The sequence below is a fragment of the Canis lupus genome, chromosome 5, assembly GCF_003254725.2.
Source record: "Canis lupus dingo isolate Sandy chromosome 5, ASM325472v2, whole genome shotgun sequence".
NCBI lineage: Eukaryota > Metazoa > Chordata > Mammalia > Carnivora > Canidae > Canis > Canis lupus.
In genome coordinates, this window is record NC_064247.1 from 50,984,176 (window position 1) to 51,056,264 (window position 72,089).

The following is a 72,089-nucleotide window of genomic DNA, read 5'->3' on the forward strand; positions in this document are numbered from 1 at the left end:
AAAAACAAAACATAACACTTTGCACTCCCTGTACTTTTTCCTCTTCCTTTTTCCTTTGGCCCTGGTCTCTCACTGGGTGCCAGGGAGAATGAAGAGCTCACTGCTCATGGAGAAGCAGACACTAGAATAAATACCTTCCATACATTGTGACTTCTGAAAGAATAGAAATAGATGCGGGTGGGAGAGGAAACTCAGTGCAGGAGTGGGCAGTCAGCCTCCCCGCCGCCCCCACTACCATCATCCTAAGGTGGTAATCTGACCTGGTTTGAATTCCATCATGGGATTGTCCCTCAAGAGACCACATGTATCTGGCTAGACCCTCTGAGCAGTTGCGTGGCCTGCATCTCCAGGGTGAAAAAGATCCAGCCGCACATGGTCTGTTTCTCTCCACTGAGTACTAAACTTCACCTAAAATGGGCGCTTCATAAGATGCGATCTAGTGTTGCCACTTACTAGTTTCACGTGACGATTGTGCATAACAGTTTTATAAATGTTTGTCGACCCATCTGAACTGAAGTCGAATCCTATAAGATTGTAAGCTTGTTAAGACTAAAGGCCAGTCTTAATCATTTTAATCTGTGTATCTATATTTTACTTGCTATGCCCCCACAGCAGCTGACTCCTATTTGTCCCTCAAACTAAAATGATCAGCATCTCCCCATCTTCCCTGACCTCCAAGGCTGGCTATCACTCTGCGCTCCCACTGCACCCCAAGCCTCCACCACCACAGCCACCTATCTGTTCGTTTGCTGGCAGCAGAGAGCGAGACTCAATTGTCTATATACCTATGCCTTCTCCTAGGCCTAGAACATTGGAGGTCTCCAGTAGACACATGTTGATTGTAGGAACAAATAAGTACAGTCTCCTCTACTAGGGCTGAATTTCTCCAAATGGATATTAAGTTCCCTGTGGACAGGACACGTTGCCTGTAGAGAGCTGGAATAAGCCAAGGCTCTAGGAGAAGAATGTTGACATCAGAAGAGCAGAATGGTGCCAACGGGTGAAAGAAAGGCAGAGGGGGGACTCAGTCTATTTTTTGTAGATTTCCCTCACCTTTGTGATTCTTCTTGAAACCTGGAAGCATTCTTAAAGCAAAGCTCGGTGTGTGATTTCAGGAGGGCTCTGGCAGGCCAGGTGTTTCCTGTGAGTGGCTAGCCCAATCCACTCTTCCTGGCTGGGTGGTGGTGCCATGGCTGGGAGGATGTTCTGGGCTTGAATTACTGTGTAGGACGGAAGCAACTCAGCCTCCTTGGAAGAAAGGCAGTTTTGAACCATCAGACACAAATGTCCATTTGCTGTTCCTCCAGTATCATTACTTACCAAAGGTTGACATTTCTGGACTATAAGCCTTTTTTTTTACATTATTCTATAAAAACAAAGGAGAAAAATGAAAAGATCTCCTTTTCCCAGAGGGGAACCCCCTCAATTCAGCTAATATTCAATACGTTCCACTTAAGAAAAAACAGACCTCAGAAACACCACCGAAAAATCACAGAGTATGTACCTGAAATTCAGAAGAGCTTCCTATTTGCAGTTGGCATCATGACAAACTTCCTCCATATAGCAGGCAATCCGACAGCTTTGAAAACATTTGGATTTCAAAAAAGTGATACAAGAAACACCAGGCACATACTGGGGGCTGAGGCTATCTAAAATGTCCCACAGTCGTAAAATAAGCCATTCCTTGTTAAATGTACAGAAATTTAAATAATTCTTTCCTTCAAGGCTTCAACATACCATGACAATTTTACCTTACTTTAAAAAAAAATTTTTTTTTAACTTATTTATTCATGAGAGACACAGGGAGAGGCAGGCTCCATGCAGGGAGCCCGACATGGGAGTCGATCCCGGGCCTCCAGGATCAGGCCCTGGGCTGAAGGCGGCGCTAAACCACTGAGCCACCAGGGCTGCCCTTGACCTTTCTTTGTTCAAGTGCAAACTGTATGCACTGATTATTTTTCTGCCCTTTTAAAAAAAGATTTTATTTATTTACTTGAGAGAGAGAGAGCAAGACAGATGGAGAGCATGAGCAGAGGGCAGAGGGCAGAGGGCAGAGGGAGAGGGGGAAGCAGGCTTCCCACTGAGCAGGGAGCCCAATGCAGAGCTTAATCTCAGAACCCTGAGATCATGACCTGAGCCGAAGGCAAATGTTTCACTGACTGAGCCACCCAGGCCCTCCTCTGCCTTTCTTAAAGTCGAAATGTTAGACCCAAAAGTAGCATCAGAAAGCGAGGAAAACAGGGGTTTTCCCTGGCAATGACTGTGTAGAGCAGTGCTGAGAAGGATTCTGAGGCCACCTTTGAATCAGCCGGAAGGTGTACAGTGTTGGATGAGGGATGTATGTCCTAGATATGCAACAGAGAATAACAGAACACTGGCAATATATTTGCCATCTCTCATTCTGTTTGAAAGTCTCAATCTATATAGCTGATGAAACCGAGGTCCAGAGAGACAAACTGACTTGTCTAAGGTCACAGAGTGAATTTTTTTTCCAAGGTTCAGAATTATGTAAATATAATTATTAGGCCATTTGTGTGAGCAAGAGAAGCTTATACCAATAAGAGCTCATAATCTGTATGGATTGGAAAAGATGTCCAGCCTTGGCATGAAGGGTCTCAGGCAGCAGAGATTCCAGTATCATCCAGCATCTAAGAAAAGATATCCCCATTGAATAGAACAGTACCACCCACTGGACAGCATTCTTCAACGGTATTTGAAGTTTGATTAATAGAAATCACTGATGCCTTAATGACAACTCTGAGAGCCACCACACCCCAAGTTTTTGAAACTCCTTCATGAGTCTGGGAGGTTTATGGTCATCAGAGAAGGGATGCAGCTGTCTCTAACAATGAACCCATATCTCCTCACAGACCATGCATAGCTAGAGGACCTTCTTCTCTGTGAGTGGGGCTCTAGTATCCTCTTCTAGGACAAATGTTTTCTTAACTTATTCAGGCTTTCTCTGAGACCATCCTCCTGTGCCTCAAATGGATGAGATCTCTATGACTCCGTAAGCCCCTGTGAGTCCGTCCATCATGACACCTTCTTAGGACCACCTACTAGACACAGAGCTTTGCACTGGCAAGAAGTACTCTTTATTCAACATCATGGTTCTGATAGGAGAGTACGATGTTTGTCCTAAAGGAAGTGCTTCATGAGTATTTGTTGTAAGAATGAATGACTGAATGGATGAAGAACGTCTTCTTCAGTTTTTTTCTTCCTCAGAACTGTCTTAATCCAGTTACTCCCAAGGCAAATTTTTCTAATTTTTCTAAATTATATTTTGTGAAATGCTAGCAATCCATGTTGTCCTGAAAAAAAAAATAAAAAGTAAAAATAAAAATAGTTCTTGGGATGTTTTCTAAGATGTCATTTAACACATATATAGAAGAAATGTGTGTGTATCTGTGTGTGCTCCTCGTTATTACAGCACATGATGTGTGATGCTCTGCTCAGAAGAAACAGAGAAATGGCACACCCTACATTAGAATGCATGGTGGTCTTGTGAGAAATTCCTGATTCACAAGCCTGGAACATTCCACAATAGTGTGATGCATACATGGCTCTAACCAACTCATGTCTTTGCCTTTGGATAATTGTTGGTCTATGTTACATATACTTCTTATAAGAGCATCATATATTTCTGATATTATTCGATGTTATATATTAAACATATGAATCAAAATGTAATAACTTCTTATAGCAACTAAATATTTTCATTAAAACAATAAAGATGTTTTATTCCATTTTAACCCAAATGTCTCTTTAGTGGCAAGTTCCTTTTGTATCCCATCAATATACTATTTGTTTTTTAAGTTTCTTAGATACATAAATCTGATCATTGAATTGCTCCTGCCCCAACTTGCTGGTTTCCTTGGGGAAATATTCAGAGATTTGGAAACAGAGGGAAGAGTGGATGGGGAGTTGAAGGTAATAAAATGAGATCCCACAAAAGTTAAAGTTTAAAAAGACGCGAAGCTCTTGTAAGCCCGTTATAACCACAATGACTAGGGAGCTATAAAACATATGTGGATAAGCAGAAATGAGCTTGTAAGATAAAAACTCTTGGGTTAAATTTTAAAACAAAAACCAGTTATTTGTCTATATAAAAGACTGGCACACACTCTTGAGTTAAATTTTAAAATAAAACCAATGATATATTTTACATAAAAGACTAGCATACAAACTGCCACAGAAAGTTTAAAATAATAAAGATGCAGCATTACAAGTCTGATAAGCATAAGGAGAAAGCATAATAAGTTAAATATTAGACAAAGCAATTTCAAAAGGGGGACAGGTAACAACAATCTTTTTATATTGATCAAATTTGTAGTCTCCAATGAGGACATAATAATTATAAGCACATTAAAATTTTTAAAATGGCAATTTTGAAAAATAGCAAAAGTATAAGTTGAAGGTTTCAGATGTTCACTAAAGCTCTACTTAATTTATTATTTTTAAATAGAGAAAAATGTGATAAGTGAGCTCAACAAGAAGTAGGAAAAAACATATATACGTATAGCAGTAATTCAAGAGCAAATCAAGAAAATTATCTTCAGGATCACCTTCTCCCTCAGCTTCATAGCCTGCCCCAGACTGTATATGGTGAATTCTTATATAATTTTAAGGGAAGAGATTTTACGCTATCTGAAATGTTTCAGAACATAGAAAAATAGGAAAATAATCTCATTTATTTTATAAAACTATCATAAATCTCTCTATGTGGGTGAAGAGACTCAAAGGTTTAAACTTCCAGTTATAAAAGTAAATAAGTCCTAGGGATGTACGTATAGCATGGTGACTATAGTCAATAATACTGTGTTGCATATTGAGAGTTACTGAGAGTAGATCTTCATTACAAGAAAAAAAATGTATAACTATGAATAGTGATGGTTGTTAATTGGACTTATCTGGTGATAATTTTGCAATATACACAAATATAGAATTATTATATTGTAGCTTTGAAACTAATAGTGTTATATGTCAATTACACCTCAATTTAAAAAAAAAGAGAAAGAATAAATCTTATGTGTTTTCGATACACACACAAAAAAAGGAGCTGATGGATATTTTAATTAGCTTGATTGTGATAATTAATTCACATTGTATACTTATATCAAAATTTCATGTTATAGACCTTAATTATGTATAATTTTTGTCAATTATACCTTAATAAAGCTAAATAATTTTTAAAATCTGACAGATAATACCAAAAATGGGTAACTTTAGCTCAATCTACCATATTAACATTTGTATAAAAATTCTTAACAAAATGGTCGAATTCAATAGTATACTAAAAAAGAAGAATTCACCATGACTAAGTAGGGTTTATATCAGAAATGCAATGATTGTAAAATTCCTCTTGATTAATAGAGAAATACAAAGGTGAGGGGCACTTGGATAACTCAGCTGGTTAGGCATCTGCCTTTGCCTCAGGTTGGGATTCCAAGATCCTGGGATGGAGCCCTGCATTAGGCTCCCTGCTCAGCGGGGAGTCTGCTTCTCTTTGCCCCTCCCCCCACCCCACTGCTTGTGTTCTCTCTCTCTCTCTCCCTCTCCTTCTGTGTCAAATGAATAAATAAAATCTTAAAGAAAAAAGAAAAAAAGAAGGACTACAAAGATGATTTAGACAATAATTATTGGGAAGAACTACCCTTGACAAATTTGAAGCCATATCATAAGACTATAATTAATAAAATCACCTAATACCAGTACAAAGAGACATGGGCAGACAAATGGAATACAATGAATATTTGAACTAGGCCCCATTTTACATTCAAATCAAACATATAATAACAATGACATCACAAATCAATAAAAAGTGAAGAGAGAAGAGAGGTCGGGGTCAGCAGGAGAGGAGAATCATAACTGTCTTCAATTATCTCAGGATCGTCAGCTGAGAGAGGAATCCAGCTCAGGCGTCAAAGGCTGACTTAGACCAAATGGGCACCAAGGAAGGGAGATTTCTGTTCAATAAATAAAAAAGCATCATTACCTGTCAGTCTTATCCAAAGAGGGACGTAACTGCCCCCAGAAAGTACATAGGATCTGCCACTCAATTTGTGGGAACTAGCACAAAATGATAATGTGGAGCTCCTTGTTAAAAAGTATTAGGACTTTCAAGATGGAGGCAGCAGAGTATGAAACCAAACATGGTTGGGGACCTTATGGGCTGCATCTGCACTGGGTGCAAGTTTCCTATCACAGGGAAACAGAGACTAGAAGAAACCTTGGTGTGGGCACTGTCAAGTGGCTTCAAGTATAGGATTGATAAATAGACTGGAGGTTTCATTTAAGTTCAGCAATGATAACCATTCCCTTCATTCTTACATTTTTACTAAAATTAAGAAGTAGGACACAGACACACCCCCAGGCTACTATTTCGAGGCTTACCTCCTTCCCCATTGAATTGCCTGGAACCATGCCAGTTTTATAATGCTCATTATATATTGCTGAAATATAAAACATTACTTTGCATTTCATGACTTTATTGTTTTCACAGGATTTCCACTCACATTACTTCTTAAGATCATAATAGAAAAGCATTATTTTGTTCATTTGCTTGAAAGGGAAGCCAAACCCAGATCAGTTCTGATGTGCACATGTCACACAGCTGACAAATTACCATCCAGGCTCTTCTGATGCTAAGTTTTTATTTGTCTGTCCTTCCATCAGTCCCAATACTCACTTTGTACAAGGCTCCCTGCCTGACTCTGGGGACCCCACAGCTCCTGAACTTGGGAGCTCATGGTTTCACGGGGAAGCCAGCCAAGAAAACAAGTTCCACCATAGCATAAGATGAGAAAAATAATGAAATGAATACATATAACAGAATGCTTAATTCTGTCTAAAGGGACCTAGGAAAGCTTCATAGAGAAAGCAGCCATCAAGCAGATTTTGAAGTGTGAAATTGAGTGCTACCCATTGCACAGCTGACTTGAATAAACACAAATAAAGGCACAAGCTCCATTGCATTCTCAAGGGAATTTTGCTGGCTGAAAAGCTTCTCACCCCGTTGATTTAGTCTCACCAATGGGAACTTGTACTGCAGGGAGCCATTTGTAGAAATCAATTTCCCTTGCAAGTGATCCTGGGTTAGGAAGGATTCAAGGGTTGCAACAGCCAGGAGTCCAATGATAGTCCATGCAAGAGAAGTGCTTTCCAAGCATTGGGCAAATGTAATGCATCTCCCTTGGACCTCACAGTCACCCTGCTGGATCCATGGGACAGGATCCTATTCATGGTTCATAGACAGTAAGTCACACAGAACATATCTAGAACCTATTCTAGGCCATCCACTAACAGGTATCAGAACCTGTGTGTCTTACTTCCTACTTTAAGGCTCTATCTACTTGACCCATGAGGAAGGTAAAAGCCCTGCTTAATCGCCAAGGAACGGGGCCTCTCCATTCTTGGGTAACTCTCTCCATCTTTATAGTTCAGTTGACCTCTAGAGCAAACATGACTGACAATGTCAGCTGCCTGCCTGTCAATCATAGTAAAACTTGAGATATTACCTGGGGAACTCTAACTCTACAACAGATTTCTATCAGCTATTTGGCCAGCAAGGGAGCGCATTGCTATAATGAGTTTACATCAGATAAAGTAGGGCTATGATAAGAACAAAAGAGCCACAATGGCATGTGTTGTACTTGTCAAGAGCAGTGTGGATGTGATGATGAATGATTGTCCTCTAGATTTAGCTCTGCCACTCACTGCCTGTAGGTGGGTGACTCTCGACCTTAGTTTCCTTTTATGGAAAATTGGATATAAGGTTACCTACCTAATAAGGTTATTATGGGTATGAAACACTATAGTAGATGTGAAAGTTATTTTTAATTTATAAAATGCTACAGAAATATTTGCTTTTATTACTCTTAGTGATACCATTTCGATATAATCAGAGGAAATTTGTATGCCACTGTAATTACAGCCCCAGATCCTCATTACCTCAGATCCACATTACTTCTAGGAAACAATCACATGGAGGCAGTATAAATTTAAAAAGAAAACACTCCGGGATCCCTGGGTGGCGCAGTGGTTTGGCGCCTGCCTTTGGCCCAGGGCGCGATCCTGGAGACCCGGGATCGAATCCCACGTCAGGCTCCCGGTGCATGGAGCCTGCTTCTCCCTCTGCCTGTGTCTCTGCCTCTCTCTCTCTCTCTCTCTCTCTCTGTGACTATCATAAATAAATAAAAATTAAAAAAATAAAATCTTTAAAAAAAAAGAAAGAAAAGAAAACACTCCAAGACAGGTAGACTGATAGACTGATAAGATCTCAGTTGGGACCAGAACCCCACCTTACCATCACAGATGAACCACATAGACACACAGCCAAGGCCTAAATTATGTTTTACAAAGGAAATATTATAAAATCTGGGCAAAGTTGCCAATGTCTTCTAATAGAAACTGATCCCTTACTGCCTCCTAAGGAACTATATCTAGTGGGCATGCACAAAATGCTGTAATTTAAGGCATACAGCATTAAGGTCATTAGCTCCACACAGAGCATTAGAGAGATGTGGAGAAAATAAAGATCACCATTTTCTGGGAAAGGAAATCAAAGAAATCTTCCCCAAAGAGTAACTTCTGACTTTGGCTTTGCAAAGCACACGGATGAGCAGTATAGCACAATGTAAAAATGTGGACTCTCAGTTTAGCAAATGGGCACTTGTTAACCCTACTCAAACAACAGCCTCTCCCCCTGAGCATTAGTTTCCGATCTGTAAAGAAGGTATAAAGCAACCTACTGGAAAAGAATTGCTTTTGGGGATAAATAAGTAACCCAATGTTTATTTCAATAGTAGATAACCAAAAAACATGAGTTTCTACCCAACATTCCTATCCCTGGATGAGTAAAACCGTGTTTCTAAAAACTGAAGGCAATAAACCAACCAGTTATGAAACACTCTGTATGTTCCCAACAGGGAGCTGAGAGCAATTTAAGTATCACAGATTTAGAATATTTCTTAAATCCTGTCATTGATTTTAATGGCACTGCTGATTTAATAACTCTTAGATTGAAGTGGGGAAAGAAGAAGCATCACATCCTTGATATGATGCACATATCAATTATAAGATCCATACTGATTTCTGGAAAATTAAATTTGAAAGAAAAAGTGTGTCGTAGAATTTGAAGAAATGTGCTCTAAGATGTAGCCCGTGCCTTCAAACAGTAGAGAGTCCAGTTGGCAAGATAAGACTACATGGATGAAAATGAAAAAACAACAACAACAACAGCAGCAGCAGCAACAGAACAGCCAGCTCAAACAAACACATGGTTACACACTACAGATCTCAGTCAGGCTTTCCTGGAACACTTGGAAATCTCCAAGAGGAAAACCTTAGCCTGGTATGCTTACAACACACAACTGGAGGCTACAGGTTTAGGCATTCTTGACCAGTCTTAATGAACCCTGTAAATATCCACCATTCAGTAGCCTGCAGAACTGCAAATGTACATTCAAATCAAATGAATGCAACTTCAATCTTTCCTAAGCATCTACTCTGTGCACGCTGTTGAGCTGTGTGCCATGGGACAGAATGCCTTGTCCCTCCAGGCTCTTCCCCACAGTCCCTGGGGGAGCGCACAGCACATAGTAAGAGTGACTGGTGTTTTGCCAAACTAAGCTGAACTAATTTTATTGTCCAAGTGAAGTTCAAATTCTCATACAAATGGTATAGAACCAATCATTGGACAAATGGTCTGTACCACTGCTTCCCAAAGTGTTTATGGTGAAGGACCAGGTTTTTATTCTCAATCTGTGGCCAACTAACACTTTTATAAAACATAAAATCACATGATTGGATGCCATAGCAATGCCAAATTGCTATAAAATCTCTCAGCATTCACTCTCAATTTCTGAACTAATCTCAGCAAGAGCCCATAACAGTTGGCAGACTGACACCAAGCTGATACCAGTATACAGACCATACTTTGAGAGTCACTAGTTTATATGATTCCAAAACCCTCATTTTCTGGAAATCCCAGAATGAGAAAATTGGCAAGTTTTGTAAAACATTTAGTAATGATGATGAGAGTATCATTTTCCAGGTGATTCCTAAGTTGAAGATACTGTCAATGACTAGGAACCAGCCTAATTCTGTCTTTTCATTGAGGAGACTACTGTTTAGTGAAGGATGCTGACAAGTGCACACCTAAGTTCTTTTTACCACAGCTTGAATGGAGCAAGTGAAGGTAGAGCTGGCAGTAGAAAACACAAGGGCTCTGGAAGTAATATAATCTGAGTATAATCCTTGCACTATGTATCATCTACATGAAATAGAACAAGTGACCCCCCACCTCTTAGAGCCTCAGTTTCCCTATCTGGATATAAAAGGCCATCCATGTGTGATGTTACAGATGTATGGTGGCTTGTTATGATGTCATTGAAAAAGGCAACTGAATGGTTTGTCACAGGCTCAAATAAGGAGTATTAGAGAAAAGTTCTGATGACACCCTCAGGGTAGTAATAGGCCTCAGGGCTCTATGATAAAGAGCATCTGAAGGATGTGAGATATCTTGGCTTGAAGGAAAAATGATTCAAGGACAATAAAGCTGCCTTCATTCTAGAAGAGCTATTAATATGGAAATGAGCATAGGCCTCATTTGGGTAGCCCCAAAGCCTGGAACCACAGCCAGTATAAAGTTTCAGAAAGAAGTAGATTTCTGTTCAAAGGAAAGAGTTTCTGGCAACCAGAGTCTTCCAAAGGCAGAAGGAGCTGGCTTGACTAGAATGAGCCGTCACTGATGTGTAAAGCCTGCATCCATTGTTAGAAGAGACTAATATCAGATCAAAGATGGGTCTAGGTGTTCTCCGGACCTGCCTCTACAACTCTGAAAATTCAGGAATCAACTTTGTTATGGTGCAAAGAGCCTCCTCAGACAGCTGTGAGTTTGGGCATTTAAAGTAGGGACAGCCGGGAAAATGTCAACCAATCTGTCAAAACTACTATAATAGTGATCCTAATAGAAGGGTCTCTTTGTCTAGCCCTGTACAGTAGATGAAACAAATAGAATGGTCTATGTCTAGCCCTGCATAGTAGATGAAACATCTTCATATGTTGCCTTGCCCACAACTCTAGGAGGTAAGAGTAATTATCATCCCTAATTTACAGAGATGAAACAGCAGCCCAGGGAAGTTCCTAGTTCAGTAGAGAACACACATCCCCTAAGTTAGAGACCTGGGGCTCAAACCCAATCTGCTGGTTCCCAATCCCTAACTCTTCTCACTGCCCAGCCTCTTTCCATCCTTCCCAAGACACTGTCCTTATGCTAGGTGACATTCCTACCCCAGCACTCAGACTACTTGTGAAGGTCAGATGGGGCAGGGCATTTGAAAATACTTTGAACAGCTGGAATGATTTTCTTCCTTCCTTCCTCCCTCCCTCTCTTGGTCGCTCCTTTCCTTCCTTCCTTAAATGTTTACTGAACAGATTTAATATTCCGGGCACTATGACAATCAGTTGGGAAGCCAAGATGCATAATACACAGTCTTTCCCTTCAGGGAGCTAACAGGCAGGCTAGGGGATCCAGACATGTTCAAGAAAAAGTCACAAAGTGTGTCAAGAGTACAAAAATAAGAATCCATATAATGGAGATTGCTCAGAGGTAGGGGTGATTAATTCAGATAGGGGAATGGGACTGTTAGAAAAATATTCCTGGAGGTGGTGACATCTGAATCCTGTGGAATAAATGAATTGGAAGGACTTGCAGTTCACCAGCAAGATGGTGTTGGGAAGGTGTTTGGACAGGAAGAAGAAGATACTCCAGAGGAATAAAGGAACATTACTAAGGCAAAAGATTTGGAATAACATGATGTATTCAGAGGCCTGGAAGTAATGCAGAAGATCTAGAGTGTTGAATGAGAACCAGGAGTGGTGAGAGAGAGAAGAGAAAGGTCAACAGGAAGATTCAATGCCAGTGTAAGTAGTTTTGGTTTTACCCTAAGTGCAATAAGGAGTTGCCATAGTGGTTCAGTTGGAGAAGAGACATGGTCAGTGTTTTAGAACTAGCCACTTGAGTATTAGGATGTAGAATGGACAAGAGGGAAGAGGCTAATCATTCTCTCTGTCCCCTTCTCCCATGTTCCCAAATCCATTCTCAGCCCTTATCTGCCCAGCAATGTGTCCCAGGAGGCCAACCCCTGTTAATTGCACCTTCTGGACTCCCTTGAGTAAGAGTGACTGGTGTCACCCAGTCTACTGGGTTCAAACAATGGGAAACACCAGCCAGGAGAAGGGAGATGCATGGAAGGAGTATTGTGTGATTTCTTCCTTGTTTCCTCTCTGCTCCACATAGCCTCTATGGTATTTCCCACTGGGTAGCCTTCCTCCATAGTTCTCATTCTCACTGGGCACCAATATTTTCATTTCTTCCCCCTGGGCCTTCAGTTCCAAAGGTGGCAACAGTTTCCAGCAGTTGCCGGTCTCTGGATGCCCCCACCTCTCCAATAGTCCCTTCATTCACAGTCCTTCATCTGAACCACGTGAGATGAGTTCTGCTTCCAGCCAAACCTCTGACTGAGATCTGGAATTGCCATTAGACAGAGACCTGGAGAGAAGCAGAGCCATTGCAATAACCTGAGAGAGGGGTGCAGAGGTAGTAGTGGTGAAGAAAGGGAGCTGTGTGGGACTCTTTCCAAGGGAGAAGCCATGCTCTTGACTTCAGCTTTTGCTGGGTCTCCAGAAGGGAGCATTCCTGCAGGACTAGATGGGAGGGGGGCACTCCCCCAAAATGGAGAATTCAGGAGGAGAAGTTGGGTTCTAGTGAGCTGATAAGATCAGTTTTGGTCAGCTGAGTCTGAAGTGCCTGTGGGACACCAGGAGGAAGTTTCCAGAAGACCGGTGGACCAGAAGGTCCAGCCTGGAGATGCAGCCAAGGCACCAGCAGCACAGAGCTAACAGCTAAGGTCCATGGACAACTGGAAAATGCATTAAATTTGCCACAAGCTCATCTCGTTGATTGTCTTAATAATTATTGATATATAAAGAAGTAGAGTTATAATGACCAAAGGTCTCACAGAAGACTGTTCAGAAACCACCTGCCTTGTACCTTGATTGACTACCCTCCTCTCAAAGATGTAGGGGTTTGTTTTTCAAATCCACAATTTTCCCTGGCATTCCATTTAGTCATTCCTATTTTTCACCACCAGATTGTTTGCTGGGGAAAAGAACAAAAACAGCAACAGATGTCTTTGTTTTGGGGTTTTGCAAAACTCTCTGGTTAAGATAACACTTTCAATTAAAGAAGTTGTATCATCCAAATACCATATGCCGACAAGCCCTCATTTGCAAAAATCACCTGCTTTCTGGACTTGTTGAGTCCTACTAAACCACCAGCCAGTAGCTAAGGTAGGCATCTAAATAGATCCCTTCATCTCTGCTCTGGATTCTGAAAGCTTCAGTCCAAAAAGTAAAGTCAAGAGGATATCCTCTGATTTGTCCTCTGGCCTCTGCAGGCATTCATCAACACTTCCTCAGTTTTCATGCATACACACACACTCACACGCATACATACACGTGAGCACACATGCATGCGCACACATGCACACTCCTGCATGTATGTAGGCTGTGCTATTCATTGTACATAAGGGCCTGAAACATTTTAGGCACTTAGCAAATCCTGTGGAATAAATGGATTCATTCCTCCCTTCCTTCCTTCATTCCTCTCTTCATCTTTATTTCTTCCTCGGCTTTACCTTGTCTGAGACTTCGGCACTGCACAGTTGCTAAGCATTGAAAGTATAAAGATAATTACTCAGGCTCACTGTCCCTAAGATACCTACCATTTAGGAGGTGGCCATGTGCAAAAAAAAGAGCTCTAGTGCCAGGAAGACTGTGAGCTCCTTGAAGGCAAGATCCAGTCCTCATCCTTGTGTAGCCCCCTTTTTCAAACAGGTATTCAGTGTCTGTCGTATGTAATTTTTGTTCAATGAAACGTGCCCTGCAAGAGAAGCAAATGCCTTGCTACAGAAGCACAGGGAACCCCATGCTAAAATTCAGAGTGAGAGTGAGCTGGGAAGGACTCATGGAGCAGTGGGATGTGCAGTGAATGCTGGAAATGATGGAGAAGAGCAGGAGGGCAGAGCCTGCTGGGCTATGGGAAGCACTTCAACCAAAGCATGGAAACATGACAGTGTTTATGATTGAAGTGATGGTCAATAGTGAGCAATCTTCCTCATGACATCAGGTGAGAGGAGAATTCCACGTGATCTGAGTCCCATTACAGAGGATCGTTAATGCCTGCTGAGAATGTGGGCTTTGTTAGACACTGGGAACTACTGCACACCGTGACAAGTATAAGGTGGCATCTCATTCAGCTCAAGAATGTTGTAACAGAGTCACCTTAACCTATGTTGTGAATATTGGGTAAAAGTCTATTTTCCCTATTTGGCCACATGCAATTTCAGAATGGGGATTGGGATTCAATATTGATAGAATACTCTGCTGGATATTCTCCATTTGCCCATACAGATCCACTCTCGCTAGTTCTCCATCTGACTCTGTGTCCCAGGATGCTAACCTTATGAAGGACCTTATAAAGTTTCCCTTGCCCTCTGGCTCTCAGTTGGGTTTGGCAAATAGAAACCACCAGTTGGAAATCAGAAAGTAAGACAAGAGTAAGGATGGCATATTGGTTCCTCTGGCTCTTTCTGTGTCAGGTGGCTGTAGGTTAGCTATATTTCTTTATCAAAAGCCAGGGATCCTAAGAAGTGGCCCTTTCTATAAGGCTACTCTCGTCTGGTTCCATAATTGACTAGCTCTCGGAGTTTTAATTCCTCATGTGGACATTTGGATATCAATTCCTACATAATGTGATTATAAGGATTAATCAAGATAATACTCACAAAGTACCCAGGATAGAACAGGTGCTTTATAAATAATAGGCTTATTTTACATAGAAAAAGTCATGCATATGTATATTGTAATTAGTACTCAGAACAATGTTGAAAACCCACATGGACAGACAGCCTCAATTGAGTACTCCTTTCTTCTCTTACAAATTACTGCCCCAAACATACAAACAGATGTACACACAATTCATCAGGAGTTAGATGAAGTTGTCAGCACTTGAAGCTTCTTGTTTAGACTCTTCCTGTTTCTTTCACTTGGTCGACTCAAAAGTTCCATGTTGGAGACTGTGCAGGTGGAAGGGATGTGACAAGAGGGAGAAAGAAGAAAAAAGACATATTTGAAAGCTGCTGTGTGCTATGTACTTCCGTGTTTCCTATCTCATTAAGTTTGCACAAGAGCACGCATAATGTAGGCAGAAGTCCTATTTTCACTGATGAACGTGGTGAAGTTCATAGAAGTTAAGGACTTTGCTCAAAGCCATGCAAGTAGTCAAGAGCGAAATCAGGATTTGAGCCCAGCTTTTCTGGTCTCCAAGTCACACTCAGCCTTACTGGTGCCTCACTGCGGAGTCCAAGCCACCCCTTGCAAGCAGACAGATAGAATGCTTATGTGTTTTTCTCTCTAAACTCAAATTTCTTTGGTGGAAGCAGCAAATCATTCCAAGACACGTGATAGTTACTCACTTCGGAGGGAGCCACAGGTCTTTCCTGGCTGGCTCTGTCAACTCTCCTCTTTTAATTGTTTCTGGGGGAGGGGAAACCTCCACGCTAATGGAATTCCAAAAAAGAATGTTATGGTGACAAAGCAGGGAGAAAGCTCAGACAATGGGAGGAAATGTTGAAAGATTCCCTTTCATCTCCTTAACGGCAGTTTGGGGCTGCACACATCCACCCCTGGGAACAGTCTCCAAGAGCAAAGGTTCCCCACGATGAGGAGTCCACATTTTGCGAGTGCATAGTTACTCTTCCTTCCGTTTTTTAAAAATATTTTTCTAACCAGGTCTCCGGAATTGAATATAAACACTGCAAGGGGTGGTTTCATCCTTTCCAAAACAGCATTTCACTCTCCAGTCCCTCTCTAATGCCCCTGGTGAGAATTTGAGTATCTAGATAAACGGACCTGAGCCTTTGAAATCTTGGGAAAAAGAGGTGTGACATAACAAAACACATAAGCTCTGTTCTGGTTCTGTGTCATCTCCAAAGCAACTCCGCGAGAGCGAGCCTAAGAGAAAATAGGACGGGACTCTGATTTGCTCTTCACTGGTTGAGGAGGCTCAGCTGTGCTGAGAAAATGAGGCATTGTGAATAAAGTGGATTTGGACTGAAAAGCCCTGCTTTTGCGTCCTGGCTGCTGCATTTATTAGCAAGTGACTCAACCCATCTGATTCTCAGTTTCTTTAGCAATGCAATGGGAACAATGACATTCACCACTCAGAACAGTTCTGAGGATTAAAAAAAAAAAATCTTTGCCCTGTGCTCTGGTGAGCCTCCAGGCTGGTCTCTTTCAGGTCAGGGCTGGAGCAGGTTGACAGGCGGTAGCAACCCCGTGACCCGCCCACAGCCATTTCTAACAGGAAACTCTGAGCTCCTTGAAACAGCTAGCTATTGGCCAGAAGTAACCCCATGTTGAAACTTTGAGTTCCACAGTTACTGAGAGGCTGCTGTATAACTTCTCAAATACAGAAGTTCCCCCGATTCAATGGGCCCACCACTCTCTTTTTCATTTTTATTCATTTTCTGGTTTAGGAAAAGAGGATTGGCACAAGTACAGCAGCACAGATGTTTTGGGGAGTGGGAGCTGAGAGGAATGAGAAGGGGGAGAATCAGTGTGAGACAGTTGCTGGGGAGACCAGACTGGCTAGAGGAGATGGTTGAACCAACAGAAGTCCTTTCAAAACTGGCTCAGGCACCCCCTCTTCCAGGAAGTCTTCCCTGACCACTTTCACTCAGATTGAGTTAGGTGTCCTTCAGGGTGGGAGAAAAAGAAAGGTGTCCTTCAGGGTGTTCCACAAACCTCCCATGCTCACCTCCATCATCGCTTTTGTACTAGAGCACTGTAAGTTTCTATTTGGTTTCTTTGGGAGCTAGAGATGAGATCTTATTAATCTTGTGAACCCAATGGGCACAGTGCTTGGCACACAGTATTTTTCCCAAAGTGGTAAATGTTATCGAAAGAATGGGTGTCTGATTGAGTGAACCTGAACTCACCTGCCCCAATGGCAGTACCAAGGGGGTCCTATCCTTCACTGGGACACAGTCAGCAGCAATGTTCAAAACTGGGCAGGTGGTGACTATGTGGGGCCATGGAAATCATCACATTTATATACATTTATACTTCTACCAGTACAGGATGAGTAGGAAAAGCATGACCCAGCACCTCCTTTACCCCTGCCCCTGCCAAGGAAAAGTAGATTCAGCAGCAGGGTTTCAACCCATCAGGCTTGAGTTCAAGTCAGAGCTTTAACCCAGGGGGAACCTGAGGTGTCAGGAAGGAAAACTGAGACAGATGTCCATAAATTTAAAGTCATCAAAAAATATGTCTCTTGGCCCAAAGAGCTGATACTACTAGCAGTTGACTAAAAGGACACAGGATAGCAAAAGTAGACATGGGGAATGCCTTCATCAAAATGACACTAACACAGCAAAAATGCCCCAGCTCTGGCCAAAAGTTATCAGCACAGACCTCTGGGGAGTTACGTTTTTATTAACTTCCTCTATGGGACTATGCAATTAAAGGAACCATAAAAAGAAAAATCACTTCATTCTGAAATTTTCTCTCTCCCAATGCCAAAGATGTGATATCACCCTGTGGCTTAAATGGGAAAAGCCTCGAGGATAAGACCAGTGTGAAAATCAAAAAGATGAATAAGATGGGGTCTTCTGGGTTCCTCTCCTACATGAGCAAGATGGACACTAAGCAGAGAGGGCCCAGCAGCCTCCTCGGGAGAGTGTATATGGGAAGCCTGGCTGAACACTTTCCTTGGATGCTTCCAGCCAAGGGGAGTGAAAAATGTGTGAATCCAAGTTGTTTCTGTGAGATGCTTCATGACCATTGACAAGTATGGACCAAGATTTCTCAACTCTTGACACCATTGACATATGGGTCTCGATAATTCTTTGTTGTGAGGACTATCCTGTGCATTGTAGGATATAAAGCAGTGTCCCTAGCCTCTACCAGCTAAATGCCAGTGACTACCAAAAATGCCTCCGGACATTGTCAATGTTCCTCAGAGGGCAAAATCACTGCCCCTCGCTTCCACCCCAGTGAAGATCTCCTGGTGCAGATGAACTATGAAGCTGACAGTAAAAGTCTGGGCTTGAGTGCAACTTCACAGTAGCAGTCTTGGGCTTATAGGAGACTCCAGATGACATAAGGCCCTGGTAACATCATGAGCACTATTATTATTAGACTATGTTTCCTCTACATGCAAAAAGACACCTGTAAAATTGAACCACGTAGAGAGAGAAAAGAACTGAAATCACAGAATGCATGAAAATTAAAAAATAAAAAAACTCATGGTACTCTGAATCTAACCCAAGAATAATATGAAATTGAGCACCAAATTTAATTCAAAGCTTTTGAAGCCAATAGGAAACTTGAGGAATTTTATAGCTCTTGTTTTCTGATGAAAGGAAGCATACCTTTTTTATTTGTCGGAAGAAACCCACTTTCCTCCTGTAACTGAACTTTATGGGGGATTTATCGGAAGATCCTTGTAGAAGGATTATTAAAAAAACAGAAGGACCAGACAAATGCAGTATGGCAACCAGGCGGACAGAGAAGAATTGGGCCCCATGTATCCCACAAAAGAACAAAAAGCAGCTTATTTATTGGTGCAGGAAATTTTTATTGAGCACTGTCTGCATACCAGGCACCATACCAGATACGGGTGGTATATAGATCTATAGATGTTGGAGGTATATCTCTGAAAAAGACCCAAAAAAAGAAAATTCAAGTTTTCCTAGAGATTACATTCTTGTTAGTTCAGAATCAACTCCTTAATAGCTGTGGGTCCTCAAACATGTCATATCACTTGTGGTGCCTCCACTTCTTCATCTGTGCAATAAGAGTAACACCTACCAACAGGACCAGCGAGACACTTTGAAGGCTTACATTCTTTGAATATTTGTTGAACATTTACTTAGAAGAGAGAGAACATATTGGATGAGGGAAGAGCTGAACAGGAAGACTATGGCAGGTCTACCATGGAGGGGTGGCTCCACTACGGTGTATGTAGCAGGGCTCTTCCACGTACATACACATGGTGCACAACCTCATGAGCATGCGCGATGTGATGTCCCAGGATGGCAACATCCCCACCCTACACTCCGTTGAGCAAAACAATGCTCTGCCATCATATCACCCACCCTCCACACAACAGTTTATGGACTTCCAGGTTCACTCCTCAGCCCAGGCAGCTTATCCAACTCATTCTTCCATCCACATATTCCGCCTCAGAGAAGCTCTGCAGAATAGACATCGTGCATTTCCAGTGATCCTGAATGCTTAATGCTTCTTGAAAGCTGATGGACTGGGTTACTGTGTCCTACGTTATTAGTCAACTTGCCTGCTCTGCTTACCTCCAGGGCCTGGAGGATTAAATGAAAAAGAATGCAGAGCCACCTGGCAGGTGGGACCCACTCAACCAGAGACAGTCCTCATAATCTCCATCAGCCTTACCCAGGACTGTTTGAGAAGTGAATGAGATGAAACGGAGGGGGTGGGGATACCAATTGTCCAATACCCAATAGATCCTAGTAAGGATCATTATTATTCATCTGAGGCAGCAGCACAGACAAAAAGCCAAACCTGAGCAAACTAGAGAGCCAAGGGTCCGAATCTGTAGGACAGACAGAGGAGAACTGAGAGTCAAGGACAACTAGAAATGCTTTGCAGCTTGCAAAGCCCTGGGCATGCAGATTCCAGAGGAAACCCATCCCCTTCCCCCCTTCTCCCCACCTCCTCCGCCCCAGCTTCCGCTGCCCAGCCAACATTATTTTCTGGACCCCTTTAATTTGGAGGCTTTTAGGGCCACATCCTGCCATCAATTTGGGGGCTGACTTCAATGAACATTCTGTGTGGGGCAGGAGAGGGGCAGGATGCAGCTTTCTCCTGGCAGGCCCTGATACAATAGGGTTTTCTACTGAGATCAATGGATTAATTGCGAACGCTCCATTTGGGGCCATAAGGAGATGTATTGTTTTCCCACAGTCGGCAGTCAGGGCCCGGGCTGGCCCAACTTCATTTTTGAAAAGTCGGGGAAAACAATTTTGTATAAAGGGGTGGGGGTGGAGGGTGGAGGGGTGCGGGAGAGTCATTTTGCTCATCTCACTAAAGGTCAATAACAATTACAGTGAAAATTCAGAAGGCACATTTGTTCTCTGACGGAGGCCCTGTCTGGAAATTTCCATCCAGAAACAATTTGCTGTCTCTCTGGCCATCCCCCCCCCCCCACAAGACTCTCTCTCTCTCTCTCTCTCTCTCTCTGTCACTAATGCCACGAATGTTGAGAAAGAGGAAGGAACCAGGGAGTTCTTTTCCCTACCTTTGGAAAGTTGAGGTGGGTACTTTGGCACCATCCCTCTCTCCAAAGAGTTACAGGATTGTTTTTCCGGCAATGGCTACAGCCTGGGCAGACAGGATTAGAACCCTTAGCCCTGCCATTTCATAGCTGTTCAACTTGGCAACATTCAGAGTGCCTGAGCAACCACAGTGCCATCTGTAAAATGGGTCCATAGTAGCATGGACCTCCCAGGATTATAGGAAGATGAATGCTGTGTGCTACTCAAGCTGCAGGGAAGTCGGTGCAGCTCGTACACAAGGCTAAATGCAGCCCCAAACAGGAGGTTCTGATGGTGGCATGGCCCTAGGTGGCATGGCCCTAGGTGGCAACCTTCTGGGGGAAACCATTCCCGCACTACCAAGACCACCCCTGCTGGCCCCACATTCTAAGCCTTTCGCTCTTCACTCATTCCTCCCTTTCCAGCCTTATTTTCCTTTCCTCCTCATCCCAATTCCCCTTCTCTGCATCATCCATCCTTCCTTTATGCTAGCCACGGCTCCAACTCTGGACTCTCAACTCTGAAATGCACCTGTTCACACCTTCCCCACTTGAAGACTGAGCTCAGTTTTGCCAACCTCTCCAAAGTTTGGTTGAGTCAGCTACGAGGCATTGATTCTCCTCGCTACATTTAGCTCATGGTTTACTGCCATGCCTTCAGAATGCCACATTAGCTGTGGCTCTCTGAAACATTCATGTATCCATTAAACGGTTAGAACTGTGGTTAAGCGCTCCAGCTCTAGGGTCAAGACTGTCTGGGTTTGAAAATCAGTCTTACCTCTTGCTCGCTGTGGCATCTGCATCTTGATTTCCTCTCTTGTAGGATGGGAATATTAACTGGAACTACCTCAGAGATTCCTCGTAAGGCTGAGGGAGGTAATACATGTAAAATCCTTCAAGGAACATTTGGAACATAAGTGCTCAATAAATATTAGATAGTATTATTATTAAATACCTAGTCTGTTTCAGGCCCTAGCGATACAATGATGAATAAGACATGCTTTCCTTCAACAAATATTTCTTACATGCTTTCTGAATGCCAGGGATTGTTCTACTCCTGGTGGGAAGGGGAGAGGGAATGGAGATAGATAACAAACTAGAAAAAATTAGAAATGAGAAAAAATACCATCTTGTAAAAAGATGCAAATTATAATAGATTGAAGTGATGGAATGTCACTGAGGGTTTCTTCCGATGCGAGGCCAGGGAAGACTTCCCTGAGGAGGTGGCACTTAGGCTACAGTGGTATCATGCCCTGGAGGGGGTGCCAGCGGCCAGGTACATCATGATTTAGTGCTCCAGAGGAGAAGGGACTTGTCTGGTTCATCTCTGTCCTCACCCCCACACCTCGTTCTGCAATCAGTGCACCATAGATAGTGAACGGGGACTTTGAATTCAAACTCTCTCACTCCCAGGTTCCTGGGAAGGAGTGGTTTGGGTGCAGAGGTTGGTTAGGGATATGTGGATGATGACATGCACGCAATTGGATAATGTGTTGATTGGATGGCAAACGCCTTTGTGTTCTCTCAAAGGAGCTGAAAGGCATGAGCACCACAACTTTAGGGTCTGGCAAAGCTGGGTTTGCATCCCAGCTGGGCGACTCTGGCCTCAGAGCCTCACTCCCCTCTTCCATGAAATAGCGCCAGTGGCACCACCTTTCAGGGGGTGGTGAAAACCCCCTAAGATCTTCACTGGTAAGAATCCCATAAACATGAACTCCCCTCCCTACACATCAGAGTCCTGAGACCAAAAACTGCATTCCTGGATTCATCATTATATTAAAAATCTGTAGGAAAAAGTAGAATATTCTATTGACCACTTGTTCATCTCCCAGTCAAATGCCATAAAATGTTTTTTTCAAGGGAAATAAAATAGTAGGAAAAGGAAGAATGTTAAAAAAAATTCTCTCTTCTCCACTGCCCTCCAAAAAGAAAAAAAAAACTGACTCCCAGAACATCAAAAGCTCCTCAAAGAATCAACAATATTTTTTGATGATGGAAGTATGAATAATCAAACATATGGATTACATTTCCTTAAATTATGCAGAGCCTAAAATCCAGGAGGAAAGGGAGGGTGCTGGTAAAATGTTTTTCACATTTTATTAAAACCTCAAGGTCTGAGGAATACTTTTATGACTATCACACACACACACACACACACACACACACATTTCCCCTCTCAAGAAAAAAATGAACACATTGAGCATCTTTTTTTTTTTTTTTCTGCTCAAAGCTTTGTCTTTGCTCTACTCAGCTCTAATTTCTCGGCACCAGCCTCACTGAGAGAAAAAAATGGACCATGAGACAGTCCAGCTTTCAAGCTCTGCCACCTTACCAGTTGTATGACCTTGAGCGAGTCACTTCCACTCTCAGAGCTTGAATTGTATATAGGAATGATGGTCCATACTTCACAGACAGTGGTGAGGACAAACGGTATGAGACGTGGGAACATACCTTGGAAACTGTACAACATCAGGTGGGTGTAAGGGTTAGGAGTGCCTCCGGGGAGCTATTCCTGCCTCGACAGGCAGAGCAATGCACTAGCGGTGGTTAGAGAACCTGACCGCCCACCTTCAAACTCCCCTTCTGCTGATTGTAAGCTGTGTGTTCCTAGGCAGAAAACTAAGCCAGTCTCTGAGTTCCCCATTTACTTTTAGCAAAGTGGGATGCTGCTGCTAAGAGTAGTACTTACATACAGTGGTAATAAGGATTAAATCAGTAAATATTTATAAGACACTTCAGTTAGTGCCAGGGTTTATTTTAAAAGACAGAGAGGGACAGCCCTGGTGGCTCAGCGGTTTACTGCAGCCTTCAGCCCCGGGTGTGATCCTGGAGACCCGGGATCGAGTCCCACATCGGGCTCCCAGCATGGAGCCTGCTTCTCCCTCTGCCTGTGTCTCTGCCTCTCTCTCTCTCTGTGTGTGTGTGTGTCTCTCATGAATAAATAAATAAAAACTTAAAAAAAAAAAAGAAAGAGGACATGAGAGGAAAGGAAGAAGAGAGAGAGAAGGGAGAAACAAAGAGAGGGAAGGAGAAAAGAAAGAAATGTCCCTCTGAAGATCCTCTGTGCTAGAAATTGACCATTTAGTTGTTGGTGTTAGGTATTATCTTTTCCAGGAATCCTTTTTGAAAATGCAAACACTCTTAAAAGGCCATGTCTTTGCTCTACTCAGCTCTAATTTCTTTTTAAACACCCTTTTTATGGCATGGCAATAGAGATTTAATATGTATTTATTGAGCACCTACTCTACACAAGGTAGTATACTGTGTTATTTAATCCTTTGGAAAATTTCTGGCTCCTTCAAGAGTGGAGGTGAGGGCAAAGTGACAACTGGGAAAAAGAGGAAAAGAAGGGAGGGAGAGAGAGGGAGAGAGACAAAGAGACCGAGGAGCCACTTTCCTACTATGGCTTTGGCATTGGACACACTGAGGACCATATGTCTGCTCTGCCAGATATAACCGTGAGGGTTGGACAAGCAAGGGCAAATTGCGACACCACTCCAAATTTGACCATTTTACCCTTGTAGATGGGGAGAGTGACAATAGGTCGTCATCACGTTGTGTGTACAGCATCTCATTTTCCTTCTCCCCAATGCCACGTCTTTGCCATGGGAGGCAAACGTTCTGAATAGAACCCAAGAGCTAATGGCAGTGTCCAGGGGGTTGGAGTCAGACCTCTCAGAGGCGGAAGTCAGTTTGCCTCTAACTTTCTCTGTACAATAAAAAGGCTCCTTTTTTTTTTTTCTTTTTGAAGACCGTGCTCTGCTAACTCATAAGAAGCGCATTTCCTCCCCGTGACATCTCCGATCCATTTCAGCCAGCAGTAACCAAGTGACTAACTCTGCCTCCAGAGGCAAAGTGCCAGAAACTGGTGTTTGACTTCTCCCCAGTGCAGAGATGATTCTTGCCAGACACTGGTCCTTGGAGGAAATGGGAGAGAAATTCAGCCTTGGCGCCTACAATGCAACCAATAAAGGAGGCAGGGAAAAAGCTGAGTGAGAAAGAGAGTCTACAAAGGCTCTTCCTGGATTCCGGCAGATGCCAAAGGAGGAATCAGTGAGTGAGTAATTCTGCAGCGTGGAGTCCAAAGCCTGCAGCCCGGGGGCAGGGGGGGTGGGGGGGTAGGGTTCTGTGCTAAGAAGACAAGGCCGGGTTCGAGAGAGGTGGGCAGCTCCTGGGCCAGCCTTAGCCGGATGAGGGACAGCTCAGTGTGAGTCATGGACCCAGTCTGTGCTCCACAGGGCTCCTGCAGGCCACATCCACTCAGAAGGACCTCCCACAAAGGAAGCATTTCCTTGCCTAGATTCAGATGGCCTTTATCGGGGCAGCGTGTCATCAGTGGGCATTGAATGGAAGTGATAGAAAAGTGATCCAAGCACAAGCCTGGAATGCAGAGAGTCGGGGGCACAGGTAGCAGGTCTGTGCCCAAGGCTGTGGGCTGCCAAATTCCCATGCCATAAATGACAACAGCTATCATTTACCGATGGCTCACCAGGTTCTGGCACTCCACAGCTCTTATGGGTAACACTAAGCATTAGGATCTTCTGAGAGCACCGTGATTCTGGAAGGATATTAGGTCCTGTCCCATTACCTGTTTCCCCACTGCAAAATGAAGATGATCTCTGCCTACATTAGGGGTTATTTTGAGCACTACAGCACAGGGATTCAAAAGCCAGACTTCTGAGTCAGAAAAATTGGGGTGGGAGACCCACCTCTGCTTCTAATTTGCTGTGTGACCTTGGGCAAGTTTCTTAACCCCCTGAGATTCAGTTTCTTCATCTGTGATCATAAAAGAACCAATCTCAACGGACTAAGACAAAAATCAAATGAGGTAATGCATGAACCAGCTTGAATCCGTAAGCCAGAGAAAATACTATGCATCTTTCATTGTTGTCAAGAGGAAATAATATTTTAAAGCAAACTAATAAAGTATCTCTTTATGAGTCATGGTTACTACTACTACGACTATTATTATTATTAGCATCAAATGATTCATTACATGGAAAGTTATTGGTAAATTTTAAGATTTTTTTTTATAAAATGTATTACTTATTAAACTCAAGCAAGGGGTTAAGTGTAGTAACTGTAGTTTGATTATAACTGCCACTTCTTAAAAATCTCTCTGTGTTTTTTTTTTTTTTTCATAAGTTTAGTTTATACTGGGGTTTCCAAGCTCAGATCCCTGGACTCAATGGGCCCAGGAAGGTGGTAAAGGCAATGAAACAGTGATACCTAGAAGTGTTTTCAAGATTTCAAAATGTACTTGTTGATAATGCGACCTCACAAGCCTCTTAGAAGACCAAGTTTCTTTGCTGTAGGCTGAGACCGTAGTGGCTTGCTTTGGCACCACTAGTTAACTGCTCTTCACTAAGATCTCCAATTGGCTGGGAGATATAGCTCTGTTGGTACCACAGGGCTCCAGAGCCAGAATCCCCGGCTCCCCGCTTTTCAGTTGTGTGACCTTTCTCTGACTCTCAGTCTCATCTCAGAATTGAGAATGACAATACCGGATGATGATTATCTACCCACAGAACTACTGAAAAGACTTACATATGCAAACATGTAGGGACAACCTGGTCTGTAGTAATTACCCCCTACTGTGAGCTCTAGTGTCACTGTTCTCGCTACTGGACTTCGGGAAACATCTTTCCAAGTTCAAGTATGGCTCCTCAATGGTAACAATCAGGAGCATGTTGAGAGTGAATTTCTGCGATGAGGAAGGAAGAGAACTCACACTTATTGGACGTGTACGAGGTACTGGACAGTGAGCTATGTGGTACAGATGTCATCCTTTTTGGGTCTGGTCCACCACAATGTGAGGTGGCTCCCCTACCAAGGACGAACCAAGGCTAAGAGGGGTCCCCAAGTCACACAACTAGCAAGTAGAACCAGAATTCCATTCCTGTCCTCCTGACCCCACAGCATGAACCCTTTGGATTAAACCATGGGGATCCTAGGAGAAAGGTAAGTGAAAGGAGGCACTTCTTGGACCACCCGATGAAAACTGTTAGTTTAGGGTTGCGAACACTTGGTGAAATGGGGCATTCCTCTCTCCTCTCCTGATCTTAACAACAGCAAGAATCACCTCTGAGTCTTTTTGGGAGAAAAGGAGGCTCAAAATCTTCTGCTGGCAGGCTCCAGCTTCCCTGGACATCTTTGTAATCCACTCCTATATTTATGGTGGCAACAGATTCAGATATCCCCAGGAGACCCTGGGTGAAAACCAAACTCTCCACCTTGGAAGTGGCAGAAAAGCAATTTTTTCTGCCCAAGCATTCTGACCACATACTTAACTAATATATTGAAGCCAAGTCTTGAGAAGGTAGCTAAGAATGACTGACACTTTTCATCCTTTCACTTCACCAACGTGCTCCATCTCTGTCCCAGGTTCTCAGCTATGTGTCGGAACAAAGGGTTGCTGGCATAGAGAGGGCTCCACCTATTAGGAGAACAGACCAAAATACAGATGGTAACATTTACCAACCTAAGGGCAGGAGGCCACTAAGCACTCAGGTGCCTGACCCTCTCCAAGGAACACCCTGACAAGAGGTGGTATCTCACAGGACAGGCAAGGGTTAGTAAAGTGGAGAAGGAAAGGGGAATTGCATCCTCGGCAGAGGGAACAGCACGAGGAAAGGAACGATGGTGGGAGGGATCCGAATGGGGTTTTGTGTGGCTGGAGCATGAAGTGAGATTTGCAGAGGGCCAAGCAATGAGGCATTAGTTCCATGAAGAAGGCCTTGGAAAAATCCCCTGCTCAGAAGCTAGGATTTTATCCGAGGAACCACTAAAGAACCTTAAACAGAGGAATGGCCTGATGACTTTCTGAAGCTTCATGTGTGCCATTTCTGACCTGACCCCCGCTATGTTTTGTCAGTAATATTCCTGAAGGTCCCTGCCATGCAAGAGCTTTCATCCATCCCAGGAAATTTGATGACAGGAATTATTAAAATAATAATAATAATTATCTCATATATGGAAATTTCCTCTTTACCTAACTGCAAAGTCCCACAAGGCAGAGACAGGGTCTTGCTCGCCAATGTTTTCCCGGCACAGAGCACAATGGCAGGCACACAGAGCTCTTCCTCAATAAACATGCCAGCGAATGCACGAATGAACATTTGTTTCATTTGGCTCAGTTTGTCAAACATGTTAAAAACTCCTGTGAGGTAGGTATTCTCTCTCCCTTCCCCCCCACCCCCACCTCCTTTGGGGGAGAAGGGAGAGGGAAAAAACAAAACAAAAAAGCCCTGAGCTCAAGAAGAAAAAGACTTCCGGTGATGATACAGGAACAAGGCAAGAAGACATGGGAGGCAAGTGCCAGGAAAGGCCGAATAAAATGATTTTAGTATTCAGAGGAGAATGCACTCGTGGCTAGCTGGGGTAGCCAGAGGAGGCAACCTTGAACCAAGCCTTGAAGACCTAGTGTGTGCTCTCGGCCTCTCTTGACACTGGATTTCACCTTAACAATAATTGGTAACATTTACTGAGCACTTACTATGTCAGGCACAGGGCCAAGTACTTTCCATGCATTAGCTTACCTAGTCTTCACACAAAAATTAGAGCAGCAAATTCTGTTACTAGGTCTATTTAGCACATGGAAAAACTAAGGTCTGAGAGGCTGCATAATTTACTCAGTTTTCCACCACTGGCAAGCAACAGAGCTGTGATTGAAATCCAGGCCTGTCTGACTCCAACATATTTTGTTTACAAATTGGGGAGGGGGGAGCACAAGCGATAACCTGTATATCAAAGGACCACATGTGAGCAAAGAATATGGAGAAAGAGAGTGTGATGCTCCTTCCACCACCTTTCTGTTCTCATGCCACAAGGTTGGCTTGAGATGATCCCAAGAGCCGGGTGGATGGGAGGACAGTCTTTGCATTCACTATATAAGCATTAGCTAATGAACGCACTGGACTGGAAGTCCAAGGATCCAAGCAATAATGTCAATATGTTTCTCTTGATCTGTGGACCTTGGGAAAGCCAGCTGACCTTTCTGGGCTTCAAGGCTCTTGCTGTGTAGGGAAGGGATATATCAAGTTGATAAATTCTCAACTCATTTTAAATGTACGTTCCCATGATTCATTCAGACTTCTTTTTAAAGTCCAGTTGGAGCTTTTCTGAAAGATCTTGCATATATATAATTTCACCAGACCTGCCTAGCTTACATTTTTGCAGTCTCATATTTCTCCCTGAGGGAATCTTAAGAGGCTTCTCATTGATGACCAGTGCTATATTGAAAATCAAAGAGGAGAGTAATTGTTTTTCCACCCTGGCTGCAAAAAGAAAAATGATAATAATTAAAAATAATGCTCCCTTGCAAAGGAGGTTTAGAAAACCTGACTTGAGTCCAACCTTTCTGTCTAGCTTCCTAGGTGTCCTCTGGCAACAGGGACACAAGGTCATTTCTCTTTGGGGGTGGGGGATCAGCCCTATGGCATAGCAGTTGAAGGGAATCCTCCCCAGAGCTCAGTTTCCTCCCATGTAAAATGGAGATTTTCATGATGCTTGCTCTGCCTACGTCACAATGCTGTTTTGTGAATAAAAAGAGATTACAGATGAAGTGGGTGCCAGACAAATACAAAGGAGATTGTGATGATTATGACTGTATTTGTCAGAGTTCTCTAGAGAAATACAATCAGAGAAAGAGAGAAAAAAGAGAGATTACAAGGGCTTGGTTCACATGACTATAAAGCCTGACAAGTCCCAAGATCTACAGCCGGCAAGCTGGAGACCCAGGAGAGCCAACGGTTTAGTTCCAGTCTGAGTTCAGAAGCTTGCAAATGAGGAGAGCCAATGGTGAGAATTCAAGTCTGGAAGCTAGCAGGCTAGAGACTCAGGAAGAGCTGATGTTTCAGTCTGAGTCATAAGGCAGGAAAACTGCCCATTTCTCAGTTCAAAGTCCACCAAGTAGAATTTTCTCTTACTCAGGGGAGAGTCAGTCTTTTTGTTCTATTCAGGCCTTCACCTGATTGGTTGAGGCCCACCCACATTAGGGAGAGCAATCTGCTTTACCAGTCTATTGATTTAAATGTTAGTCTCAAAAAAAAAAAAAAAAATGTTAGTCTCATCCAAAACACCCTTGCAGACAAACCCCGAATATCTGACTGCATATCTGGGCATCCTGTGATCCCATCAAGTTGACAGAACTAATAATCACGATGATGAAAATGTAAGCTCAGCGAGGAACCAAATCTTTGTTGATTTTGGTTCTTGCAGTATCTCCAGAGAGAGCGTGGAAAAAAGTCTAGCACAGAATAAAGGCTCACAACATAGTGAAGGAATGAATGATTGAGGAGAAGGAAGAAAATTTGAGGCCATTGAAAGAAGAAATCCTACCCATAACAATTTGCTAGGTACATTTCCATCATTTTTTCAATCAACAATTACACATTTAACTCTCAAGCTATTGAATCCTTACAACAACTTCGTAAGCTAGCCATTATAATTCTCCTTTTTCCAGATAAAGAAGGTGAGATTCATAGCAGTTAAGTATTCAATAGGTGTACTATCTCCATTCTACAACCTTCCAGGCTTCTTTTCCTGTCTCACCACTTACCACAATGTGCAGATAGGTGACTGTTTATTTAATTTTATTCTTTGCTTCCTGCAATGGAGAAAGGGAGCCCCCAAAAGATATTCCCACCAGGCACCTGATAAACATGATCTTATTCGGAAAAAGATCTTTGTAGATATAGACAAGGATCTTGAAATGAGGCCATCAAGGATCAGAGTGGGACTTAAAGCCAATGGCAAGTGTCCAAATATGAAGAGAGAAGACACACAGAGGAGATGAAAGGAAGACAGAGGTAGAGATTGGAAAGATGCCTCTGTAAGCCAAGGAATACTAAGGATTGAAGGAATCACAGAAGGTGGGAAAGAGGCCTGGGACAGATTCTCCCTCAGAGCCTCCAGAAAGAACCAACCCCATCAACACCTTGATTTCTAGCCTCTGGCCTCCAGAACTATGAAAGGATAAATTCTTGTTATTTTAAGACACTCTGTTTCTGGCATTTTGTTATGGTATCCATGGGAAACTAATATCCTCCCTACCTCCACTCCACCTTCCAATGAGACTCTAAGACTCTATCTTGTTCACTAATATCTAGAAGTACCCAGATCAATGTAGGAGCATGGCAAATATTTGTTGAATAAAGGAAAGCGTGACTAACCAAATTTCAGATGCCTGGAACTAGGAAAGTCTCTTAAGTGGAAGCAAGGAATCCGGGGTTCTCTGTTCTGCTCTCACCAGGATATACTCCTTCTCTGGGAATAGCGTCAAAATGTTCTGTAGAGTTCAGTGTGTTCCTGGAGGTCTTGCCCATGGGGAGGAGAGGCTGGGGGAAGGGGCAGGTAGAGTGAGGGCATGCCGCAGTCCGCCTCCCAGTCTATAAAATGGGCATGGGCTTCCTCCCCCAGAGCCTCCGGAGGATGGCACCAGGTTTACCCACCAACACAGGTATGTGAAACAAGAGCAGGTGGGTGCCCTGCCCGAGGAGAAATTACTCTTTCCTGAATTCCAGGCCCCAGTCTTCTGGATCCTGGAGGAAAGAATTCTCCTTCTCTGCTCTACCTGCCTTTCTGCCACTCCCTCCCACTTCTCTAAAAGTTGCACCAAGGTGCCCCTTTACCATACATCTCACTGAATCATCCCCTAAAGAAAGGGGTCAGAGTATACCCAGGCATGCTCTTGTGGGGGGCTGTGAGAGGTGCCAGGTAGACACAGCTACGCCGAGGCTGGGGACCATGAGCTCCGGCTCTAACATGTCCCACCCCTCCCTCACCCACAGTGCACCCTGGCCAGGGCTCTGTCCTCTCCTAGCAGGTCTCTAAGACCCTTGCCATGGGTTTAATCAGACTTTACTCCAGACCTCCTCAGGCCTGAGTGCTTCCTGCTTGTCAACAACACTTGGGGAGGGCTCTCAAAATCAAGGAGGAAAAACAGATCCATAAACCCTCTTCAAGTAGCAAAACTGGGTTGAAATCCTTGGCTAGACTGCTTATGTGGCAAGGTACTTTACCCCGTTAAGGATCTGTCAATTGTGGTAATAATCTCCACCAATTTGGAAAGAGGACAAGAGGCATTAAGGCATCCAGGATAGTGTCTAATACATAATAGCTGCAATATGTCACTTTACCTTCCTTCTTACTCTCTTTTCCAAAAGAGATGACAGGCCTTTGCATTCATTCATTCAGTTCACTCACTGATACACTCAAGTACTTAACATCACTGCTTAATTAAGAGCAGCTGCTATTTTTCATTCACTAAGCAATTACAGCATCTGTGATCACTGGTGATCAGAAAACAAAAGCACTGTAAGGGAGCTCCAAGAGCAGATAACCTAGCCCTCATTCTTCAGATGAGAAAAGGGAAGCTCAGAAAAGGCAAGGGATTTTCCTGAGGTCACATAACTAATAAACTCAGAGTTAGGACTATTCAGCCTGCGGCTTCTTCACCTAATGACACATCCAGCCTCAGGCAGTGGTGACAACAGCCATTCAGCCAACGTCCTCTGGGATCTGCAGCCCGGAGCCTGGGGGGGGGGGGGGGGGGTTGTACTGGCCACTCTGGGAGCCCCAAAGACCCTCAAGGACCCACCAGAATGGGCTCAGCTGGAAGGAATTACAAGACAGGCATTTAGGAAGCAGTTCCTTTCCAAATCAAATGCATTCTTGCTGTTGCTCTCTAACACTCATATCCTAAAAATTGTTATTGAACGTGCTCTCCACATCCGAGCCTGACTCACTCTTTGAAATGGAAATCTGGGCGGTTTGGGTGGCTGTTCCTAAGGGCAGGCGACAGGACGGTGCTTGTTGGCAGAACCAACGGGGCGGGTGGCGGGCGGCCTTGACCTCTGGCCAGAGCCTCAGCCTCCAAGGCCACCTGGCAAGCGGCGGCGGGGGCTCCAGAGCTGGGGCCTCGGCCTGAGCCACCCTGACCTTGCCAGAGGCGGGATCTGTTTCTGATACGGTGTGGCAAATTTCTAAATCCTAGCTCTGGGATGGCATTTGCTCCTCGCAGAAAAAGAGCAAGGGGCCCAGGGGGTTCCAATTGATTCCAAAGTAGAACCAGCTGTTGGAATCCTGCAGCGCTGATTAGGAAAGTTCACTTCCAGGTTGCGGTTTCCAGTTGATGAAGCCCTCATTTGCCCCCTCACCCCCACCCTGTGCTGTCAGGCCCCCCGAAAACCGAATCGCTGCATTCATTGATCCGGAGCTGGAAACCAGGCAGGGAAAAGGTCTAGAAATAATAATCTCCATCGCTTGAGTGCCCACTTACTCTGTGCCTGCCATCGGGTAAGGTGCTTTGTAAGTAGTATTTTGAATTCCTGAAGCCACACAGCAACACCAGTATTCCCAGATTTTCAAATGAGGGGGACAAAAGTTCAGGGAATAATAATAATAATTATTATTATTATCACAGTTACTGGGTGCCCACCCTACCTTCCTTAAGCACATTCCATATCATCTGCCAATTTATTATCCCAACAACCCTATGATCTGGGTATTATTAACTGTCTCCACTCACGTCCCACAGCTTGAGATGCCCTGTACGTCACTGCTAGTGTCTGAGCGGGGATACAAACCCAGGTTTTTCTTACTATAAAATTAGTAATAATGCCAACAGCTACTACTTGTTATGAGCTTACTATGCACCACATACTGTGCTAAGTTTGTTTGTTTTTAACATGTATCACCTCATTTAAATCTCATGCCAGTCCTCTGCTGTATGTATTTTGCTGCCTTTACAAGTGAAGAAACCAAGGCTTGGTGATTAAGAGAAGCAGGACTTGAATGCAAAGGGGTCAGTCTTGATCACTGTGATCTCTGTCTCTGAAAGTGTCCTGAGGGCTTGCATCCCTTGGGTTGGGTTTCTAAGTTTTCCATTCTTTGCTATAACTTTATCACATTATGGAAAAACGGGGTTGCCAGACTCAAGCTCAGCCCCAGGTTGACTACTCTGTCATTCTTTCCAATGTCAACCTTCAAAAGCCACGGTAAAAATGCACTTGCAATTTGAAACTTGCCATGAATGCTATAAACAGACCATTGGTTTAAACTAGTGTTGATTTTGTGGACTATTAAGGATGAAATGAGTTTGATATTCACCAAGTTAAAGGAACATGAAGTTTATGATTTTTAAATTGCTTTGAGGAGGCTTACTAGAATTTTCCCTTATATAAAGTCAGGATGAAAAATATCTTTGACAATGTATGTTATGTGTTCTCAAATAAGGGTCCACTTGGCCTCACAGATATCCTTTAAAGCGAGGTAAGATTGACATCTGAAAGGAAGCATAATGACTATTGCCTATCTCGTCAATCAACCCACAGATATTAAATGCAAACTTAAGTGTCTGTGACCACAGGACACTTTCCAGGAGCTCCCAACATGGTTAGACTTGTTTGTTAAATTTGCATAAATATGTGATATGGGTATTAATACATTCATGCAGCCATTCTTTTATTTGTAAATGTTAATTAAATGTTTCTGTGTGCCAGGCACCATGGCAGATGCTAGACACCCAAGGGTCTTTCAGAATATCCAAGTCTCAAGGAGCAACCAGACAAGAAATCTCACTTAAAGGTTACCACTGATGTCACAGGAGCAAATGGAAGCTCCTAATCCAGGCTGGGTACAGGAGTGATCAGGAAAGCTTTCTGGAGGAAGCATCCTCTAAGCTGATAAACAAAGGATGAAGTGGAGTTTAAGAAAGATAAGCAGGAATTTCACGTGAAAGGATGAGTTCTGCAAAGGTCTTGCAGGAAAACAGTCTTTGCTAAGTGCTGAGAGAAGGAGACAAATGAAACTGTCAGAGTTTAGAGAGGGGAGCCCCATTTAAATTGGGGGGGTGGTCAGAATAGATGCGATGGAGAAACTAGAGCAGGATTCAGAGTATTTAAGCAGGATGGGGGCTGGGGTGTGTGTGTGAGGAACTGCATATATAAACAGATCAAGGACCAAAGTCACGTTGAAATGTTGATGAGAAGAGACACCACACTGAAGCAAAAGTACACATGCCAGCACCACCATCATCCTCATGGCTAATATTTACCAAGCACTTACAGCACACGTGGCCCTTGTTGGGAGGTGACTCTCCATGGGTCTCTTGTATTTCTGCACATTTTACAAACAGAGGCACTGACTGCCTTTGTTCCAAACCATCTTTCAGGGATGTTTTTACAGAAATAGACTTGGAAGATAGAATGTTCTCTACACCAGAGAGCAGGTTCCCTTGCAGTCCATTAAAAAAGAGGCAGGTTCCTTGAGCTCGGGGCTCTTTTCCTTAATGCAACCCACAGATGTCAGGGGTCACCTGGCCTTGTTCATGTCACCCCGTGGGAACTGGGGCTAGGGAACAGACATCAGAAAACACTGACACTCTGGCTACTGCGATTGCTGAAAGCAATACAATCCTTGTCTCTGACCTAGCAGCCATGCAATCATGCGAGGCTGACCTATTAGTTTATAGATCATATGAGATCCCAGACCCCTCCCAATTCTTAAAAGCCCTGTTCTAAGTGCTTTCCCAGCATGAACTCCTTTAATCTTCACAAAAATCCCATGATATAGAAATGATTGCCATCCCTATTTGGACAAGCAAAGTAGGATAAAATAGTCTTCAAAGTAGGTTGGTGTTAGATCACGAAGAGTCTTGTGTGCCAGGCTAAGGAGCTTAAAAGATTTTGAATAGGAGAGGAATAGCAGGAAAACATTTCCCCAAAGCTCCTGTAGCCATAGTCTGTTGGAGAAATTGGGCAGTGAGGAAATCCTGCGAAGAAACAGGCAGGCAAATGTTAGGACACAGGACCAAGGCTCCAGACAGGCTTGACGGATGGGCTAAATGTACCTGCACTAGAATTTCACCAGCTGAAATGTCAGGCCCTGGACAAGATGCTGCAACACCAATGGCTCCAGTGAATGGTTGGGGAGATGTGACTTAGCAGCACAGCCCTTGAAAAGGAGGCCTAAGCCTTCCAGGGACCAGGCAACCTGGGGTGAGTCAGCAGGGCTTGTGTCTGCCAAAAGGGCCACCGTGATCTTCACTGCATGAATAGGCCAGTGTCAGGCAGGAGGCAACAATCCAGCTCTGGCTAGGCTCCCCCAGGTCAACTCATTCAGTTCTGGGCCGCACACTTCGAATACGGCCAGGGCGGATGTTTATCGAGCACTTTTGTGTGTTCAGCTCTGTGTCAGCTCTTCGCACTCAGGACCTTGTGTAAAGCCCCCAGCAAACCGATGGGGCATTACAACTCTCTTGTTTTACATAGAGAGAAACTAAGTCTCAGAGAAACTTGCCTAAGCTCTCCCACCTAATAGGTGGCAATGCCATGATTCACACTTAGGCCTGGTGTCACCAGAAAGGGGGTGCTCTTAGCACCACGCCAGATGCTACTTTCTGAAGGACATTGTTGAAATGGAAGAGGTCAATGACAGATGCTCAAAGATGTCAAGGGAACTAGGAACCATGAAGGTCATCAAGGACAATAGAGATGCTCATGAATGAGGAGCAAAGCCACACATACAATGGAGCCTATGAACTGTTCCCACATCTAGGGGCAATCCCACAGAATTCGTGTATGTATCTGTGTGGTTCCTCAGGGGCACCAGGACCCACGAATAGACAAAAATCCCTCTTCATCGAATTCCTTACTTCTATTGCTTGGCATGGAAAATCTGTGTGCATTTCTTCAGACCAAGCCTGAGCACCAATCCCCCCAAAGTCTCCCTGGCCTGCTCAGGAGCTACTCCACAAACCTGCAAGCCCCCAGACTTGTTTTCAACCAATATTTTTACCCTGGGTGGAGTGTTCAAGGCCCCTCAGCCTGGGAATGCCTTAAAGGTAGAGGCTGTGTTCAACTAAGTATATGCTCCTAGAGACCTGTGGATGCGTGCTCTGTAAGACAGGTGTTGAATGAAGATAACCCGAAGATGCACTGGTAAATAAAAATGAAAGCCATGATTCCTGAGACCTGGAGGTCTATGAAATGGATCCGAGAGTGCAGATGTGCAAAGAGTCTGGGAAAACAGGGCCCAAGAGAAAGGTCTGGATAGCGAGTAACCAGCTCTGGCCAAGGGAGAGGACATTCTGGTTGGCAGAGCCACTCCCTGCTGTTAGGTAACTGCCCCCAATGGCATTCAGGTCTAGAGAGGAGGGGGACAGGAAGGAACCATTTACCTTGGGCAGTCAAGGTTCCAACATCTTAACTTTCTGTCCTCCTTGGGCACATTCCAGGCAGCAAAAAAGAACAGGTGCCCAGTCAGGGATTGGTATTTTCTTTTGTGCCTGTGGGACCAGGGAGCCAAGGACAAAACTCCCTCCCCTCAGCTCTGCATGCTCTTCCCACCCCCAGAACAAGATGGTGAGGCAGAAAAAGAAGAACACAAATGAATAAATTGGACCTCTGAACCTTAACTAAGCTCCTACTGTGTGCCTGGCAGTGAGAGATGAATACCAAGAAAAAGAGCAAGTAGCATGTTGTACCAAGTGAAGAGGCTGGGAGTGAAGCCCGTGCTAGGAAACATCCCAGCTCCGTGCCCTATGAGCTGTGGGCTGCTGGCGTGACCTTACCTCCAGAAGCTCCAGGTTCCTCCTGTATCTATAAGGAGATCCTATGACACCACCCTCTCTGGACTGGTGTGAAGATGAAATGGAACCACACATGCGAAGTGGTGTTTAGAATATAAATAGCAGGCATGCCCTAGATGTTAACGCACTCCCCTTGTCCATCTGAGGCAGGATTAGAGAGAAACTATAAGGCTGAGAGGCAGACAGGTGGGGAAAAGAAGCTGGGTTACCTGACCCATGTCTTAAAGTCTGAGTTTCCTCTTATAAAATGGGACTGTCTGGGGGAAAGTGACAAGGAGATGGTGGTGTATGTGCTCGGGGAACTGCAAAGTCAAACCCAAGCGACGGTAGCTGTTGCTCTTCATTCTGTCATTCAGAACATGAAATTTCACCAAAAGACATGTTCAAAAACAGGAATCAGTCAGAAGCACCCCAGGATCAGAGCAGAGACTCAGAACTCTAGGGTTCTAGAAGCAGAGGCCATGGCGACACATGGGCTGGGGCAGCTGGGAAAGGCTTCTTTTCCAGAGGAGGGTTCCATAGGATGGGCTTGGTAGGGTGACCCGGTCCCCCAAGAGGGTGTTCCCAGCCTCCTCAACTTGGACAGATGCCCTTCCTCCAGGATACCAAATTCCCTGCAATCCCCTCTCTCAGCTCATTACCCCAAATTCGAATTGTCTATTTGTGCTTTCCATTTCCCCACCCAAACCACAAGGCTGGGGTCATGTTTCTCCATCATCATATCCCCACTGCCTATTGCAGGCCCCATGACACAGTGAATGCGGGAGAGGTGCATTTGAGGGAGGGCTGGTGGGGGGAGGGCATAGAACCAAACTAAAAGTCATATTTAAGCCCAAGCAAAACTCTGAGGGGAGATTTTCTGAGCCACCAAGGACCTGACAGATCTTGGCCCCATGGAGCATTTCATCACAGGAGGAGATGGGACCTGGATGAAATCAGGGTTTGCTCCTCCCTGACTCACAACAGCCAAGCGGTTTGGCCTCCATTGGCAAGTGCCGTCTCATGGGAAGTGGTCGCTATTCCCATCCCTTCCTTCATCCCAGCCCTCTGTGCCTGAGCCTGGATGTTCTATCTGCCTATAGGGGAATTGGAAGTCTGGGAAAGTAGTGCTCAGTGGCCCTTCCCCTCATGAAAGCACACCTCACACCTTCTAATTAAACGTCTCAGCACACCTGGGAGGCCACAATTCCTTCCCTTCCCCTGTCTGTCTTTCCTCTTTACAGTTGGGTGCCAAAAGGGGTTTTCTGGTGCCTATGCCTTTTTCTGCTCCAGGCCATAGAGGAGTCTGACTTTCAGGACTTTATGGCTCCTCATCCTGTACTCAGACCCTGATTAGCCTCTTTCAGAGGGGAGCTGGGAGGTATAATTATTGGTCCTGGGAGCTTTGAAGGTCAGCATGGTCTGTGGCAACAGAGGTGTCAAATATTATGATGATTAGCATTAACAATAAGTATTATTAGCAGCAGAGGTTACCTCTTTTGAAAGAGGGAAATCGCCCTGCAACTACTTCCCAGTTGCTGAGACTCCCTCCATTCCTTGTTTTGCTCTTAAAGAAAATGCCATGCCAGGATGGGTTGGGCATGGGAGGTGGGCCACAGGCCTCCTGTAATGATTATAGACCAACCCTAGCCAAAGATGGAGAGAGAGCACTCACAAATACTCCATGTGGGGCCAGCATTTAGTGTCTCTCAAGATACCTGATCTGGCCCCTATCTCCCCCATCTTGAGCCATTCTTCATACCAAGTCACTCTGGCCCTTTCTTACTTCCTCTACTGTGCTCTTTCCAACCCCAGGACTGTTATACATGCTAGTCCTTCTACCCAGAAGGCCTTCCTCCCACCCGAGACACTTCACTGAGCTGACACCAGTGCATCCTTTTATCTCTCTTACATGCTGCTGGGTGTTCTGTATTTCTCCTTCATGGCACAGATATCTACTCAACTTCTGCCTTCCCTGCTACGTTGGCCTGTGTATAATAAGCACAGGTCAGGGTTCATCCATGAGCCAGTTCATTTCACCCCATTCTCTACACTAAGTTTGACAGAGTAAGTAGGTGCCTATTCTGTAACTACACCTAGCAACTTACATTAAGCAAGGAGTGGTAAGATATCCCGAGTGTCATCAGTGCAAAGTTTCCACCTTACACCCCCAGGTAAGCCTGCAATACCCAGGACTGAAGCAACCCGGAGGAGCCAGGAGCCTGCAGAAGTATACTCTTGCCATATATTTTATTGTCTAAATTCCAAATGTTTAAGCACCAATGGGTGTGACCATGTCTGTGCTTTCTCTGCGCCTTGGTTGCATGGGGTACGGGGTATGCCTGAGACCTGAAGTGGGCCAGTGGTCATACTCACACTTGACCACAGTGATTTGTCCAAGGCATACCGATGACCTATGTCAGGCCAATCACAGGGTTTCTATGGGATTTTTCTACTTCACACTCTAGGAAAAAACTTTCTTCCCTCTCGGATAACAAGCTGAAAAAATGGAAGGCTAAACTGTACATAGACCATTGTGTATTTTTTCTATATATATTATATTACACAAATTTAAAAAGACTTTAAAAAGCTAGAAGACAAGCCTGAAGCTTTGGTGATCATGCTGGAAGCTCATGAACAGCAGGAGAGAATAAGGCAAATAGGCAATAAGTCAGAGAGGTAGAGGACAAAGAGGTGTTCTGGCAGCATGGGAGACCCAGATCTAGCCATTCCTGAGGCTGGATCCATATGCCCCCTCCCCCTTGGTTTATCTGAGCAAATAAAGTCCCCTTTTTGGCATAAGCTATATTGAATTCAGATTTCTTTTACCCAAACTGACTATCCACCAAGAAATAAAAATACTTCATATTTTACTTATGCCCATATTGTTCCACAACAGATTTAAAGCTAACATCATTCCTTCATCTTACATTTTCTGATATATGATTACTTTACTCAAGGTAATCTCTCAATGTAACTTTGTGAGGCAAGCAAAGAAAGTATAATTCATCCATTTTATAGATAAAATAACTGAGGCCTCAGGAAGTAAAGGAACTTCAGTCCCACAGCTAGTAAATGGGCAGAGCCTCAACTGAAGTCTAGGTTTTCTTATTTTCCTCTCCATTTTATTAATAAATCATGGCTAGAAAAACTAAGAGAGAATTTGGCTACTTGGACCCAAAAGATTACCACAGCTTTTTACTGTAACCATGCCCCTTTAAGAAGTGTGTTTTCATAGTACAAAGACACTTGCTTGAGATATTCCTGAAAAATCAAGAAAGTTGAAGACTATCAGAGGGTCTTAGGGGTCTGTCCAGGTTGAAAAGAGACACCAAGATCCTGACTTTTTTCTTAGGAGAACAGGGTGCTCAGACGTGAGGAAGGGCCCCTAGTGTTGAAAAGAGGCAGGAAAAAAAAAAAAGAAAGAAAAGAAAAGAGGCAGGAGGTAAGAGGGAGGAGCCTGGGAAAGGTCTGTTTTCATTAACTGAGAGGTAAGAAAATGGGAGGTTGGAAACACTGCTGTGAAACCAGAGACCCGAGTCCAAATCTGGCTTGTACCAAGTCCTAGTTAACATCTTGTGCAAGTCATTGAATCTCTTTCAGCCTCTGGATCTTCATTTGTAAAATGTGGCTAATAATTCCTTCTTTCAAAATACATGTATATGGATCATGTATAGATGCACCCAACAGTGTCTGGCACATAATGGTTGCTCAATCGGTTTCTCTTACCCTCATAGGAGTAATGCTCATATTTTGTCCTCCATAAGCAACAACCCAGTAGGAAACATCTGTGTGACCCAAGGCAGACTAGTACGTGGTGCACTGTGATTCTGCAACCGGAGCATTCCCTGTGTATTCCCCAGTGTCTTCTTCAGCCATGATGCCCCTTCCCCTCTTCCTTCTCCCATGTCATTCCAACCTTCCTGATGGATAGTCCATGGGCCAAATCTCATCCTCTCCACTCTGCCTCCACTTCAGTGTATTTCCAAACAGAATGTTTTCCGGATAAGTTTACTTGACAACAAGGCTTGCCCTGAAAAAGCTTCTAGTGGTGTCCCTTCTGCAGAGTATCGTCTCTTCCAACAGAGAAAAGGGAAGGAAGAGGCAAAGAAAAGCAGAGGAGGATCTGCAGGATGGAAAGAAGAAGAAGAGAGGAAACATGATAGACTTATTTTTTCAAGGGCTTTCCCCAAGAACCATATTAATAGCCATAGGAAAACACTAGATTCCATTAAATATCATACTTACCAATTACTATACCCAAGCTTCCTATTTTGGGAATCTCCTACCACACATGCTATTCTCATGGTCAAAATGCTACATTAGCCTTCAAGTCTCAGCTCAAATGCTTTTTGGCTTGTGTTAATTAATTCAGGTATTTGACTAACATCAACAGAATTCCAGTTATGGAACACTGTTTTGGGTGCTGGGAATATAGCGGTGACCAAGACAGACACCATCCCTGTTCTAATGAACCTTTGAGACTTGCCAGGCTTCCCCCTTAGAGATGATAAGTGCCCCCTCTCTCTGCCCCCATAACTATTGTTACTGCTGCTACTGCAACTGGTTTTATGTTTTCCTTCCTTTGTAAAAAAAAAAAAATCTATAAATTAGCATGACCAACTTGTCTCAGTGTGCTTGGACCTTCCCTGGTTTTAGCACTGAAAGGACAATGTTGCAAGAAACCTCTTGAGTCCCAAAAAATTGGAACAGTTGCTCACCCTACTATAAAGTCAATGACATGATGACAAAAAAAAAAGTCTTTGAAGAAAATTGCTCAATTGTTCATTCTTCAAATATTCATTGAGCCTTATCCTTATATTACTATAGCCAGTTGGCTCTGTTTTGTGTTATATCTCTCCCACTCTACTGTGAACCCCTGGGAGCTGGAGCCAATGTCCTGTTCATCTTTGCATTGCTGGTTCCCAGCACAGTGTCTGGCACATAAAAGTAATTTTATGCAAGCCACTGTGTTTATATTGAGAAACAGTGTACATTTGTGCAGAACAATCTTAAAGTATGTGTTTCTATAATTTTTAAATAGAGATCTCTATGCACTATCTTGCTCGGAATGTTTGGCAAGTGAGAAGATCCATTAAGAAGCCCTTCCTCTCCTTGTCTCTGTCCAGTGAATCCTATGCAGGTGCCAATGTCAGCCAGTCCCAGATACATCTTTAGAGGAACCTAGTTTTCTGTACACTGACTTAAATTAGAAATCCCTGTGTCTTCCACCCATTGGTTGTGGTCCTTCTAGCCAGAGACATAAAAACAAGCCCATACTCCCATAGCTGGTAGCCCTTCATGTAGAAGCAAAGCATTGTCATGCTCTTTCCTTCCTCTCATGCCCCCCCAAACCCACCTCAGTACACACACCTTGATTTCATATATCTAGCCTCCAGAACTGAAAGAGTAAATTTTTGCTGTTCTAAACCACTAAGTTTGTGGTGATTTGTTATAGCACCTTTAGGAAACTAATATAGACATATAAAATGTTTCATTCTTCCTTTCTTATATTCATCCTGAAAGGATGCTATGAGAGTATTGGAAGAATAGTCAACAAAGTTAGGAGAGGATTCACATCATGGTTTTACCACTCCCTAGTTGTATGGCCCTAAAAAGTAATCTCATTTCTTTGATCCTCAGTTTGATCACTAGCAGTTTGATCACTGCTTTCTTTTCATTTATTCTTATTTTTTTAAGTGAAAGCATAAAAGCTATGAATTTACCTCTGACTATGGCTTTGGCTGCACTACATACATTTTTAGATCTAGTATTCTCACTTTTTTTTCTCCCTAAGTTACTTACAGTTGTGTATTTTTAATATTTCATCATTACTGGGATCCCTGGGTGGCGCAGCGGTTTGGCGCCTGCCTTTGGCCCAGGGCGCGATCCTGGAGACCCGGGATCGAATCCCACATCGGGCTCCCGGTGCATGGAGCCTGCTTCTCCCTCTGCCTGTGTCTCTGCCTCTCTCTCTCTCTCTCTCTGTGACTATCATAAATAAATAAAAATTTAAAAAAAAAAAATATTTCATCATTACTATTATACTCAGTATACTCAGCAGTGTGTGCTGGCCTCACTAATCCAGGAGGACCTGGCGTCATCATCACTGTGTTGAGGCTAGAGTATTACAATATTTTGGAGACAGCTTTCTCTCTGACATCATGACTGAAATTCTTTTGTAGGGAGTTTTTATTTTCTCACCATGAAAGCATCAGCCACAAAATATTACCAGCTCCTTGGATTCAGACACTTGTCAGTGAGTACTCTTTATACTCTTTATACTTCCTAGTGTCTCACTCCAATAAATAGCAGAATTATTTGATTCTAATTCTTGTAGGACATTTCTTGAAAGGGAATATATCCGTGAAATCTAGGACATAGGTCTTAAATTAGTCACATGGTAAAATCTAGGACCATTTAAAAAGCTTTAAAAGGGTTGAGGCTAAATACCTCATGCATTTTTGAAGAGAAGAAATAGTGGTATCTTGAACATCAAAAGGTTACATTTTTAGACACTGCAAAAACCAAAAATGTCATATTGATACTTGTCCAACTAGAGCTACCTTGGGCTTATGTTCTCTTAAGTATGGTGATGAAGGTAATGGGGTCCAAAATTATTCTAACAATAATGTGCCACATGTGTAAAATACTACAATTTACAAAACTCTCCATGTGTGAGCTCACTTGATATTCAAGGCAGATCTGTGAGGACAGCAAGTTAGAGACTATTATCCCCATTTTGGAAAAGCCCGATTTTGGGGCTCAAAAGGCATTCACTAATTTACTCAGTGTCACAAAGTTAATAGATAGATGGAAAAGAATTAAGCCCAAAGTTTCTGATTCCCCATCCTAATATTTTTAGACTACAACTACTCTAAATTGATTTGGGTACTCATGATAGAACTCCGCACTCAGGGATCCCTGGGTGGCGCAGTGGTTTAGCGCCTGCCTTTGGCCCAGGGTGTGATCCTGGAGACCCGGGATCGAATCCCACGTCGGGCTCCCTGCATGGAGCCTGCTTCTCCCTCTGCCTCTCTCTCTGTGTGTGACTATCATGAATAAATGGATAAAATCCTTAAAAAAAATATTTAAAAAAAAAAGAACTCCGCACTCAATCATCAGTTTCAATGATTAGATATTCACTCACCAAACAACCTTTGTGTATCCATATGCTTGGAGATACCACATGAAGAAGATAGTCCCTACCCCTCATGAGCTCACAGAAAAGTAACCTGTTATTATAACATGCATGACAAATTGTATTTGTCACAAGTAGTAAGAGAATTAAGATAAATAATAAGGGTGATAATAAGCCACATTTACTGAGAATTTATGTGCCAGCTTCTGTCCTAAGCACATTGCATCTGGGGTGAGTAACATGTACCATCCTGCCTGGTGTGTAACAAGAGTTTAAGTTGGCGACCATTATTTTTACTACATTTTTTTTAAAAAGTAAGATTAGGGACTGTTATCCAAAAAAAAAGAAAAAAGTTGAGGCGGGGGATACTTAAATTTTAAGTTATCCAGAGCAACACAGCAGAGGAGCAACTAGCCATCTGGGGAAATCAGAATTGATGGAGAGAGTTGTGGAGGCTTCAAGAACAACTGAAGGCTTGCAGACAGGGAGGGGAGAACATTCCAGACAGAGCAAAAGCACTTGCAAAGACCTGGGCCCTGAGCAGAGGGAAGGGAGAGGCAAGGAAAGGAGGTATTGCCCTTTGGGCAGCCAGAGACAACACACAGAAGAGGAAAAGGAGGTGGTTTCCAGCTAGAAAGCAGTGGAGGGTGGGGCTCTCCCTGCGCTTGACCCAGGCACCGAGGGTGAGGCCCAGATTTTCCAAGGCTATTTATTTGTAGGTTACATTTTTCCTGAACAGAATCCAAATTCCTTTGTTTTCACAAAGAGTACCATAGTTTCCAAAGAAAAGAAAAAACAGACTTCTTGGTCCAAGGGCTTTCCCTGAGAAATATCCTAATGGCTAAGGGCCAAGGAAGGGTTCCACCAGCCTCTACATTCAGAGAACAATAGAGCAAGAGGCTGGAATCTTCTCCAGAGCCTACAAGAAAATGGGACTTCGAAGTCATTCCCCAGGAGATTCTTAAATAGAAGTAATATGTCCTGTTGGTTGTTCCCCGACCAAACAAACCCTCCTACTTGAAGTTCCCAGAACATTACATGCAGTGTGAAAAGTCTGTGCCTTGTCATTTACACTGACAGTCCTTCCTCCTTTTCCCTTTAGATGAGGCCAGCCTAAAGACCCCTCCCTGGTAAGGCTTCCCTGGCAACATCCTCAGATCTTAAGCCCTACACAGAGTGGGTGAGTGGGTGGCTTTGCCCCCAGTGCTTGTACAGAGTCATGGACCCAGCTCTGTGGGCAGTCATCCCACTGCCCTGCAATTACAGCTCATCACCCCCAGTCAACCCTCCCCATCTTTCTCTGAATTTTGTGAGCCAGTGATGAACCAAAGATGGGAGGTAGGAGCAGTCCTCCCTGGGTGCAGGTAATAAGGGGGTACATTCTTTGTAGCAAACTTTAACAAGCAAAAAATTTTTTAAATTATTTTTAATAAGTCAGCTGTTTTAATTTCACCATGTGCAGGCAATTCTAAACAATGTCAGAGACCAAAGGCTCCTCCTTTCTGGGGCAAAAGGTATGCAGCAAGGGGTACGCCCCTTGGTATATCACTCCCGTGAACACTTTCCAGTCCGGGAAAAGAACACGCTGTCAGCGATAGAATGCGATATGGGGCAGAGTCTTTAAACAGTCAGCAGTTACTCGGTAAGGACTACAATGTGCCAGGTACCATTTTACACATATTATATCCAATCTTTTCCCAATGACCCCAGAATACATGCATCCATAGTGGGGTTTTGTCAGATGAAGAAACTGAGGCGCAAAGCAGTTAAGTGATTTGTCCAGGGTTCTACCACAAGGAAGTGGTAAAGAGAAATTTGAACCATATCTGTGTGGCCCAACATCTGTACTCTTTCCCCTGTGCCTAGAAGACCATATATACCCCATACCGAGGGCTAGAAGTACAAGCCACACATCCTCTTCTTGGGGACTTCACAGCCTAATGGAGAAAGGAACTCATGCAACTCACCATGACTCAGCCTAGCATGTGACAAATAGCTTGAGGAATAAACCAGACCACCCCCACCCCCCCATTATGGCCACTTCATTGTGGATTTAAACCTGAAGATCCTAGAGGAGGAAGAGCGTTGGCAAGAGGAGTAATTAGCACCGATTGAACTTATATCAGATGCTCTTCTGGATGCACACACATGCTCTCCTGCTTGAGTTTTAGCACAAACACCTCTGAGGTAGGTCTCATTGTCCTGAGTTCTTTGGCAAGATGCTGAGAGGTTAAGTGGCTAACCCAAGGTCACACACCAGCCAGTAGCTGGTAGGGCACAGATTTAGGCAGAAGCCTCTCAGACTCAGAAGCCTGTCTCTGGGCATAGCAGCACCTTAATGAGGATGGAGTGAGGAGGTTTTCACAGGGAGGAAGCAATATAATAATGACAACAAGAATGAGGAAGAGGCAATAGCAGTTTGTAAGTTTTCCTTGGGACTCTACCATTTATAAGATGCCTTCTCACTCACTGTCTCTTTGAACCCCTATGAATTTGGCAAGACAGGTATTACCTCCATTTCATAGTTGAAAAAAATGGAGGCTTTAGTAAAGCTATGTGATTTTCCTGAGGTCACGCTAGTTAGTTGCAGAAAGAGTGTAGAATGACTTTGTCACGCTGTTCCGTGCATTATCGCATCAACAAGCAGGTACTTTTGCATTACATCTGATACTTGAAACAATCCAAGGAACTAGGTTAGGCAAGTCTGACCCTTTCCACTTTACAGATGAAGAAGAAGAATTCGGAGAGGGTAAGGGACACACCCCAGAGGTGGAACTGGGGCTAGAGCACAGCCCTTTAGAGAAGCACATACTTTTCCTCTCTATCATCCAACATGGAACCATTTACTTATTCGTTTAGTGCCAAACTTAAACTGGGTTGCCAATCACTTGGGAGTGGGCCTGTCCCTAAGAAGCCCCTCTAGTATATTGGACATCCAGGCTCCCCCTCCCTCTAATACCTCTTAGATCCCCCACTGGTGCCACCTCCCAGTTTTGACATTAAAAGGCAATTCTTGGGGCACCTGGGTGGCCCAGTCAGTTAAGTGTCTGACTTTTGATTTTGGCTCAGGTCATGATCTCAGGGTCGTGAGATAGAGCCACATGTAGGGAGGGCTCTGTGCTGGACATGGAGCCTGCTTAAGATTCTCTCTCTGGGGCACCTGGGTAGCTCAGTCAGTTAAGTGTCTGCCTTTGGCTCAGGTCATGATCTTGGGGTCCTGGGATCGAGCCCCATACCGGGGTTCCTGCCCTCCTTCTCCTTCTGCTGCTACTCCTGCTTGTGCTTTCTCTTTCTGTGTCAAATAAATAAATAAAATCTTCAAAACAAAACAAAACAAAACAAAGGATTCTCTCTCTCCTTCCTCTGCCCCATGCACTGGCTCATACTCTGTCTCTAAAGAAAAAAAATTTAAAGGCAATTCTCTCAGACCTGCCCTTTTAAAAAGTTTTCTTTAGGTTCTAAAGAAAGGTATAAAATTGCTCCTCTGGAAATACGTTTTAAGATTTCTTGACCAAGATCCTATAATTACAAGAAATGAAGCAAGGAAAGTAAAGGCTGAATGATCTACAAAGCAAGAATATCAATTATGCACTCTCCTAAGCCAGAATTCATTTGGTTCTTGAAAAACAGAAGTTAGCATGCTCATGCTTTCAGAGACATTGTAGGCACAGTCAGGGAGCCACCGAAACAAGACAATGGTGGTGGGAAAAATCTAGGCCTGGGAATTATTACATGTGTAGAAGAGAAACATAGAGGCTCAGAGAGGTTAATTAACATGCTGAAGGTCACCCAGCACTCTACACATTTGGAATTGAAAATAGAATCCACCCACCTCTGTGTGCCTTCGATGGTCAGTGCCAGCATCTATTCTTGGGAAAACCATCAGGTGCTCTAGCTCCCTGGCCTTGGGTGGGGATAACTCTGGGATGTAACTTACACCCAGGAGGGTCCCCCAGGAGGGTCAACCTGAAGCTACCTACCCTCTGCAGGAGGCATCTTACCGCCACTCCCAAACTTACAGTGAAAATAACCTATATTTCAGTTAAAACAACTGTGGGATGGATTAGACAGATTCTTTTTGAAAGAATAAACATGAAAATACCACCTATTTTACACTCAGAAACTCATCGTGTTGTTCTTATATTTTGTTACACAAACTTTCACTTGTGGCTGACTAAAAGCTTTAAAAATATGACCAAGGTGTTCAGTCCAATTTCCTGGCTGATCAGCCGCATTCCAGTCATTCACTCATGCACAGTGGAGTTGAACTCAGAACAAGCTGTCATGGCTAATCTTACTTCATCTACCAAATTATCCTCTGACCCCGGCAGCTGCCATTGAAAACAACCCAAGACCTACGGCCCGACGCTGTCCATGTTGTCACTTCAGCCATGGTATTGTTTCTTAATGTGCCCAGTCGTTTCTATCTCAGGGCCTTTGCACTTGCTGCCTCCTCTGCTTCAAATGCACTTCCCACAAATCTTTACCTGGCTTCCTCCCTCATGACATTCTGAGTTCTGTGAGCCACTGCTTCTTCAAAGATCCTCTCTTGACTTCACCGTCTACACCTGATGGGATGAGCACTGGGTGTTAGACTATATGTTGGCAAATTGAATTTAAATAAAATATTTTAAGAATAATAATAAAAAAAATCTGCCCATCCCCCACTCCATCCATCTTTTGTGATCTTGATCTTTCTTCATAATATTGATTACCAGTTGAACTGATATATGTATCTTTTAGTTATTTATTGTCTTTCTCCTCCAGGAGAATGTAAACGTCATGAGAAGAGAATGTCTCATCTACGTTGCTCACTGCTATATCACCTGGGGACAGGAACCAATATTTTTGGAATAAACAAAGAATTAATTAAAAAAAAAGAAAGTAAGTAGTAAGTAGCACCTGGGGACAGGAACCAATATTTTTGGAATAAACAAAGAACTAATAAAAAAAAAAAAACTTTTCTCCCCAACCTCTTGTTTATAAAATAAAGCCTTCCCAGGTAAAGATTACAAAAGGAAAGGCCTGGAGACTGGGAGATCTACAACTTTAATTCCAGACCAAGTCTCTATGTTACTTGTGGATCAAGGAATTCTCTACCTCAAAAAACTGCAGAGACTCCCAATTGCTTCGCCAGAGGACTGATGTCCATAAAAGTTTAGAGCCTAGATGAAGTCTTAAGACTATAAAAATAAAATAACCTGATAGTGATGTGTGTATATGTATATTTTAAAGATTTTATTTATTTATTTATTTATTTATTTATTTATTTATTTATTCATGAAAGACACAGAGAGAGGCAGAGACATGGGCAGAGGGAGAAGCAGGCTCCCTGTGGGGAACTCAAAGCAGGACTCAATCCCAGGACCCCAGGATCACGCCCTGAGCTGAAGGCAGACATTCAACCACTGAGCCACCCAGGCATCCCTGTGTGTATATTTATTTTATATATATTTACTAAATGCTTGCTGGATGGCAGGCATTCTGATGAAAGAATATAAAGATGTGGTTCAATCCCAACCACCATAATTTTGGGAATAGTTGTGGTAGATGCCCAAAGAGGTCAAAAGCGATAAGAGAGAGAGCCAGAGCCAGAGGGGGAGAGAGAGCGAGCAAGAGAGAGAGAAAGAGAGAGAGAGGCTTGCAAACAAGACTTAAATGCAAACAAATACCAGGAGATAACTTCTACATAGGCAAGCAGGGAAAAGGAGTCAATTCCTTTTATTTGCATATAGGTGGAAATCCAAAAAACTTCCTTGAGAGACCTGCATTTCAGCTGAATTTTAATGTACAGGAGCTCACCCAGCAAACAGGAGAGGACAGGGAGTGAGGATTTTCAGGCAGAGGAACAGTCTGAGCAAAGGCCTGGAAGGATGACACATTCTGGAACTATGGGTGATAAATTTGGCCGGAAGTGCGGATCCTGAGATAGGTCATGGTAACAGACCCAGCTGAGAGGTTGTAAGCAGGGTGTTCAGACAAGACACAGCACTTGAAATCAGACGACCCTGAATTCAAATGCTGACCATGCCATGAGCACGTCACCCCTCTTTGGGCTCAAGTTCCTGGGAAGTAAATGAGCTGGGGGTGAGGGTCAGATGGGCAGCTCTCCACCAGAGACCAACAGACAGACCTGAGGAGCTGGAACCAAAAGCTCTAAGGAGGCTTCTTTGCTTACAAGCAAGATGCTGAAAATGTTGTCCTTTTGCTTTGCTTTGTTTTGAATGGTGATATTTAAATTATTTTGAATCTGAAACTCATCAAAAGAATGTGAGCTTTTTGTGTTTATGGACCTGGGTTATAAAAGAGGCAGACAAACCTTGGCTGAGTTGATCTGAAGGACCCCTCTGACTCCAGCCTCCAGTTCTATGGTGACCAACAGCAAGGCACGCAGGAGAAAGCAGAGTGGTGCCATGACTCAGATGCTGATCTTGGTTGAAGTCAGACCCAAATTCCAGCTCAGACTCTGCCCCTTATTCTCCGGTGAGATGGGCAAGTGCATGAACTTCTTGGGAGTGTTGACCTCTTCTGCAGTGTATTTTCCTTACAGGCTTATTGTGAGGTTACTTGAAAGAATGGACATTCAAGCAACCAGCACATAGTAAGTGCCCAATCGACATCAGTTCAGGGAAAAGTCTCTTACTGCATCCCAGTCCCTAATTTGAACAGCTTCCCCTTGAGTGCCTACCACGTGCTGAATGCTCCCCACAGGCCATCTCATTTACAAGGAAAAACTCAAGATTTAATACTATGTCATTAATGGAGTTCCCTGAATTATCTAGAAGTGGTTTTGACCCTTTAGAATGTGCCCACCATGAATGATGGGAATTTACGGTATGCTGCCTGGAATCAAACCAGGCTTAAAATCTTTTTAAAATGTAAAGCTGTTTATTATTATTATTATTATTATTATTATTATTATTATTATTATTACTCTGGAAACCTACCCATTGCATGCCCTTATTTCTAACCGTTAGGCTTTTTTTTTTTTCTTACTTTCCACATTTAACTCAAGGTTTCAAATGCAAAAGCCAAGCTTGAAATGATCATAACATTTAAGCGATCAATGTAACGACAGTTCACACTGCCATGGCAGGAAGATCTACATTCTCTATTTAATAGTGTTAGCCATTTATAGCAAGAGTTATCACAGGGACCCCACAGCAGGAGGTTAGGATAGGGAGAGCTCTGCAGCTTTGACCAAAGGTGTTGTAGTCATAAACTAGCTGGGAAATGATCAAGTGATAAATACAGTAAATTCACCCTCTGTTCTGGGAACCCCACAGCACAGACAGTAATTCTCAGAGGCAGAAGCAATTATTACTATTAAAATGTCTAAACCTTAAGGGCATGCTGTTTCAGACTATTTAACTGGAAGATCACTAAGTACAAACAAGGAAGAACTCAGGTGTGCTAAGCACCTACAGACACCAAGGACTCTATCACCTAAAACACCTAATGTTCACTCTCCACATAAGTACTTTTAGCAGGGACCCCCGAAAATACAGGAAGAGGGAAACAATGTTGAGTATCTCCTGTGCGCCAGGTGCACACAGTGTGCACATAAAATACAATGAAGCACGTGTGGTGCTTAAGCATGTGTAAGGAAGGCCAGGAAAGTCAGAGAGGAGCCCCTGCCCTTTGTAGGGAGGTGACTGTTGGCTATTCTTCCTGGATGCATCCCCATGGCCTGGCATAATGCCCGGTACATCCAGTAGGAGTTAGGAACATAGGAGTGTGGAGACAGATTTTGTGGATGCAAATCCTCCTTAGTAGCTGCATGACCTTAAGTAAAGAACTCAACCTCCTTGTGCCTTGGTTTCCCACTTATGAAATGGGATAACAGTGATAGCTCCCTCACGCTGTAATTGTGGCATTAAATAAGCTAATAAGTGCACAAGACTCTGCTGGCAAACAATAAAAGTTGCAAACATAAGCACTTGTGGACTTGCCAGATACTGGGGAGCTCATCTGTCCTCACCCCCACCCTGTGATGTAAAGTGTAATAAAGCTCTCTTTTCCAGGTGGGGTAACTGAAGAAAGTATACCTGCCAGGTCATCATCTAGTTCTTAATTGGCCTAACTTAAATTCCTACCCAGGCCCGCCTAACATGAAGGGCAAAACATTTAATTGGTTTTTTAAAATATTCTAGGCCTTCCCAGATAGGAACGCATTTACTTCTCATGGCAATTACATGACGCAAATGTTGCTTACCCCCATTTTACGGATACAGAAACTGAGAGTGAGCGCTTAAATAATTTGCTCAAAGGCAAACACCAGGATGGGATTTAAGCCCAGCGGCCCCCCCACCACCACCACCACCGACCGTCCCAACAGAAGCATAGGGCCTCTGGTCCCAGCTGCCTGGGGCCAGCACTGGCCTGTCCTCCAAGCCCGTGCTGTGGCCGTGGGTGGGGGCGGCGGCTCCCAGGCAGGGGATAGCTCCGGTGGGCCTGTAGCAGGGCTTGGCCTGGCGCCCGGGTCCTGCGCCCCCGCCCCCGAGGGGACCGCGGAGACGAGCTAGGGCAGGAAGCATCCCGCGCGCTCCCACCGCGGGGACCCGGGGAGGGGCCCCTCCTGCGCCCTCCCGGCCCGGCGCCCGCGGGTCCCTTTCGCTTTTCGCCCCAGCCGCCCGAGGAGCCTGCGATTACTCAGAATCGCCCCCACTTGGCTGTGGCTGAGCGACAAAGATCACCCGTAGTGGTCCCGAGGAATCCTATTTGCAAAAACAGGACTCCCGCCCGCAGCAGAAAGCACCCGCGGCGGGGAGTCCGGAAATCGCGGTTCTCCCCGCCCCCACCCGCCCCTGCGCTGCTTCTTGCTCTCGGGGAGACTCGGTTCGGGCCTCAGTTTGCGCATCTGTGTAAACGGGGTCAACAGGACTCCTGCGACCCAAAGGTGAATGGCGTGGCAACAGCCCGAAATTTATTTGAAGTCCCTCTTTTTCGCCGAAATGATTTATAAGAGTTTTATATTCTTATCCACCATTACTTGTTTTACTATGAAGCTATACTTTCTATTTATTTTATTTTATTTTATTTTTTAGATTTTATTTATTTATTCATGAGAGACACACACAGAGAGAGAGAGAGAGAGAGGCAGAGACACAGGCAGAGCGAGAAGCAGGCTCCGTGCAGGGAGCCCGATGCGGGACTCGATCCCGGGACTCCAGGATCATGCCCTGGGCTGAAGGCGGCGCCAAACCGCTGAGCCACCCAGATGTCCCCAAAGCCATACTTCTTAATTTGAAAAGGAGTAAAATTGTCCCCCAGGAAAAACAACCTTTGGTTTATTCCTGTGGTTCACGTCCCCCAGTTGGGGACACCCAAGGAAGCTCTGGAAGGCCCTTTCAACTCCTGCAGTTCATCTGATTCCTTGTGGTTATTTTTTATTCTTTACCCTTAAGACCTCTACGAGCTCACTGACGACAGGTCCGGTGGGGAAAAGACTGGGTTTTGCAGACAGATATGTTTGAATTTCTTTTTCTGCCTTTGTTTTGCCCGTGGACCACGGATCAAGCCACTTAAACTGGCTAAGCCTCAGTCTCACGTCTTTAAAATGGGGCGAATACTCCTGGCAGGGTTGGCATTTGTCAAGGGCTTGCGGCGCGCTGGGTGGTCAAGGGATGAGGGTGCTAATGGGTGGGGACTCTGAGAGTCTAAGCCCCGGGGGGGGGGCGCCCTGGGTTCCTCCTTGCTGCCCCCCAGCGCCCCGCCCAGCTCCAGTGCTGGGCGCGCCGGCTCCCAGGCTCCCAGGCCCGCGCGGGTGGCGCTGGTGACGCCTCCTCCGCCCGCCGGCTCTGCGCGCGGGACCCGCGGGGACCTGCAGGACCTGCAGGCGGAAGGCTGTGGCTTTATTGACACAGAAAGCAGCCAGTAGAGGCTGGCCATGTATGGACGAAACGCTGGCGGGCGGGGACCATCGCGGGGGGGGGGGGGGGGGGCGGGACCGTGGTGGCCGGGGGAGGCCGTCTCCTGATAGGAATCTGGATAAATCAGCAGGCGAATGAAAGAATGCGCAGCCCGCAATCAGCCCACAGGCTCTGGCCCATTCGGTAGTTTGGCCGACGGAGGCGCAAATGATGGGCGCGTCATTGCCAGGCCAGGCCTCCTGACACCCAGACTCCACGGTCCTCGGGTCTCCTGCGTGGCGGGGAGGGAGATCTAGACCTCAAGCAGAGGGGGGATAAGACACACACACACACACACACACACACACACACACACACACACACTACCCTCCCCTTATGAGCGCCTACGATGCGCTCCCCGGCCACTGTCCCTAGGTTACTTCATTGACCTCTCGCACCACGCTTGGAGCTAAGTATTCTCGTTTTCATCTGCGGCAACTTCAGCTCAGAAAAGCCCAGGCGAAGCCACTTGCCCAAGAACACAAAGCCTGTAGGTGGAACAGCTGGCGCTCCGACACCACTCGGCCCTCGGCTCTTCCTACCCAAACGTGCTGCGGGGGAGGCCCAAGGGTAAGGAGAGCAGCGCCATCGGCCCTCCCCTCGTTCTCCTCCCCGGGCCAGCGGGGTGTCCAGAGCCTCCCCCGGTTGTACCTGTCACCGCTGACTCGCCGCTGCCCCACCCGCTCGCCTGATTTAGCAGCCGGAAGTCGCCCTCCGGGTGACCGCTGACCCAGGGCCCCTAGTCGTCGCATCCTTGCCAAAGCTAATGTCGTCCCTGGAAGACACACAGGTGCGCCCAGGGCGCGCATCTCTCGCGTCTCCGCCCGAGTCACCGGGCTGCATCCGGTCCGGGAGCAGCTGAAACTGGTCCAGCCGCCCCTTTCCCGACAGGGCCCCGCCCACGCCCACCCCGAGGAGGCTCCCAACAGCTTTCTTCACTTTCCCTGGCCCAGCTCCTGCCGGGGGCGAGGAACGGAGGCTGGTTGCTCAATGTGCCTGAGGATTGTTCTGGTTCTCATGCAATTTGTCGACCAGCCCTCAGCCAGGGGGGCCCAGCTCAAGCCACCCAGCAGGTACAGAGGCTTGCACATCCAGGTCCACCCAGGAAGCCCTTGGGGTTCCTCTTGTGACACCTGTGTTGTGTGCCTGGCCCCCCAGAGTCAAGTCCCATGGAGAAGATCGGCAGGATGCCATAGGCTGCCCTAGCCCTCTGGGTTAGCGGGTGTGGGAGGCTGCAGTGAGACTTGGCCCACGGCTGGCTCACTCATCTCTTGGTGGCCCTCCATCAGCAAATGCCCCAGGACCTCTGAGGACTTCTCCTGAAACCTCAGTTCCTTTGTTTTACACCTCTTGGCCAAGAGGAAGGCTTGAGCAGAAAAGCCAGGCAAGTGACAGAAGGAATTGATTCACAAATATTTGTTGAGTGCTAGGCACTGTACTAGGCCCTGGGGATGCCACCATGACCCAGACACAGTTTCTGCCTTCATTCTGTCCCAGACCTGAGAGGCATCAGGCACAGAACAGGTCATTTTAATTCCAGGCAGGGAACCATTTCTCAGAGTGCATCTGGGAGAAAACTCTAAATTGGTTGGAAGGTGAGAGTGGGAGGCATTAGGAAAGACTTTCTCAGACTGCAAATATTGCCCTTTTTCTTCCTTCTTCCACCTTTCTCCATCTATATCTGGAGATGTGAATCAAGCGAAGACTTCCAGGAGCAGTTGGTAGTTTTCAAGGGACAGCAGGTCATGGATGTCATGGTATAGTGTTTAAAATGCCAGGGCCCTGGCTATCGCCACTTACTTGGCCCTGTGTGATTTCATTAATTTCTCTGAACTTTGGTTTCTTTCCCTGTGAAAAGAGGGCTAACAATAATACTGGCTTCATAAGAAAAAGGCATGGCCTCAGGTAGGCATCAGTGAATGGCATCTATGGTATTACTTTGTTGGGGTTCACATGCTTCCTCTGATCCTCCTGACAATGCCCTGTATGATACAGCACGGGTAAGTTCATACCCATTTTACAGATGAGGAAGCTAACTTGACAAACCATTACCTGTGTCTGGTTATGTTTTCAAGACTAGGACCCTGAGGAGGAATGGCCCCCTGGAATAGGGGAGATAGTTTGACCTCCACCTGCCCTTTCTAAAGCCCTAGATGACTGGTTGAGACTGAACTGTCTGAGGAACTTCCTTTGACCTAAATCCTGTCAGCTCTCCCCGAACAGCAGCCAGAAAATACAAAGAACTCCACCCTCAGCATTTTTGCCCCAACACACACTCCATGCCAGGGGATTTTTCTTCCAAGGACTACTTTGAAAAGGGGAATAATCTATGCTAACTGGACACCTACTATGTGCCAGACACTACACCAGGCATGCTGATGTGGGTTATTTCACTTTATGTGGGCAGGAAAAGGAGGAGGAAGGGTTCAGAAAGAGGAGGAGGCAAGAATCAACTTACCCACTGCTCTCTATAATATAATTTGACATAAGCACGTATAACTCTCAGTGTTCTTTCTAAAAATGCAAATGCAGTGATGTTGTTCTAATTTCATCACTTCAGATCTCTCAGTGGTCACCCACTGCCTTTATAGAAAGTCCACAGTGTACTCAGCCAGCCACACCATCACATCTGCTGTGCCCATTTATTTCCTAGCCTCTGTATGTGCAATTCCTTCTTCCTAGAATGTTCTTCCTAGATCCCCACTTCTTTTCCTTCTACTTGGTTAAATATGATTCATCCTTCAGCTCTCTGCTTTAGATGGCACCTCCTCCAGGAAGCCTTCCTTGTCCATTTAGACAGGACCAGGCTGGTCTATACTCTATTGTAAGTATCTGTTTAATGGTCTGTCTCACTAGATGGTGAGCTCCTTAGGTACAAGGACTGTGCTTTGTTCTTGCGTCCTCAGCACCATGCATAATATGGTTCACTAAATACATCCCATAAATGTTGAATGGATGAATGAGAAAAGATTGAGCATGAAAATTATTCCCATTTAACAGAGGAGAAATCCAAGTCTCAAAGAGGGTGAAAATGCCTATGTAAGGTCAGACAGCTGGCTAGTGGGTGAGTTCAGCTAGAGATAAATCCCTGTAAATCCACTCAGTCTTGAGTCACCATTTCACTTATATTAATGATAATACAGAGGCACTTGGGTGGCTCAGTCGGTAAAGCATCTGACTCTTGGTTTCAACTCAGGTCATGATCTTGAGGTGGTGAGATCAAGATCATCCTTGGGCTCTGCACTGAGCACGGAGTTTGCTGGAGATCCTCTCTCTCTTTCCATCTCCATCTGCTCCTCCCCACTGCTCGTGCGTGTGTGCCCTTTCTTTCTTTCTTTCTTTCTTCTTTCTTTCCTTCTTTCTTTCTTTCTTTCTTTCTTTCTTTCTTTCTTTCTTTCTTTCTTTCTTTCTCTCTCCTCTAAAATAAATAAATAAATCTAAAAAAAAAAAAAAAAAGATAATACAACCTCCTTCTAAGATTTCTCATCAAAGTTGCTCCTAGCACTGGCTTTCATTATTGCACAGAAACAGGACCTGGGTCCTGTTAGTATGTAATATAACAATTATAAACACTAATCATCAAATCTATAGTTAGCCCCAGATACTGATGGTAGGTGCCTGAGACATATTATACCTCATAATATCTGAGAGTGGTCAACACTGTGATGTCCATTTAACAGATTTGGAAGCTGGTTCAGAGAGGTTAAGTGATTTGCCCAAGATTCCACAGCTTTCAAACCCAAGTCAGTCTCCAATTCCAAAGCCCAGATTCTTTCCACCTCCCCAGGCAGCCTCCTGACCATGACCCTGGGTGTTATGGTGGCCCTTATGCTCTTAACTAGGTCCCTTTTATCTCTCTTGATGGAATACAAATGAAACTCTATACCTTTTCACTGTTCCCTGGGTTTGGCCCAAGTATCATACTAACACTGGCATTTCCTCAGGCCACTCTTCTCTTCTCCCTTTGGTTTCCGGCATCTACACTGGCTCCACCTCTGGGGAAAAGAGGAGGCATGGGAAGCCTCTGGGGGAAAGACAAGGCATGGGAAGCAGTCATTGTTCCTTGTTCCCAGTAAATGGCCCCCCTGAGAACCAGGCAGGTAGAGGCAGATCCTTCCATTCTCAGGTGTCTCAATAAACAAACTCTTTAGCAATTACACACACCCTTGGCCAGAGCTCCCACAACCTTTCCTGACTCCTAGGAACAGTTCCCCAACTCAAGGGTCACCCTAAGAGCTTCCTTAAGGTACTTGCATTGATTTTTTTGTCTAATGAATATTTGATCATCTCTACATGCCTGACATAGCTCTTTTAGTGAAGTGTTCCCAGGGGAGCCATGGTACTTCTTCAACTCTCTGAGATAAGGGAGTGCTCCTGAAACATCTGTACTAGACCAGAAGGTCCATGAGGGCAGGTGCTACCTCCATTAGGTTTGTGACTCTCTCCCCATCACCTGACACATGGTAAGCCCTTATTAAATATTTGCTGAATGGCCAAGTAGCTAAATATTAAAAGATCCATTCATCTCTTAAATATTGCTTCTAGTGCTCCACTTAGACACTTAGAGATAGGATCAGAGCATGTTGAGTCAAGAGAGACCGTAAAGGGAAAAAAAAAAAAAAAAACTCCTTTAATCCCCTCATTTTACAGGAAGGGAGACCCAGAGAAAGGAGGTACAGAGTTCAGGGCAGAATCTGAGGTAGAACTCAAGCCTCTTGACTCTTGCCTAAGTCTCTTCTCTGTGTTGGAACCCTGCTCCATCTGCATAACCATAGTCCCATTTAATTGTCACAGCCACCATCTGGGGACAGGAGTAAGGAAGAAAGTGGTACCACTGCCAAATACCACAACGAGGGCTCCGAGGTGAAATGGAGTATAAATCAAGGTCCCACAGCTAAAGTCTGGGCCTTTCTCCACCACAGCCATGCTATGAGCTCATTCTTCCCCTGCCTCTCTGCCTATTGCTCCTTGCTTTTATGAGCCTTAAAAGAGGCTTGAAAATAGCAGGCCCTAATGTTGCAAAGACCTTCATCTTTATTATTCATCACACTTCTAGAACATTTGGTCAATCTGTCTTCCCAGTGCAAAAACTAAGACCATCCAGGTATGCAAAGTTGTCATCTCTTAAAAAGGGCTGGTGGCCCAAAGGTTTGTCTCAGAGGCCAAATAGTCCCAAATGGTACTGAGGACTTCTACTTGCTGTGGTGGTACTGCATCAGTGGGGGCCCGGGTCTTCAGGAGACTGTGAGAGCCCATCTCAAATCTCAGAGGTCCTTCTGGACTCTGCACACAGCAGACCTTACTGATGATGGGGTCATCCACACCAGCAGTCCAGCCGTGGCTGTCATGGCTGGTGCCACCTCAGTAGTGAAGTTGTGTGGTTATAGCAGACAAAGGTCTTCAAAGGAGACCAGATGCCTTAGGGAAAAAGAAAAAGGAAAAAAGAGAGGAGGAGGTGGAAGAAGAAGAAGAAGAAGAAGAAGAAGAAGAAGAAGGAGGAGGAGGAGGAGGAGGAGGAGGAGGAGGAGGAGGAGGAGGAGGAGGAGGGGGAAGGAGGAGAAGAAAAGCCGAATGAGTGAGAACAGCCAGGTGTTACCCTCCTAACATCATACTCAACTGACCTGAAGCGAAGATTTTTATCTCTGGGGCAAACACTTGGGTTACTCAGGAATGAAAAGATAAAGCATTTCTTTTTCTAAAAGAGCAGGGGCACAGTCAGTTCACCAGCATCCCAGGTCCTGAATTAGAGGTAATTCACAGCTTACTTGAAAAAGAAAATGTCTTACCAATGTCTTTAAGATGACCAGTGTAGCCTGCTGTTTGGACGACAGTGGGCAGGAGCCCCAGCTCCGCTCCACACCGGAGAATGGTCATGAACAAACGCCCCCCTCCTTTCTGCATCTGTGCCCCAGGGCTGAATGATGATGCTCACAGCACCCCCTCAGCAGAGTTTGCAGGGATTAAGTGACGTCATGGATGTAAAGCACCAAGCACCGTGACTGGCACAGAGTGGGTGCTAAACAAATATCAGTTCCTTTTCTTTCCTTTTTTATTTTTTTTTTAAGAATAGGGAATGAATTGTGCTTTGGAAATTGAATAGTCATGGAAAAACCCAGGGGCCCCCAATGAAGTAAAGCTCTACCAGGGCTAAATAGCCATTTCCCAATCGTCTGTTCAAGGACCAGCCCTCACCCGTGTGACTGGCTTCCCACACAGAGGGCTTGGATACCTCCTTTCCTGTTCTCCTTGAGCTAGGCCTTGCCAGCAAAAATGCATGTAGCCGCTCAAAATGCAATCATTCCAACTCACCCAGCAGGCACAGCAACATGCCAGTTGACATGTGCACACACATACTAAAAATGCATGCGATGTGATGCAGCCTGATAAAACATGTGGCTCCCTTCCATATATATTCAACAAAATGGTCAGGCTGTGCACAGAGAGCAGGAACTTTGGAGCTGGATAATGAGGGCCCAAAGCTACTTCCTCCCTTTAACAGGGGTGTGATCTGGATAGAGCAAGTCCCTGGTAGTGTCAGTCTGAAAAGATGGTAATTACAGTCCTTAGTTTTGGGTCTTGTTGTGAGGATCATATAAGGCAATGTCTGTAAAAGAATTGTCTAGGGACACCTGAGTGGCTCAGTGGTTGAGCGTCTGCCTTCAGCTCAGGTCATGATCCCAGGATCCTGGGATCAAGTCCTGCATCTGGCTCCTTGCAGGGAGCCTGCTTCTCCCTCTGCCTGTCTCTCTCTGTGTCTCTCACAAATAAATAAATAAAATCTTAAAAAAAAAAAAAAAGAATTGTCTAGAGCCTTTAAAGATAGCTATTGCGGAAATGCCAAGAATCTGAAATGGGAGGAGTGAGGGGAGTCCAGCGCTGAGCTCACCTTTATAGTGTTTTACCCATTAAAGTGGCCTCATCTGTTTCTCCACTCCTCTGGGACTTTTTGCCTCTTAACGGTAAGACTTTGACCTTTGCTGGCTTTGCTCTGTGCTAGACCTCTTTTCGTTTCAGCCCACCATCTGAGTGTGAATGCCCTGTCTCCTCCTGTGTCTCCCTCTGCCCACCACTGATGATCCCCAGTGCCCAGTGCAGAGCTGGGGACAGTAGGTCCTCTGTGAAGGCTGGGAAAGGAGAACTGAATTCATCTTCATCCTCAAACCGCTTCCCTAACCCTCCTTCCTCTGCCTCAGTGGAGCCTGGCTGGGTGGCAGGGCCAGCAGTGAATAGGAAGGGCAGGGATGAAGAAGAGAACAGGAATGACACTCCAGATCCACCCCCAGGATAGATTATGTTGGAATGGAAACCAAACAAAAAAGCACTGCCGAAGGAGAAATTCTCTCCCTCCTCTCCTCTTTTTTTTTTTCTCTCCTCCTCTTTTATCTGAAAAACTGCCAGATGGAAAAGGAAGAAGGTCTGGTGAAGCAGTCCAGACATGAGACAGGTTAGAATGTGAGAATCCTATTAGCTACTATGTTGTATAATCCCTTCCCCAGCTTTGTCTCATTTCAACCTTCAACATCTTGGTGAGGCATATGCTGTTGGCCCATTCTACAGATGGTAGAACTGAGAATAAAAGAAGCATCATTGGGGGATTCCTGGGTGGCTCAGCAGTTTAGCACCTGCCTTCGTTCAGGGCGTGATCCTGGAGTCCCGGGATCGAGTCCCACGTCGGTCTCCCTGCCTGGAGCCTGCTTCTCCCTCTGCTTGTGTCTCTGCCTCTCTCTCTCTTTGTGTCTCTTATGAATAAATAAATAAAAATCTTTAAAAAAAAAAAAAAGAAGCATCATTGTTTGTCTGAGATCACATAGCAAGGAAATACCAGATACAGAGCTCAGACTTGAGTCTTCCTTCTCTAGATCCCAGGTTCTTCCTGTTACAGGGGTTATTTCTCCATAGGACAAAAAAAAGGAATTCTGAGTCCTGGGCCCATCGCAGACTCTCCTCTATCCAGCCCCCGCCACCACCCACAATCCATACACCCAGGCAACCTCAGTGGGGTGCTTGTGAAGCTACTCACTTATTGACCAAGCTGCACTCAGGATCTAAAGCACTTTTCTGCGTATGTGTTCTAGTTCTTTTTAAAAGACACAATCTAATAAATATCATTTTAAAATTCCTCGGAACATCATTTTTCACTGGAGGCCTTTTCTATTTTTTTAAAAGATTTTATTTATTTATTTATGAGACACACACACACACACACACACAGAGGCAGAGACACAGGCAGAGGGAGAAGCAGGCTCCATGCAGGGAGCCCGATGTGGGACTCGATCCCAGGACTCCAGGATCACGCCCCAAGCTGAAGACAGACGTTTTAACTGCTGAGCCACCCAGGTGTCCCTAGAAGCCTTTTCTAATTTTTATTTGTAAAAGCACCCTATACAACTGGACCCCTTGCCTGCCTCGCCAGCCCACCTCCCCACCCCCCACTCTGTGCAAGAGCCACAGAGGCCAGGCTCTCTTTCTTCTCTTCCTTCTTCCCAGAACTCCTCCTCCCTTGGGCAGGTTGGCTCCTACTCCCTTATCCCTCAGGCCTCAGGTGAGGTAATCCTGCCTCCAGGAGTCTTCTCTGACCACCATTCCTCCAGAGCTGTGACCCAGACCTGCCAAGCCTCACAGCATCTGGGCCCACCTTCTGCACAGCCCCACCATTCGGAGCCGGAAATGCCTGTTTCTCTGTCTGCTGCTACCAGTCTGTGAACTCCTTGAAGGCAGGGACTGTGCTTTGTAATTCCTACTTCCAAGCACCCAGCTCAGCAGAGGCTCAGCAAGTGTTTCTGGATCAAAGAAGGAATGAATCAACTCCCTACCCACCTTCCAGTAGGGTTTGTTTTACTCTTTGCTTGAAACTCTGCTTTTTCAGCTGTGTACTCTGTCCCTTTGCCTATTCTGAAATTCCAGGGTGGGGAGCACTGTAGTGGGTTGAACTGTGTCCTCCAAAAAGACCTATCCAAATCCTCAGTACTTGGAAGTGTGGCCATATTTGGAAATAGGGTCTTTGCAGACATAACTAAGGATCTCAAGATGAGATCATTTTGGATATAGAGCATGCCCTACATCAGCCATGTGAAGATGGAGAAGGGGTAGGAGGGATGCTGCCATAAACTATTGGAGGCAAAGAATGGATTCTCCCTTAGAACCTTCCATGGGACTGTGGCCCCATCTACATTTTGATTTCAGGGTTTTCGGCCTCCAGACCTGTGTGAGAATAAATTTCTGTTGTTTGAAGCTACCAAGCTTATGGCACTTGTTACAGCAGCCATAGAAACTAGTATTAGCAGTAACTGTGTGTGTCTCTCATGGCTGTGATGTCCCACCCACCCACCTGCCCCAGCATCTTTAGAAACCTCACCATGCAAACAGTAGGGCCCCCATGAAAGCCTTATGAGGTACTGAATCCCAAAGGCCTTGTGTGTATTTTCAGCTGGGTTGCCTATTCTAAAGGTTGACTGAAGCCAGCACAAGGTTGTCTGGACCCCGTAGTCATGTAAATCAGCCCACATGGAATGAACTAGCATCTATGCATGCTCACTGCAAGCTAGGCGCTCCATGCTGGCACCACATTTAGTCACCTTCTACTCAAGACGTGTTCTTATGTTCTCAAGGCCCAACTTAGAGAAGAGGGAATTGAGGCTCAGGGAGGTGGGATAACCTGCTTGAGATCTCATGGTGCTCTCACTTTGGGTACTGGGTCTGGGGCCCAGGGCTCGCATTGCTTTTCTTCAAGTCGCTAGGCTACCACGCTTTGTGACAGGAACAGAATCGGGACAGGAATGAGAAAGGGGAGGGAGAGACCAGCGGAGGAGAGTGGTTCAGTTAGCAGACTTTGTGCTTTTGCTTTCATAGGCTGGGAACAATTAGGCATCATACTTCTAACTTTCCATTTGTTGTGGTGGTGCCAAATTTAAACCTTGAGTGATCCTTATCTATGATCGGTATGCATCTGTATGAGCAAAATTAATCATATTGTAAAGCTGCCACGGGAATTCCAGACAACCCTGCAACTATGGCACGAAACACAAGTGTGAGAGCAGGCGTGTCACTGCCGCACACAAAACAGCACTGGTCCCCGGGGGTGAGTGTGTGAAGGGAGTGGGCCCCTAATCCTCCTCCTTGCTGCTTGTCGCCTTGGTCTGGGTAAGATAAATGCTGATCAGTGAGCCATCCAGGCCTGGAATCACCTGCAGCATCAATGAAGGTTCTTCCCTGACATTTCAGAGAGAGGTCACACATATCCATGCATTCGGCAACTATTTATGTAGTGCCTACTATATGTCGGGCTCTGGGGCCACAGCAGAAAGCAGTCATACGGGAATAACATGGTATGGTGACAAATGGCAACTGCACTTACCATGATGAGCATTTCATAATGTATGTAACTGTAGAATCACTACGTTCTACTCCTGAAACTAATATAACATTGTATGTCAACTATCATTCAATTAAAAAAAAATAGAGAAGGGGGAGGGGGAAAACCAAATGTATTCTTATGAAGCTTACATTCTACTGGGTGGGGGGAGGAGACAATAAAAAGTAAATAAATAAATATATAATATTTCACTGAGAAGTGAAAAGGAAAATAAAATGGAGGACTGGAAGAAGCCGGAGATGCCATTTTATGCAGCTCATCTAGGAAGGCCTTCCTGATAAAGTGACATGTGGGCAGAGTCCTGAGGGGTGACAGTGAAATCTGTGGATACTTGGAGGAGGAGGGAACTGCAAGTATAAAAGACCCAAAGGTAGAATGTGCTTGTAGAGCTCTAATAACAGCCAGGAGACCTTTGAGGCTGGAGCAGAGAGAGCTGAGATAGGGCAGGAGGAAGCCAGTCCAAGAATTTGCCAGAACACAGTCCATACAGAGTCTGCAAGCCATGGTGAGAGCCCTGGACTGCTCCAGGTGTGGTGAAAAACCACCAAGGGGGTGGCTTAGAGGGGGTAGTGAGGTCTGGTACAAGGCTCTGGAAAGTTAAACAACAGAAGGCTGGCTGGAGGCAAGGAGGCCAGGGAGAAGGCTACTTTCAGAGTCCAAGGGATGGAGCATCCTTGATGGAGCATCCTTGATGGCCTTGAGTCATGGTGATTGGAGCAGGCTGAAAAAAGACAAAGAAAAGGAAGGGGAACAAAGGTGAGGAGAAGACAGGAAACAAGTGAAAGGGATAAAATACAAATGGAGTATGAGAGAAAAGGCTATTTTACATACCCAACAAGAACTCAGTAATCAATTATTGAATGTCAGACTCCAGGACAGGCAAAAGGGAAATGGATACCTCCTACATGCTAGCCTCTGTACTAGGGCTTCATATTTCCTACATCATCATATCACCATCAATCATTCAAGGGAAGGATTGTGAGCCCCTATTCACAGGAGGAATCTGAGGAACAGAGAAGTTAAGCAATTTCTCCAAGGCACACAGCCAATATGCAAGTGCTAGAATCAGTTGAGAGACTGTCTAAGGCCAAAGCCTATTCTTCCAAACTTATTCTGGCTGGGTGCTGAGAAGATTATCAACATAGTCCTTGCCCTCAAAAACCTCCCTGACTTACAACAACTCCATAAGGTCAGAACTGTTATTGTCTCTATTTTTAGAAATGAGAAAAAGGATGCCCAGAGAGGTTAAGTGACTTGCCCAAGTCACAACATCTGGTATGTGGCAGAGCCAAGATTCAATGCTGGTCTACCTCCTCATATCTTAACCCCAACTCTGTGTCATTATAGAACACCACTGTTTTGAACTTTAGTAAAATATAGTTTTGAATTTTACTTACAGATAGGTGGCAGGTAAGAAAAGAACCAAGTCATTTAAGGTGACCAGTATGCCAAGACTTCTTGAGGAACACACACACACACGCACGCACGCACATTTCTTGACATGCATACATACACATACGGATATGGACACACCCATAAAGTGCAGGCATACACAACATTCCAAAGTCAATTACTTCCTAAATTAACCTCTCTTATCTGGGTCTCGGGGGAAGTTAAGTCATTTGCCCAATTATGATGAACTGCCAAAGCCATCTTGTCCATTCCCAAGAAGTACACGGATATAGTATTCAGATTACGTCTTAAAAAGTCAACTGAAAGGATGCCTGGGTGGCTCAGCGATTAAGCGTCTGCCTTCGACTCAGGGTGTGATCCTGGGGTCCCAGGATCGAGTCTCACATAGGGCTCCCTGCATGGAGCCTGCTTCTCCCTCTGCCTATGTCTCTGCCTCTCTCTCTCTGTCTCTCATGAATAAATAAAATCTTTAAAAAAAAAAACTTTGCTTAAGAAAAAAGTCAACTGAAATACTCTTAACATTTCCTTGAGAAGCTCAGCAGATGGATGGTAGTTGGAAGGTTGAAATGGCAATTATACATCCCTCAGCAATAGAGGACCTCACAAAACATGGATTCCTAGTGCTCTGCTCCTTCTCCGGAAATGCCAACTCAACTACTCTGGTAATTGAGTTTGGAGCATCAGAAGGAAAAAGACTCCTGTGGAAAGGTGCTGTGGGGTCGTGTAGGGAAATGAGTGGGAGCTCAGTCTGTTTTCTGATAGTCCTGAGTTCTAAGCCAGTTTCCAGCTCTTCCTGGCTATATGATCCCAAAGAGGTGGCTGGATTTCCCAATAAGCAAAACAAGGAAAATATAGTACTTACTTCTGAGCTATCATGAGGATTATAAAAGATCCCTTAAATAAAGCGTCAAGCACACAGCTGATGTTGATGGAGGCCAAAGTTCGAAGTCTTGACCTCTCCCCTACAAAGTAGAGAGTTACTAACTTCCAACCAATAGAACCTGTAATTACTATCTCTGGCCACCATGGGAAGGAGTTTAAAAGAGAGAAGGGGTGGGGGGGTGGGGGGGAAGTCAGATGTTTTCATGCAGAAAGGCAGGCCCAGGCATCATTACCATGTTGCTAGGTATTGTTAAGCCACCCACCTAGCCCCAGAGTGGGCAGCAATTAATGTAATTAGTGCAGTGATGAGTGTCCTCTGCAACGATAAACAGCTCAGTCCTGCAGAACTTGACAGACCTGCTGGTCCCATGGGGCTCCTGACCTTGAACGTCCACTTGGGGAGTGGTGTAGTACGGTTTAGTGGAGAGAGGCAGGCATTGAGTCAGATGGAACCAGGAATAAATTCAGTCTTTGCTAATTCCTAGCTGTGTGTCTTAAGTCAAGTTGTGTCACCTCTCGGAGTCTTTGTCTCCTCATTTATAATATGGGGTTAATAATATTTTCACAGGGTTGTTATAGTTACCTCCATCATCATTATCGTCGTCATGGAAAACCCCAAACCAGGCTGATGTTGAACTGGCAAAAGGGTGGACACACACATTTCTGGTACCTAGAGCTGGAGCAGCCCAATTCTTTTTCTCTGGCTAAAGTCAGAGCAGGCAACGCTGATCTGATTAGCTTTAGGGAAACTACTGGAGTTTGGAATGCAAGGTATATTGAAACCCAGAATAAAAAGGGAGAGAAAGTACCCCCTTGATTTGATCATTTAAGATAAGGTCATAAATAATTACCACTACCATTATCAGCAATATCACCATTTACGTAAAACAAAAGCACAATGACAATCTGGCAGTTGGTAATAAAAGCACAAAACCTGCTTGTATCTTTGTATCTAGCAATTCCATCTTCAGGATTAATACCCTCACAAAAGAAGTCAAATAATCCAAAGGTTATTACATGTCAGTAAGTGTATGGTGAGGTTCTGATAATCATTAAGAATTCACTAACTTGTTCAATGATTACCAAGTGCCTACTGCTACCAGGATAAAGGCCTTGAGTGCGGGGACACACACACACACACATTTAGGATTCATTGAAGTGAAGGTTTTGAAAAGGTCTGTAAAATAGAGTAAATCAACAGAGAGGGATCTATAGTGAAACAACTAAGCAAAATTGAAGCATAATCCCTGAGACTGATATGGGAGGAGAACCACGTGGATTCTTGGAAACACACATATGAAATGGTGTTAAATGAAGGAGCCAAAGAAAAAAAGAGAAATAATCACGGACTCAGAGAATGTCAAAACTAGGAAGGGCCCCAAAGAACACCCAGTTCAGCAGTTCTCAACCCTTTCCATGGCATCTTTGGGACAGGTGAGGCTCACATATCCTAACAGTTTAGGCAAAGAAAACAATTTCTGGGTAATAATAGACATTTCCAGCTGCTAGCTGTCATGTCACTGTTTTCTCCCCCACTAGAGAAAGCTTTTCAGTATACTAGGGAGTAAGCTGAAGCTCTTAAAGGAATAAACTTGAATCCACTCTAATTTGTTTAATAAAATGGAGGTTGGGATTCAACACTGCAGTTGAGAACCAATGATCTGGTCCAGGCCTTCATGCTACTGATGGAGAAGCTGAGGCCCCAAGTGACCCATCTAGCCTGTCATGCTAGCACATACTTCTTACTCAATCAGTATTCGCTGAATGAATATTCGTGAATGAGTAGGCAAATGAGATGACATGACCAAGGTTACCCAAACTGTATGTGGCTAGTAATAACACATACTGATTAAAACTTAGAGATTGGGGATGAATTCATTCATTCATTCATTCATTCATAATATGGAATGCTTCATGAATTTGTGTGTCATCCTTGTGCAGGGGCCAAGCTAAACTTCTCCGTGTTGTTCCAATTTTAGTATACGTGCTGCCAAAGTGAACATGGGGTGAATTTGGAATGTGGTACCTAGAAATGCATATTTATTATATTTCTTTTCTTTATTTTGCTCAAGGGCACCCTGAGAAATAGAACAACTGCCTGATAGACACGGCGGTATAGAGGGAGCTGCAGTAATAGCTCGAAAAGACACGGAGTTCTCGAATCTTCAGATATGGATGATGCTAGAGGCACCTGGGTGGCTCAGTCAGTTAAGAGACTGACTCTTGGGATGCCTGGGTGGCTCAATTGTTGAGTGTATGCCTTCAGCTCAGGGCGTGATCCCGGGGTCCTGGGATCGAGTTCCACATCAGGCTCCCTGCAGGGAGCCTGTTTCTCCCTCTGCCCATCTCTCTTCCTTTCTCTCTTTGTGTCTCTCATGAATAAATAAATAAAATCTTAAGGAAGAAGAAGAAGAAGAAGAAGAAGAAGAAGAAGAAGAAGAAGAAGAAGAAGAAGAAGGAGGAGGAGGAGGAGGAGGAGGAGGAGGAGGAGGAGGAGGAGGAGGAGGAGGAGGAGGAGGAGGAGACCAACTCTTCATTTTGGCTCAGGTCATGGTCTCAGGGTCATGGGATCAAGCCCTGTGTCAGGCTCTCTGCTCAGCAGGGAGTCTGCTTGAAGTTCTCTTTCTCTCTTTCTGTCTCCGCCCCTCTCAACCCATTGTTTAAATAGATCTTAAAAAAAAGATATGGATGATGCCAGTGTCCAGTCTCCAGTGCTTAAAAGCCACAAGAGAGCTTCCCATACAGTAGACACTTCAACTGACCAATGGAGAACAGAAGATCTTTTAATGGAATTGACCTAGTACAGAGCCCATAGAAAAAGTTCTCAATAACTGATCACTGGTGATGGTTCTTCCCTGCCCTTCCTCTGCCCAGAATGCCCTTCCCAAACCACCCTCTTCTCCCAGTATCAGCATTTATATCCTTTGTATTATAGTCTCTCTTTACAGCAGCCCTTTCTGATCATCCCCTTTAAGAAGACCCTCCATTTTTCTTCTTTAAAACCAGAAGTGTATAGATATCTCCTGGTCTCTATACAGTCTATAGAAGATTGTCTCCCAACTCCTCCATCAGGTATCATTCACATATTCTGCAAGCTACACCACAGGAAAAACATAGTTTCAGGCTACAGGCAATTCCCACCTGCTTGTTTTTTTTTTTTTTTTTCACTCATAACACATAACACTTGCTGATTATGGTGATTTCATATTAATTTAATTACTATCTATATAGAGCCACTACAATACTAGTTGATATTTATTGGGCACATACTGGGTTAGGTACTTATCAATTCATTTAACATCCGTAACAAGCCTCTGAAACAGGTTCTATTGTGAACCTTATTTTACAGATGAGGAAACAGATTCAGAGAGGAATTTGACCAAGTTCACATAGCGTGTCAAGGACAGATCCAGATATCAGAGCCAGACAATCTGGCTTCAGAGGTTAAGTGCTTAATCTCTAGGCAATCTAGAAGCACCATGAGGGCAGATTCCATGTCAGTTTTGCCCACCGCTTCATTCCCAAGACCTTGTATAATGGGTGGTATGGGATAGTGCTTCAATCAATATTTGCCAAAAGAATGAAAAGAAGGGAGGGAGGAGGGGGAAAGAGGGAGAGAAGGAGGAGCACTGAGGAAGAAGATATGCCACTAGCCCATACATGTTCTCCCATATGTAAAGTAGGGCTAGGACCCACTGAGGAGTCCTTGCCTCACTTGGGAGCAACAGAGATACTGGAGGTAGAGCTGAATGAGACACTGTCCCTGTCCTGGTAGAGTGCCTGCATCCTCATCTCAAGGTCATTGGTCCCTTGGTTCTGATGCTCTCAGGAGAGCCCAGGAACCGCCTCCATGGGTCCAAGGCCCTTCCATAAAAGGGGATTCAGCTCCAATGCAACCATTCTGCTCCAAGGCTCCTGTGCAGGCCCTCAGAGCTCATCAGTGAATATGACAGATCCCTCTCTCCAGGAGTCACTGGCTAGTGAGGAAGAGGAACCCTAGAACCAAGAAGAGGAGGGGGAAGTACACCAGTCAGACTGGGAAAGGAGGGAAGTCTTCTGCCTCTAGGAGGCTCTGCTTGTTCAGCTCATGAAGTCCAGGACTCGGACAGGCTCTTGGTGGAGAACTGCATTTCTTGCCCTCCACATCAGTGTATGGGGGCTGCCCATACATGATAGAGTGACATGTATGACTTGAAGACAAGCTAAGACTGATCACTAGAAGAATGAGAGTGGTATAACATGGAGAACATATAAGCCTCCTTTCACACTGATTTTTCCCAGGATTCTTAGCATTTTGTTCCAATGAGGAACAGCAGCAGAGCAGAAACTGTCCTACACGGGGGAATGTGATTGCCTCAGAGGCATACAGAACTGGGGGTACTGGGCATAGAGCCCTTTCACCCTCCTGCTGGGCTATTTGCCTATATCCTCTTTCTCAAAGGAGCTTATTGCACGGTATGCTCCCATCTTCAAGCACCTGCCCTTAACGCCATAACTCGGCAGCCTCCTCTCCCCCTCATGCCTTCCATCAAGCAACCTTCACCCATTTAAAATTGGTCAAGTCCTATATTTGCCATATTTGCCTAGTGTGTGGGTGTGTATTTATTTGTTTAGTCAAAATTTAACAGGTCTTTTTAGCTCTATCATTGCTATTAGGATACTTAGCGTCTTATCTTAGCATTGTGGTTACAATACTGCCCAGGTTTTCCATTGTCTGCCTCAACCTTATTTTTGCAAAAAGCCCTGCTATTTTTTAATGTACAATTCTACAGAACACAAAGCTTTGCAGGAACTTAATGCCACACTGTAGCAGAAATGCCCCTAGCAGAGCACCAAAGGCTTTTCTACCTGTTACTATGGCATTCCTTACCCAAGTTCTATAAAGTAGGGGTAAATGGCAATTACCACCCTCATTTTCAGAAGAGAGAACGGAGGCTCAGAGATGTTTAGTGACTCATCCAAAAGTGATGAAACAGTTCTTGAATCCAAGTCTTGAAGTTCATTTACCCAGTTTTCACTGTACCCACAACATTTAGCACATTTCCCAGTGATATGGTAAACAATTGATCAGTAAGCTATTCAGGTAACAATTAATTCTGCCAACTGATCATTCAACTATCCAACAATATAGTCCATGAATGCCATTTTGGGGGGAAAAATGAGGGAAAGAAGAAGGTAGCTAAATTTTTTTGACTTCTACTATGAGCCAGGAATGACATGTGATGCTTTTTTAACATGAACACACATACACACACACTATGAGATAGCTGTTGTCATTCCATCTTATAGACAAGAAACTGATGTTCAACAATTTAAGAAAATTGCCCAAGATCATACTACTGGGAAAGGAATTTGTTGAGATTTGAATCCAAGTCCTCCTAATT

The 72,089-nt window shown here is 44.6% G+C and overlaps 1 long non-coding RNA gene and 1 other non-coding gene across 2 annotated transcripts; both read right to left on the bottom strand.

Annotated features, from left to right (window-relative positions):
• Positions 1 to 5,224: 5,224 nt before the first annotated feature.
• LOC125755134 (uncharacterized) lies at positions 5,225 to 15,918 on the bottom strand. The gene is made up of 3 exons (XR_007410833.1): positions 15,540 to 15,918; positions 15,040 to 15,140; positions 5,225 to 5,966 (listed from the first exon to the last, which is right to left on the bottom strand). It is a non-coding gene; the product is annotated as an uncharacterized LOC125755134 (long non-coding RNA).
• Positions 15,919 to 68,601: 52,683 nt separating this feature from the next.
• Positions 68,602 to 68,706, bottom strand: LOC112647655 (U6 spliceosomal RNA). The gene has a single exon (XR_003128407.1). It is a non-coding gene; the product is annotated as a U6 spliceosomal RNA (small nuclear RNA).
• Positions 68,707 to 72,089: the final 3,383 nt, after the last annotated feature.